General features: G+C 38.2%; 2 protein-coding genes across 4 annotated transcripts; one reads left to right on the top strand and one right to left on the bottom strand.

Moving 5' to 3' along the window:
* Positions 1–1,070: 1,070 nt before the first annotated feature.
* LOC123257241 lies at positions 1,071–2,504 on the bottom strand. Its single transcript, XM_044715495.1, has 2 exons — positions 2,448–2,504; positions 1,071–1,574 (listed from the first exon to the last, which is right to left on the bottom strand). Exons 1-2 carry the CDS (start codon positions 2,502–2,504, stop codon positions 1,071–1,073), a joined length of 561 nt encoding a protein of 186 aa, XP_044571430.1.
* A 16,777-nt stretch (positions 2,505–19,281) lies between these two features.
* LOC6504183 (laccase-5) lies at positions 19,282–63,882 on the top strand. Of its 3 annotated transcripts, XM_001967376.4 has the most exons (8): positions 19,285–19,664; positions 35,932–36,421; positions 39,531–40,291; positions 41,454–41,638; positions 44,216–44,411; positions 44,474–44,686; positions 45,118–45,348; positions 45,409–45,849. In XM_001967376.4, the coding sequence occupies exons 1-8, from the start codon at positions 19,553–19,555 to the stop codon at positions 45,555–45,557; spliced, it is 2,337 nt and encodes a 778-aa protein (XP_001967412.2). In that variant the 5' UTR covers positions 19,285–19,552; the 3' UTR covers positions 45,558–45,849. The 3 variants fall into 3 exon arrangements, with proteins under 3 accessions (XP_032311493.1, XP_032311494.1, XP_001967412.2); XM_032455602.2 differs by lacking the exons at positions 44,216–44,411; positions 44,474–44,686; positions 45,118–45,348; positions 45,409–45,849 and adding exons at positions 62,057–62,252; positions 63,242–63,882 and having other exon boundaries at positions 19,282–19,664; XM_032455603.2 differs by lacking the exons at positions 44,216–44,411; positions 44,474–44,686; positions 45,118–45,348; positions 45,409–45,849 and adding exons at positions 62,057–62,252; positions 62,399–63,032 and having other exon boundaries at positions 19,282–19,664.
* Positions 63,883–72,089: the final 8,207 nt, after the last annotated feature.

The raw sequence follows: 72,089 nt of genomic DNA, 5'->3' as shown, positions 1-72,089 counted from the left end.
TCGCATATTTTGTTGCATTTTTTCTATTTCCTTTTTTTTATATTTTGAGAAAAATACTCTATCTCTCTAAAATTCCTCTAACAATTTTAATTTTTTTATTCTTTTATTTTTTTTTTATTTTGAGAAAACTTTACTACTTTGCTTTTATATTTTCACCTTTCTCTATCTATTTTTTCATTTTTTTATTTATTTTTTTATATTTTTTTCATTTTGAGGAAACTACGTTTTCACTACTTATACTTTTCCTAACCTTTTTCCTCTCTTTTTTTGTTTTACTTTGAGAAAACTTTACGTTACTTTACTTATTGCACTTTTACACTTTTCTCTACATATTTTTTCATTTTTTTTTTATTATTTTTTTTTTTTTGAAAGAAAAAAAAAACAAAAAATCTGTATTACTTCACTTTTATTATTTTCCTATCCACTTTTCCTTTTCTTTTATTTTGGGAAAGATTTTTACACTTTTACACCTTTTTCTATTCATTTTTCCTTTTTTTGTTTTTGTTTTGGGGAAAGAATTTTGTTTGGGGAAAGAAAGAAGAATATTTTTTTCCTTTTTAAAACCCGTAATTCACATTCACGAGACGGCTTCGAAGTGGACTGAAGAGAAGAAAACGAAAGGAGCAGCTGATCTGTGGAAGGCTCCCAAGCCAATCCTAACGTTTTCGTGAAGTTGCTGCCGTCATCAAAATTTAGATAAGACTCCCGATCCTCTTTAGGCACGCCGTCCAACACGCTAGGGATATTGGAGCACCATTTCTGCAGCTGAAATTCGCCCTTGGACAAAAGCGCTGAAATCTGCCCTAAAATGCCAACAACCTCCTCCTTGGAGCTGCCACCAGAAATGAGATCATCAACGTAAAAATTGATGCAAGCAAGATTTCGGATCCCACTGGAAAGTCTTCCAACTCGTCCTTAGACAATTGGTGCATCGCACGGATAGATAGGACGCAGGCTTTGTTCCATATGTAACAGTGTCCAACTTATATGTTTGTAGCTCCTCCAGAGGGGAATCTCGCCACAGAATGCACTGCAAGAAGCTGTCAGACGACGCCATCCTCACACAACTGTCAAATGTCGCCAGTCAGCGCTACCGGATGCGAACGAAACCTTAGCAGGATGTGAAAAAGCTTAGGTTGGATGCCCGGCCCAGCCATTAATATGTCATTTAAAGCATAACCGGAGGTGGTAACAGAGGAACCGTCGAACACCACTCTAAGTTTCGTCGTAGTGCTGTCCTTTTTTAGCACACAGTGATGTGGCAGAAAATATTTGCAATCTCGATGCAACTTCGGCGGAACCAGGGACATATGACCTAGATTAAGATACTCCTTTATGAAGGCCGAATACTGATTGCGCAGTTCGGGCTGATGAGACAATTTTCTCTCCAACGACTGGAAGCGACGTAGAGCCTGTGAGTACGAATCACCCAATAAACCGGAGTTGTGTTTAATTGGTAACCTGACTGTATAGGCACCATCTTCTAACCGCACGAAGTTTTTAACAAAGTGACTCTTGCAATTCAGTTCTTCCTTTGACGCCTTCACTATCGGATCGGTGCAGGTTTCCACTTCCTAGAACTGTCGAAGAAGTATATCGAGTCACTCATCTAAAGGCCCCTTTGGGCAGATCAGTCCCGACCGCTCAGCAGCCATGAGAACCTTGCCATTGTCAGGACCTCCGCCTCCACAAACAACCCAACCGTGCCGAGTTTTTTGGATTGAGGGAAAACCAGGCGACCAATGAATTTTCCCGACACAAAGAAGCTCGTAATATAATCCAGCTCCAATTAGCAAATCAACTAGCTGAGGCTGTTGAAAATGAGGATCCGCTAGCTCTACATTGTCGGGAATTTTCCAAGAGCTGACGTCCAATGCAAAATTGGGCTGAAGGTCCGTGATGTTGGAGGCTACGATCGCGGTTAATTACGCAGAGTAGACAGAGCATTGGGATTGCAAGATGACTTGCACAGAAAACCCATCTGTAGAGAACCCTGCGCCTCCTATACCGGATACAGTCACCGGTGCACATGCGAGCTAGAATCGAGAAGCGCTCGGCAGAGCAGTAGATCTCCGGAGCAGTTCCAAACCAGAATATTGGCAGTGGCTAGCAACACCACATCACCAAACCGATCCTTAGCGACGAGAGAATTGACGGCGGCGGACGCTGAACCAGAAACAGCGTCGCTAAATGTGGGAACCGCAGGAGAGCGGTTTTGGTCTTGAGCTGGCGAATTGCCATCTGCTGCAAAATGCAGCAGATTATGATGCCTGCGTTCACACGAACGGCATGTTTGGTGCATGTGATGTCGTCGGCAAATCCATGCTCTCCAAAGTCCGGCATCTTTGTTCAAGAAAACTGGCGATGGACTCCAACGTTGGAATGGAATCCAAGGAATCCGAGTCGGCTTGCATTTCCTTCCACTTACACTGCGTGGCATCATCAACCTTCTGCAACAGCACTTGGATAATGATGCAGCTGGCAATCTGCTTAGTCGTGCCCATGCTTGCCAGGACTCGCATATGCGAATTAAATTTTTGTCCGAAAGCTCGCGAAGCCTCGTCGCCGATGCGGATTCCACGGCCCTCAGATTCATTATCTCATTAACTTGAGCTTGAAAAATGAGCCTGCGATTACTAAACCTTTTGTTTAGCAGCTCCAATGCGACGTCATAATTTTTGTCTGTGAGCTCCAACGATCGAACAGTCTCCAAGGCAGATTCACGAAGGCAGGACCGCAACCGTTGAAGCTTCTCGACCCGACTGATGAATGGGTTTGTGTCCACCATAGTCGAGAACAGTGACCCAGATTCAAGCCACTCCGCATAACCTCCACTAAAAGTGGGAAGTGGCAGAAGAATCAACGCATCAGAAGAATCAACGCAACGCAGCGTCGAACTCGCCGGCAACAAACTGGAGCGCCTCATAATCTCCTGATCCAGGTTGAAGCGTGCTTCCCTCGCCGCATCGTTGAAGTTGACGCGCAGCTTGCTCCTGAGTTCTGCAACATCCATCTCGTCTTGAAATCCGCAACGATTCCCTCCAATTCGCTGAGCCGCACATTTAACATCAACAACAATCCTTGAAGATCCTCAAAAAGGACAGCTGCACTTTGGCTCAGGAATACTTTCCTTCCCGGAGAGGCACAATCGAAAAACGGACTCATTTCCGCACCAAAAAATGTATTTTATTTTGTTTATTTATTGTCAGCTCACGACCCACTGTCCCACTTCTATGTAACGGGGTAATATATGTATGAGCGATTGTAGCACTCTGCAAACAGCCTATGTATGTATGTCAACAGATGCTAATATTTCGCGCACAAATCACAAACCGAATAATGTTTTTTTAATTTGTTTATGTTTATATGTTTAAAGCCGCGCAGCTTAAATTTTCAACGAAAAATAATTTAACAACTTATTTTCATATGAACAATTACGTCGGGGTTCACCAAATGTTCAGTTACTGAGCGTTTTCGGGAGCTATATTCAATGTTCTAAATATTTCGCAGTCGCATCTATACATATATTACTTTGTATAAAGCCAAAACATTGTATGAAATTGAACTGTGCTCGCTACATGCTCGCTACATGTGCTCGCTACACTGTGATCTATACATATATTACTTTGTATAAAGCCAAAACATTGTATGAAATTGAACTGTGCTTGTTTTTACTAAAGCTATATTCAATGTTCTAAGTATTCGCAGTCGCATCTATACATATATTACTTTGTATAAAGCCAAAACATTGTATGAAATTGAACTGTGCTTGTTTTTACTAAAGCCAATATTTAGAACATTGAATATAGCTTTAGTAAAAACAAGCACAGTTCAATTTCATACAATGTTTTGGCAATGTTACTTTGTATAAAGCCAAAACATTGTATTTTTTTTTTTTTTTTTTTTTTTTTTTTCTCTTTATTTTATTTACAATCTATCTATCTAAAGATAATAAGTAAATTCTATGGCAAAGGGGATGACAGAAAATTTTTCATTTTTTAACATGTAGGGGATGTTTAGGAGGAAATGTTTACTACCACTCCTTGGGTGGCCTAAATGGAAGATCAAGGGGGTGGTGCCTTTTCAGTCGTCGGCGATGTTGGCTGTTGTCAAGCAGGTTAACGGCCAGCGGGTTGCAGTGTCTATCCAGTCTCTCCTGATACTTCAAAGCGTACCTTTTGACTTCTTCGGTTACACTTGGAACCTCAAGGTCCTTGTGGATGACCTGGTTTCTTACGTAGTATGGTGCTTTAGCTAGCCTTCGCAGAGTTATGCTTTGAAAGCGTTGCAATACATCGATATTAGAAGTTGAGGCTGTACCCCAAAGCTGAATCCCGTACGTCCATATGGGCTTAAGTAACACTTTATACAGCAGGACCTTGTTTCTAAGGCTCAGTTGAGATCTGTAACCCAGCAGCCACTTCATTTGCCGAAGTTTCAGACTGAGCTGTTTTTTTTTGTTTTTTATGTGTTCTGCCCAGGTTAGTCTTCTGTCAAGTGTTAGGCCAAGATATTTAACTTTATTGACTACAGGCAGTGTGGTGCCATTCAGCTTGACCTCCGGGCAGCATTTAGGGCGGGTTGCGAATGTTATGTGCGCTGACTTGCTTTCATTGACGACGATATTCCATCTTAGTAGCCATGGTTCCAGTTTTGAGAGTTGTTGTTGCAGGATTGCTGATGCTTCTACGTGGTCTGTTGAGGTGGCTAGAAATGCTGTGTCGTCGGCATAGGTTGCAACAACGAGATCATCTCTTGCAAGCACAGGAATGTCTGCAGTGAAAAGGGTGTACAAAATGGGGCCTAGCACACTTCCCTGGGGTACACCTGCTTTTACTTCGAAGATTTCGGACTCAGCCCATTCGCTTCTAACAAAGAATAGGCGCCTATGTAAATAGGATTTGAGCAGCAGAAAGAATGGAGCTGGTAGCATGGACTTGAGCTTATAAAGCAAGCCTAAGTGCCAGACACGATCAAACGCCTGTTTTACGTCTAGAAACGCGGCAGAACAGTACTTCCTGTCTTCAAATGAATTCAAAATCGTTTGTGAGACTCTGTGGCATTGCTCTGGGGTTCCATGTTGACTCCTAAATCCAAATTGGTGCTCTGGGATTAAGTTGCCGTCTTCCAGCACCGGCAATAGCCTGGCCAAAAATATTCGTTCGAATACTTTGGACAGTATTGCTAGTAAGCTGATGGGACGGTAGGAGGCAGGATCCTGTTCGGGCTTCCCGGGTTTTGGTATCATTATGATCTCCGCACACTTCCATTGTGAGGGGAAGTGATGGAGCCTAATGATACCATTGTAGATGACCGTAAGAAAGGCAATTGCACGTGGAGGTAGACATTTTATTGTTGTTGCATCGATAGCATCGTATCCAGGACTTTTGGCTGCTTTCAAGCTTGACACTATGCATTTTACTTCATCTTCATGAATTGTTCGAATCGGTAGATCCATTTGACAGGGCGACTCTATGAATGTTTGTGTATTGGCGGCGTCCGTGGCTGAGCATAAGTTAAACGACGTGAATGTTCTTTGCAGATGTAGAGCAAAAGTCTCCGCTTTTTCCTCGTTGGAGCGAGACCAAGAGCCGGTTGAACTTATAATGGCTGGAATCCGTTTGGTAGGTCTCTTGAGGTATTTGGTGTTGTTCCAGAGATTGTGCTCCAACGAGTTAGGCTCAGCGTGTCGAAGGTATTCGGCTAGGGCTTCATTGCGCAGTTCATACAGGAGGGTATTTAAGTCTTTACTTGCACGGTTAAAAGCAGTCTTGTCAAGTGGATTTCGACTTAGCTGCCAAACTCTTCGTAGACGACGTTTTATTCTTAGCTGCTCTGTGATTTGTGCAGAGTGCAGGTGTCTGTCTCCTCTCTGTCTCTGTGGGTGCACTGTGCTAGTGGGATTCGGAGCAGTGCAGAGATTTGCTGCGTCATGGATGCTGCGCGTGAGTGTTTCCACAGCTTCCTCAATGTCTTCACCCGAGTTTAGCACAATGTTGGGATTCAGCCTCTCCTCTAAGGTTGTTTTGAATAATTCAACGTTCGAGCTATTCCTTATCAGCCTAGTTGTTCGTTTCTGGTTCATTATGGGTAAGTTCAATTTCAGTAGGACAGCGCAGTGATCGGATAGCAGGTCAAAGTCATTCTCGATATGTATTAAATTTCTGTTCACCCCGCAAGTAACTGCAAAATCTAAAACATCAGGCACTTTATTTGGGTCCGTTGGCCAGTAGGTGGGACTTCCAGACGAAAGAGGGGTGAGGTGCATTGAATGAATGCAGGACAGTAGTGCGTTACCTTTCGGATTACATAATCTAGAACCCCACCATGTGTTTTTTGCGTTAAAATCCCCTCCAATTATGAACCTGCGTCCCATTTGTGTGAAAATTTGAGTAAACATGTCTGTCGTTATTTTGTGCCTTGGTGGTGCATAAGCTGCTGCCAGTATCAGACTTCCAGTTGGAGTATCGATCGACAACACTGCTGCTTGAAACCAATGCTCAAGGATAGGGGCACGCTCTGAGTATTTGATGTTCGATTTAATAACAATTGCTGCGCCACCTCTTGCGTTGCCACTGGGATGGTTGGCGTGAATTGTGTTGTAGCCTTTGATTTTAAAGTAGGATCTGTCAGTGAAGTGAGTTTCTGAGACTAATAATATGTCAACGTTGTTTCTTTTGATGTACATTTCAACTTCGGGCCTACTCTTACATAGGCCGTTAGCATTCCAGAGTACCAGCTTGATACCTATTTGCATAGTGAAGCTATAATGGCGCTCATCATTTGCGTCATCTGCGCGAATTGTGCTTGCATAAGTTGCATCATTGACTGGATTTGGGCAACTAATGACTGATCTGACTCACCAGACGAATGCTTTGGTTTGTTTGCATGCCCTCCTGCAACATTAGCGTAGCTGAGGGTTTCATTATTGGTTTGTGGGTAAGGGTTTGTGTATGTCATGCCTGAAGGAGCAGGCCGAGCTTGGAGATTACCAACTGTTTGCCTAGGTTTTCCCTGATCCCGCATTTGTACCGCAGCTTTGTAAATCCTGCAACCTCTATAGGAGGCGGTATGGCTGTCTCCGCAGTGGACGCATTTAGCTGGATCTTCGCGAGGTTTGGTGCAGTCAGAGGTTTTGTGGTTGCTACCGCATTTGACGCAGCGGTACGACTTGCGGCAATAGCTTTGGGTGTGGCCAAACTCCTGACACCTATGGCATTGTATGAGGTCGTTGAACTTCTTGGGGGGCTCGATGCTGACAATTGCGTTGCACAGTCTTTTGACCTCAAATATAGATTTGTTGTTCGTGGCTGGCTCCAGATCAATGAAGAACATAGCAATCGGGGCCTTGGTGATACGATTCTTGGCGTTGGTTATGTGGCGGACAGAGTGGCCAATTTTACGCAGGGCGTCTTTGATGTGATCAAGTGGTGTGCTGTGATGGAGATTTCGTATGACTGCTCTATATGCTCTTTCTTGCTTGAGCTGATAAGTGTGAAACTCTGCATTTTTTAGCGTTAGCATTCTGACTATGCTTCTGTAATTATCTTCGCTACTAGCCATTATTCGGACTTGACCGTCCCGGCCAGCTTTGTAGATAAAGCCATCGCTACTGACTAGATCGGTTAAACTCTTTAGCATATCTGATATGTTGGCAACAGCTGGAATAAATATTGGCGGCGGCTTGGATATAGGCGGAACGACTGGTGCTTGGTTTGATGAAGAGGTAGCTTGGTCCATGTCTATTTCCTGAGTAGCCAACATAGCAAAACTGTTGGAAGCATTTATTTGTGTGGAGACCTTCTTCCCGGCCAGTGATAGCTTGGCTTTTGAGCGAGTAGGTTCAGATACGAAATCGTCACTGTCAGTTATCGAGATCGTTGAAGAGCGACTTCTAAGTTGTCTTGCCATTTTTCTTCTTTCATTAATCGATGGACTTCTTCCTTTACGTTTCGATGAAACTACTTGCCATGACACGGGGCTAGTGTCTCTGGCACATGCCACGCTTTCATCATACATCTCACCCAGTGGTGAGACACCAGAAGGTGCTCTGTGAAAAGCCACTTGTTTTTGCGCATGCGCAACAGAACAGTTAATTACTTGTATGCACGGGTCGCGCGATTTTATTGACCAATAGCAGCAACGCACCGCTGATTAGAATTAGAAATGTTTTGTAAATGTATTGTTGTAGTCAGAGACTTTAGAACAGGTAAGTACGCACGTCTGCACTCGGCAAGTGTTCGATCGCGAGTGAAAACATTGTATGAAATTGAACTGTGCTTGTTTTTACTAAAGCTATATTCAATGTTCTAAATATTGGCTTTAGTAAAAACAAGCACAGTTCAATTTCATACAATGTTTTGGCTTTATACAAAGTAATATATGTATAGATGCGACTGCGACAGGGTGAAGACCGAATTAGAAACAAGACGCGGGAGCGCGGCTCAACGCTTGATACTGCGGAGCGATCGAGAGAGCCCGGGAGAGCAAGGAAAACGCTAGTGCATGACGGCAGATGCAGGTGGCCGATCGAATGCACGAGAGCGGGCGACGCGAACATAAATATAAAAGAAAGTGACGTCACGAACTCAATAAATTATTGCCAGCCAAACTTCTTTCCGGCGGCTGCTTGACCGACACACAGAATTACTTTAAAATAAAAATTTTATTTTAAATAAAAGTAATTTATTAAATTAATTAATTATTATTGTTTTCGTTTATTTTGTACCGAAATTAAAATTAATATTTATTTAATTTGATTTATTTTCTAAAATTTAAATTATTTTTTAAATAATTGCATCGAAGTCGCTTCTTTTTTGGAAAAGAAATAATTTTATAGAATGGAAAGTAATAAACCCAAAATTAACTCCACGACCCTTCATGACTTAAAAAGAAGATTAAATTTTAAAGTAAAAAGCATTCGCCGGTAGAGGAACGTTTGGAAGCTTGATCACTTTCTCTAGAAAAGACCGAGCTAGGATGCAGGCTTCAGGTTTTAGATGAGACAATTTCTAAGAAAATGAGTTGCAAGACCAGATCGAGCAATTAGACGAAATGGATGATTTGGAGCCGAGTTGGAAGAATTAGCAATCACAACCAAGGCAAGGATTATATCCTTATGTAATACCTTCAGTAGAGCTGAGGACTCCCGCCCAGTTACTGCAATTTTTTTTTTTGCGCGGGTCCCACTGCATACGTACAGCCCACCTTCCGTCCAACCGACCGAGGGACGCTGCCGCGAAATGTACGACTCGAATCGCGGGAATAGATCCGAGATAGTTTAGCGAAGAATAGGAGAAAAATATCACGAGGAAGAAGGTTGCACAGATAAGGCGGTTTAACCGATTTAAGATTGTTAGTAGAGCAAAGTAGCAAGATTTGGAAGAGACCATTGTAGTCCGAACATATTACCCTGAACAGACCGTGTTGGGCATATGTCGAACTACAATGGCTGAGGAGTAGAGGACGAAAGTTTCTAGTCCTTCTACTAGGAGCGTTAAAATTTACGCGTGTTAGTAAATGCTGGCTGTCTATATTTCCACAAATAAGAGTATATAGAAACATGACACCCAGCATCGTTCTACGGTTTGTTAATGATGGTAAGTTGATTAGTAAAAGTCTACTACGATAAGAGGGGAGGTAAAGATTTGCATCCCAATTAAGTCCCCTAGAGCGAAAGTAAGGAAGTTTTTTTGTACAGATTCAATGTGATCTTGGTGTACTCCATATTGAGGACTCCAGACACACGATCCATACTCAAGACTCGGACGGACCAATGATGTATATAACGTTTTAGTTATGTACGGGTCATTAAATTCTTTTGACCATCTTTTAATAAAACCAAGCACACCCATAGCTTTATTAACCATGGTAGATATATGGTCGGTAAATTTAAGTCTCAAATCCAATAGGACACCTAGATCGTTAACCTGAGTTAATCTTTTTAAGGCGTTCCCATAGTGAAAGTACACAGCCTGGTGAGGACTAGATAGAAAAGACATGAGTTTACATTTCGATCCATTAGGCTTTAGGTTATTTGCTCAACACCAATTTTGAAGTTTATCCAAATCGGATTGAAGTCTAGACTGGGCGCTAGTGAATTTATACTGAAGGCATAGCTTAACGTCATCAGCGTACATAAGTACAAGTAAATTAATAAAGGCAAGGGGCAAGTCGTTAATAAACAGTGTAAAAAGTACGGGTCCAAGATGGTTTCCTTGGGGCACCCCAGATGTGGCGCGGACTAAAGGCGAGGCGATCTTTAAAGAAAACACGTTGGGTTCTCCCAGATAAGTAGCTCGAAATCCAGATAAGAAGATCAGTTGGGAATCCCAAAAGATTGAGTTTACTTATAAGAAGGGAATGGTTAACAGAGTCAAATGCTTTACTGAAGTCAGTGTAAATGACGTCTGTTTGTTAGCCATTCCGGAAGCCATCCGTGATAAAAGATGTTAGCTCCAATAAGTTGGTAGTGGTGGCTCGGAGTTATAATTGAACTACATTGGTGTTGCAAATGTGGAGTGATAAGTTTTTCAAAAAGCTTTGGAATTGCTGACAATTTAGAGATGCATCTATAATTTGCAGCGTCGGATTTTTTCCCTTTTTTATGCAGCGGAATAATGAAGGATTCCTTCCATATAAGGGGAAAGATCGAAGTTTCCAGCGATAGATTAAAGAGTTTAACGAGCGGTTCGCACAGAGCCTCGGCGCAGTTCTTCAGAACACAGCCTTATACTCCATCAGGGCCTGGTGAATACACGGGCCTGACCTTAAGAAGATCCGATAACACACCACTTTGATCAAAAGATGGGCGAAATACAAGATTGGCTGATTGGATATTATAAGTGTAAGGCTGAGCTGAACTTCTGCTAGGTGAATACGTAGTTTGAAAAAAACTGTGCAAAGAGTTCGGCCATTGCCTGATCAGTGTTCGCATATGAGTTTTCAAATATAAGCAGAGGAGGAAAAGGTACATGCTTGCGCTTTGTAGAATTTGGAGTCTACAGAAATTAACATTCCTCCACCCCTTCGCAGAGTTCTATCACATCTAATAGTGGTGTATCTACTTTGAAAACTTTTGGAGCTTAAGATCTCCGGCTTTAACCAAGTTTCTGTAAAGACTATAATGTGAGATGCAAAGGAAGAACTATTAGAATTCTGATTGGAAAGTTTACTACGTAACCTTCTAGTATTCTGATAGGTAAGTGTTAGTGAAGACATTAGTTTTTTGAGGCTGAGAAAGATGAGGTGGATGTGGGAGTTTTACTCCCACAGGTTTGGTAATTTTTTTCCTCACCGTACTTGGCTGATGGTCTTGGACGAAAATGTTCTCTGGCCAAAAGCTGGCGGAACAAATCTCTTGGACATCTGCAAGATGGTGTGTGCCTGGTATATGAATATTAAAATTTTTTTATATCCACCACCTTTATGTCGGCTTTTGTTTTGATTTTGATGCAAGCCGAGATATCAATCTCAGAAGTATCATCAGTTCGTACCGAAGGTCCGGACGGTTGATTACCCTGTTCGGTGACTCTTAAGGGTGTTTGAATTATTGGGTCTGATGGTATCATTTGAAGCGATGCCACAGAGGACATATCAGACAATTGCCCATTTATTTTGAGATATTCGGAAGCCGAATTTTTCCGAGCATATCACTAAAAGAGAATTTCTTGCGCTTTGGAAACTCATTGAGTAGTTGAAGACTACCAAACTGTGTATCGAGCGCACAGAGATGGTTATTGATATTTTGCTGATGTTTCCGAGGCGTGCTTTTTTTAGGATATTGTTTATATCTTTTTCGTTTATATTCGGTGTATATATTAATAAGAGCTCTGAAGCTATCTTTACAGTTTTATCTGCTAGTTAGTGTGTCTTGGATCCATAAAGGTTTAATTTTGGGTGTTTTGTGTGGGGACTTTAGTTTCTTTAAGGAGACCGGCAATATCTGTTGTTATAATGGATGTGAAAGTGGATATGAAACCGCTGCGTAGTTTGTCTGTTTCGGAGGTGATGGCGAAGGTTGTGATAGCGTTTTGTTCGGACACGTCCGGGTAATCAATTGTGGGGCTTTTATATTTGTTCTTAGTTTTGGCAAAAAGTTTACGCAAAATTTCGGAGAAAGTAGTAGTTTTTTTTTAAGTGTGTAGGAATTTGGCAATTAATCTGGATATGTTTTTAAGTTATGCTAAGGTATTGATGTTCAATTTTATTCACTTCCATAGGATATTATAATTTTGGTCAAAAGTGTGCAACGCAGTGAAGGAGACATCTCCGACCCTATAAAGTATATATATTCTTGATCAGGATCACCTCCTGAGTCGATATGAGCATGTCCGTCTATCCTTCTGTCTGTCTGTCTTTCTGTTTGTTTCTACGCAAACTATTCTTTCAGTTTTAGAGCTATCGAGTTGAAACTTTGCACACATCCTTCTTTTGTTTGCAGGTAGTATACAAGTCAGAACGGCTGTATCCTGTAGCTGCCATATAACTGAAAGATCTGAATTGGCATAACTTTGGTGCCTTTTAAGCTAGAATGATGGGACTTTCTACGGACTCCATTTTGGGCGATCTTATTCTGCCAAATTTCATCAGGATCGGCCGACAACATCCTATAGCCGCCATATGACTGAACGATCGGAAATGGCACATCCTTAACTGCAAGGGTATATCCCTTCGGCTCCGCCCGAAGTTAGCTTTCCTTTCTTGTTTTTACTTGTTTTTGGTTTAATGAGATTGTTGTAGGAGAGTCTTGGGAGTTTCAGTTATATTTATTAAGTAATGGTCCACGTATTTTGAGTGATGTTCATTGGCTATTAAAGTTGTATCCGGACAAACGGTTGCGCGCGAGTATTTTCCACAATCTTCTATTGCTCTGAAGAGTTGGGTCAAGTCTATATTTGAATTTTTCATTTTATGAAATTTGAGCATTAGAAGGACATCATCAGCATATGCAGTGAATTAGATTTCATTTAAATCGCAAGTGGGTATTGGCTATAGAACAGAACCACAGATATTGAGGAATCTTGTAGGATGCCATTAACTAGGGGTAGAATGAGCGAAACTTTCATATATATTTTTCTATTCATCAAATTTGTCGTTTTGTGGTTACATTACCAGGGTATAATTTTATATATTACATGGTGATATGGGACGGCAGGAGTTTATTTCAGTTATATTTTTCTTGGGTTTGGGGATTTGACGATGAGACTTTTTTGTATGACTGAGGAATGTGGCAGTGTATAATTTCCTTTCAATCCCACCAAACACAGTGCAACATTTCCCTGGCCGTCAATCCCGGCTTGGCCACTGTTTTGGACGATTCACCGGCCATCAACCACGACCCTTTTCACTTTATATGACTTTTTGTTCGCCCGTCACCATCCGCTTTAAAAATAGGTCGAGTTCGTTCCGTTTCAACAGCATATCGCAGGCATTGATTCTGTTCAACTGGGTTTTTGCGTTAAATCATGCGACACCCAAACATCCACCTTTTTTTTGTATCCAGCCTTCTGCAGATGTTTTAAAATGGTTTGGTGACTAACTTCTATCTCCTCGGCAATGTCACGAGTTGTCACATGCCTGTCTAGCTCGATGTTTTCCATGATTTGATCGGTATTTGGCATTACAGGTCTACCGCCGGCTGGGTTATCCATTGTGTCGTTTTCACAAGCGTTGAATGGTCGAAACCCTTCCACCGTGATTCGAAGGGATAGAGTACCATTTCCTAAAACACCATTAATGTCACGGAATGTTCCTCTAGCCGATTTACCTTTTACAAAAAAAAACTTTAAAACAACGCAAATTTCGGAGTTAGTGAACTCCATGCTTACACATGTATAACTTTTCAACGAAATAAAACCCAAACTTGTAGGTGTAGGCTTGAAATTTTTCCCAGTTGGCTTCTTGCAGTTTAAAGACAGTTTCCTTAATGGTGTTGGTTAGTTCGTTCGGAAAATGGTAATGAGAATTAGGAGGTGATTGGGAATCACTTCCGCAAAGGTCATTGGTTGTTTTCGTGGGGAGAGATGGGGTAATATCGAAGTGGGTAAATGTGTGTTGGTCGTTTAAAAGTGTAAATTGCGATTTTTCGATTAATTTTGCAATTATTATATAACCGATTGTATTTGGAAGAGAAAATCCGCAGTTTTGGTGCCAGCTGTTGAAGTCGCCGGTTATTAGTGTTGTTTTATTGTTGTTGTTAGCTTGTTGTTAAGATCGTGATGTGAGAATGGTTGTTTAGGCGAAATATAAACCGAGAAGATTGAGCATTTGTTATTTGATGACATTTCGGATGCTGTTGCTTCGAATAATGTAGTTTATTGGTATAAATAAGTGGTCCAGGCTTTGTATCTTTCTGCTTTTGTATCTTGTTGGGTTCCATTGAATTATTTTTAATGTTATTTTAAATTTTCTGATGATTTGATAATAAGTGGCAAGGTCTGATATTGGTTTTAAGGCTTTTATGGATCTTATTTGAATTGAGCTGGTAAGTTTTTCTTAGTAATTTCGTTTATAATATGATTGAGCATTATTGATTATCTCCGTTCAGTGATACTATGCAAACTGCATTTTAAGAATTTATCCTTTTTATACCAGAATGGCTTCATGCAGGGTGACTGCAGAACTCCTGATTCAGGTGGGCAAATAACAACAGCATAGCATCAGTCGGCGTAGATTGATCAGCTTCCTGACTCAGAACAGATCGACAACAAAAATGGGAACAATTCGCGGCATAATTAAGGTCAAGAAAATACCAACACCAATTACATACGAATGATTCTCGTGGATGACATGGTACTTTTCAAGCAATTTCAACCATAATTCCAACCAGAAGCCAGAATTCTCCATAAATTGCCCATGAACTCTACCGTCTTTCGTCTCAAAAGCTCCAGCAAGTCCTTGATGACCCAACAAGAAAACCGAGATTAATAACTTAAGCTTTATTATTACAAATTTTGTTCATGCAGATAAAATTGGGTGATACAATGAGTATACAATGAGATCAGCCCACAAACTGAGAGAGCTAAAGCTCTAAAAGCCCGTTGAAATCAAGTGGCAGAATAGTCGACCTACGACCAATAAAGGCGATAATGCAGCTAGGATCGATATAGAATTATTATCTTTTTTTTGTGTTTCAATGAAAGAATCGAAGAATCCGTAACACAACTTCCTTCCGGATACGGATTTATTAAAGTTTTTCAATCCAAGTATAGTTGTGCATCTTCTCTTTTCTTTAGTAAAATACCATATTTTCTGCTCTTTAAGATCGTGCTATACGCCGCTCCAGGCCAGCATGATGAGCCAAATGTGCTGGGCTGATTGTTAATTATTCGAATAAGTCTCCTAAGCGTAAAAACCCGCTACTTGGGATGTTACAGCTCCAGAGATCGCCTGACATTCTAGTCCGACCCCAACCATGCAACCCTTGTCACCCAAAAAAAAAAGCTCTCGAATTTCCTGTTCATGACCCAAATTTGCCCGCTTTGTCCTCCATATCCCTACAAATGATATCACGGAATGTTTTGGAACGTACATAGTCCGAGTATGGTTAAGAAAAAATTCTAATCCTTTTGGAGTCAATCTCCCATTATATGCCCAATCGTCCTTTTTTTAAAAGAAACTGACTCATTCTCTTACTTCCCTTTAGGGGTTTACGCAATAAGCTTCCTAGATTATATTTTAATAGTTCCTCATTTGCATATTATAGTTTTTACTTAAATCTGGTTAAAACCGGAGATTTTTATCTCCAAAGATTTTCCGAGTTTTTGAAAAACATTTTTTTGAATAAATTAATTACTCATTTGCAACTCCTTTATAGTTCAAGCATTTTACCATGCCAGCATGGTATCATTAAGCGTCGCTCCAGAACCACATACTCATTGCAGTGTGCGACCTTTGATATTGATGACTTCTGAAAGGGTTCGCAAAAAATTTTTATTAGCACCGGCTTTAATATACCATTACTCAGTTAATCACTCAATTCTGTTGAGTAAAATTTGGAGCCTCTCGAAGAAGCCATCTCGGACCGATACTCTTTACCCTTTTAATCAATGACTTGCCCCCAGCTTCAACGAATTCGCTCATACTTCTGTACTCAGACGAGGTTAAGGTTTGTCTTCATTATAAATCCTCTTCTGCCCAATGTATGCTTGAGTCCAATTAAATTTTTAAAATTGGTGTTCAGCCAATGATTAAAATCTTAATGGATCGAATTGTAAACTTATGTAACTTATTTAATTGATCGACCTCTCACCAGGCTATGTATTTTCTTTATGATATTGACTTAGAAAGAACTCAGGTTAACTCAGGCTAATGATCTTGGCGTCCTATTAGACTTAAAAATTTAAGTTTTCCGAATATTAGGAAACCAAATTTTTATTCTGATCCTGTTCTCGGAGTGGCAAAATAAATGCCAGGTGATCGGACAGATTTTCAGTTTCTAAAAACGCAAAAGTTTTTATCACTGATTTTTCAGGAACCACTGAGTAACTATTTGATCCCAATCTTGGTTTGGGGTATGAAAGATCGGATTAAGTTTTCCAAAGTCGAATCCTTAGAAAGTCCCATTCATTTTGCTTAAAAAACAACAAAGTTATGCCAATTCCGATCGTTCACTTATATGCCAGCTATAGGAAAAAGTCGGCTGATCGGTCGGCTCGAGAAATTTTTCGGATTTTATTACTTTGCCAAAAAAGAAGTTTTTACCAAATCCCATCTTTCTAACATAAAAAACACAAAAGTTATGGCATTGCCGATCAATCAGTTATATGGCAGCTATAGGATAAAATCGACTATCCCGTTCCGACTTATATACTGCCTGCAAACAAAAGAAGGATGTGTGCATAGTTTCAAGTCAATAGCTTCAAAACTGAAAGACTAGTTTTTGTAGAAACATACAGGCAGACAGACAGTCAGACTGGAAGATGGACATGCTTATATCGACTCACGAGGTGATTCTGATCAAGAATATATATTCTTACATACATACATTTATATACGAGTCCTGTTAGAGAAAAACAGCACCGAAAGAATTTTAGCGCCCTATTTCGGAATACAGGGTAGCCTAAAATATACGCTGTGCATATCTGACTGCGCTTCGGCCACATTCCGATACAGCATCCAATAACTGAATACTGTTTAACTATGTACACACCTGGCCAAAATAATAAGTACACAGATATAGTGTTTATTTGTTTCGATATAACTCGATTATTATGCAATGCACACCCGCCATTTTTTATACCCTTGCAGAGGGTATTATAATTTTGGTCAAAAGTGTGCAACGCAGTGAAGGAGACATCTCCGACCCTATAAAGTATATATATTCTTGATCAGGATCACCTCCTGAGTCGATATAAGCATGTCCGTCTGTCCGTCTGTCTGTCTGTCCGTCTGTCTGTCTGTCCGTCTGTCCGTCTGTCTGTCTGTCTGTCGGTTTCTACGCAAACTAGTCTCTCAGTTTTGGAGCTATCGAGTTGAAACTTTGCACACATCCGTTTTTTCTTTGCAGGTAGTATATAAGTCGGAACGGCCGGGATCGGCCGACTATATCCTATAGCTGCCATATAACTGATTGATCGGAAATGGTATAACTTTGGTGTTTTTTAAGTTAGAGGGTTGAGACTTTCCACACATGTTATATTTGACCAAAATATCTTGTGTACAAAATTTTATAAGGATCGGCCGACTATATCCTATAGCTGTCATAGAACGATCGGAATTGACATAACTGGTGTTTTTTAAGTTAGAAAGATGGGATTTGGTACAGATTCTATTTTGGACAAAAGAATTTGATTTGCCAAATTTCATGAGGATCGGCCGACTATATGCGATCCGCTATATATCTAATAATATAAAATGGGTGGCGCCACCTAGCGGACTGCGACTTAACTGCAAGGGTATTTAAACTTCGGCTCCGCCCGAAGTTAGCTTTCCTTTCATGTTTTATATTGATAAGTTACAATGTTACACAATTTCTAAAACAAGAATGAAATATGGGAACCTCGTGGATTCAATACTAAGCTTAATTTTCTGCTGGGTGGGCGATTTTGGTCTGGTCAAAATAATAAGTACACCTGTGTATTTGATAAATTTTAAAGGATTAAAGCTAGATTCGAGTTAAGATATGTTGGTTTTTATTATTTCCTAGCATATTTAAGTAAATCCCAGGAAAAAAAAATTCTATAGTTGGGCAAAAAAAAGAGTTGTACAACAGAAAAAAGAAAAATTGCTTTAATTCTGCAAAAGGAAGGATAAAATCTTCGGGAAATCGCTAAAAGACTTGGGCAGTCATTATGTTTGGTCCACAATGCCCTAAAATTCAACATTCAATTCGAAACTCGAGGTCGGAAGAAGAAATCCTGTCAAACGACCGACACCCGAATCCTAAGTTTTTACTGCTCATCCATTGCTGCTCATATTGACCATGAAATATCGTCTAGATGCATATCGTATGTATGCATATGTTCTAATGCATAAATACATACACGCATATATTTTTCCAAATAGCAACCTTTTTATGTTTCGTTCGCTGTGAACGAATTTTCTTAATTTATTTTTCTTATTGAAACACATTTATTTATAAACATAAATACATGTATTTATGTATGTATGTATGCAATGAGCATGCATGAGTGCGCGCATATAAGTATGCGTATATATATGCTATTGACAAACTTTTGCCAGTTATTTTAAATGCATACACATATTTACATATATATTTACCTAAAATCGTACATATGTATGTATGTATCTGTCTGAGCTAATATTACTGAAACAGCTTTTACTTTTTCTTAGATGAAGAGGCCAATGTCAGGCTTAGTAAATTAATTTACTATCTCTTTATCTTAACAGAAAATAAATATAGTTTATGTAAACTACTGTATAAATTAAGGGGATATAAAATGTTTTTATTTTAAAGGTTAGAATTTAAATAAACCTCAAAATATATTCGTTTATAGTATATATGGATATAAAAAAAAAAACAACATATATGAAAAAAACATATATCTATTTGTTTAGATAATTTAAACTTAAAGCATTTAGTTTGTATGTAGCTATTAAGATTTATTCAGACTAAAAGACTTCACGGTTTGTTATTTTACTCATTTATTCTATAGCAGGGCTTTACAAAGCTTTTGTGGTTTGAGCTATGCGCTCGATGGTCTTGCTTCGAAATCGTGATCAAGTTGGCTGCTGCAATTTCTTGCGCTCTTTAAGCCATGGTATGATTCACTCAAGCCATTCCTTTCCCCGACTTGTTCGTAAGCTCGCTTTGCAGTAACTTTTCTGTTTAGGAAATTGTATATAGTCATACATACGCAGACATTGCTTCAGTCTGGTACCTCCTCGCGTAGCGCGTACTTCAAAAAATTGTTTTTATTTAAAAAAAAACGAATAAGAGAGTTTAATATATTAAAGAAAAAGATTGTTCATAATTTTTTAGCATATGATGAAATTATTCGCGTATTAAATACCGCAGTGCTTATGTTATAAGTTTCTTTATAGTTTAAAAATTTAAAATTGGTGAAAAGTAAAAATTTTCACTTTTAATATGGATAGGCTGCAAAAAATGTTCAATTGTATATTGATTTTACTTTATGTATTATCAAATATTCCTCAAAATGTAGCGGTCCGCATATCTAATTCACAACAACGAATTAAAGGTGAGGAATAGTTGTTATTATATGCACATTTTTTTTTATAAATAAAATTTGCATATTTTGATAATTTTAATAAAATTAATATGTATAATTTACATTAGAATAGCTATGTATATATATTACTTTATAATCCCTTATCAATTAAACAAATTTTAAACAAGCAGGGAAACCTGTTACTATAACGGATTTCCATTTATAATAGCATCAAATACCCTGTTTGTCAATGGTTCAATTGTGGTTCGATAGCACAAAGAATCATATAATACAAATTTTTACTATTTTTTTACTACTGAAAAAAAAGGTTATCAAAAAAATGATATTTACCTAAATGATATATATATAATATACATAAATGATTTAAAATATTTTTATAATAATTAATAAAATGAATTAAATTTTAAAAGTATCTACTTCAACTAATTTATAAAGCTTTTATGTATGCGATAGATAGTTTTTTTTGTTTGAAACCTTTACCGTGAAAGTATGGAATGAAACTATTGAAATCATTAGGTTCATTCATGTTATATAAATCAAACGTAAAAAAATGCCTTCACAAATAAACTACTTTGGATAATCTTATGTACATTCACTGTGGCAACGAGTTCACATTCACATTTCGTTTAAGACTGGTCTACCACGACATAACCGGTACCTATTCACAAAAACAGACAAGAAAAGGGGCCATACAATTATAACGCGAATCATGCATACCCTATCAAAAAGATTGGTGTTGTTTTATATTGAATTTAATGGAAAAACTTTTATTTTTCACATATTGTTGTTACAATTATATTGTATATATAATATAGTATAGGACTATAATTTTTTATTATATTTTTAACGTCGCCCGAATTTACAAAATTTTTATATTTTACACAACATTTCAAACATAAGTTAAGATGTTTTTTTTTATTTTTTTATACAAACCGGTCATTATTAAGTATTATTTTGAAATCTCACATTCATTTGCAAATTATTATGCGATGTTGCTAAGTATGGGACTTTTGATTTGTTTAAAAAGCTTAAATACAGATACAAAAAGTAAATATATAGTACATTCATGTATCCGTGTATAAATCTAACGAAAGTTGTATCTAAGCTAATCAGAATATTTATGATATTGAAAGGTGGTATTTTAGGACTTTGACTACATATGTATCTTTCTAAGTCAAGTTTTTATATAATAATAATATGAATACATAAAAAGAGCTTTTTATTTAATTAATATGAATATGTACATGTATGATAAATATTTATAAAAAATTATATAAAATAAAAAAGTTGATTAGAATGATGAAGGTACTCCAGAATTTCAGAAATCAAAATTTGCTGGAGATGTAAAATAACACAGGCCAACAGCAAAAAATCTCCACTCCAATTTCACCTGCTTCATAACCTTTAAGCTCCCCTAAACCAAAGTCCAGAACAAACATAGTTTCTATCACCCACAGTTTCCGCGGTACACCTAAGAGAAGAAATTGATCAAATTTTACCATATATTGAATTATGTAGGCCGTGTAATGGCGATAACCATCATAGTTTCCAGTACATATCATTTTTGAAATGTATGTGTACCAACTAAAATTAAAAAATGGTATCTAGCAGTTACCATATCTTTGGAATACTCATCCAAAGTTGAAATCTCAGATTTTCTACATTAATTTTTGGTCTTCTATGATTTTTCCCCAAACCTTTTTTCTCTGGAAGATTTTTATTATCTTTTTGAAATCAGTAGATTATACCATGTTTTAATTTTGGATTTAAGGAAAAACTCGAAATAATTTTATTGAATTTAATATAGGTGGTTAAACAATATTTTCTTCAATTAAATTGGAGTTTTTAATCTCATATATTTTCAAAAAGTCATGGCTATCTAAAACTGTTTCTTTGTTCAAAACATATCTATTGCAGGTTTAGCTTGTTTAGTAAAGCTTTACAGAAGTTGTAGATAGGCCATGACCTTTCGAAAACTTTGGATGAGTATTCCAAAGATATGGTAGCTGCTAAATACCATTTTTTAATTTTAGTTGGTACACATACATTTAAAAAATGATATGTACTGGAAACAATGATGGTCATCGCCATTACACGGCATACATAATTCAATATATGGTAAAATTTGATTAATTTGTTCTCTTAGGTGTACCGCGGAAACGGTGGGTGATAGAACCTATGTTTGTTCTGGACTTTGGTTCAGGGGAGCCTTAAGGTTATGGAGCAGGAAAAATTATGCGTGGAGGAAAAAAAAAGTTGGAAATTGTCGGCCTGTGTAATTTGCCGGAAATGATCAAATTAAAAAAATGTTAAGAAAATTCTTAAAACGTTTTTTGACATATACTCCTTTTGAAATCGTGCACGATCAGATTTTACGCTCCTGAAGCGTTTCTATGGAAATTTGTTCCAAAAGACTTTGACTTCAGCACTTGTCTTCTCGAGCATGTTATCTTGCTAAATTTGTAAAATTTTTGCCTTCGAAGGAAAAAAAACATTAGCTGAGTTTTATTTTCTCGCCCTTTCGCCTTTTTCACACCCCTACATTTTTATCCGCCTTGGTTTACAATTTATCTCATGTTTCTTTCCCCCTTTGCTTACTTTTGGATACTCATCTGCGAAATCTGAATTTACAATGACTTTAGTAAAGCATGTTGACTTTTTTAGAGTGCGCACTTTTAAAAGTGCGCGTTTCTTAATGAGGGTTTAAAGAAAAACAACGAAAAAGAAGGATTTATAGAATAAAAACGACTGATTTGTGCCGTTGATGATTCTCTATCTTTGTCGTATGAATTTTCATTGGAATTTAAATGACACACACATTTTGAATTTTTGCCTTCTGCAATTTTGCATAAAATAATAAATATTATAATATAAATTTTTTGCATAACTATTAATTGGAAGTAGAAACATCATTAACAGAAATATTATAATATAAATTTTTTGCATAACTATTAATTGGAAGTAGAAACATCATTAACAGAAACATTATCAATGTATTTATTTTTTTAAATAACTTGAAAAGAAAGAAAATTTTAAAAATACTAGGAATTTGTACTTTTCTCGGGTAGGAATTCACTCGGATAAGATAGGTGAAAAAAGCCGGCCAAATTTTTTTTTTGTATTTAAAAATGGTAGCTTGTAGAATGTTACGTTCTAAAATTATTAAACAAAAACCGAAATCGTATTAACACACACCACTGAAAAAGTTATTATTTTTTTTTTCTCTTTTTCTAATAAGGATCTAATGACGTAATTTCTTTCAAATAACATCAAGCTTCAATTGATCATATTAAAAAAATTAGGGGTTTATATTAATTGTAAGAATTGTAATTGTAAGAATTTGGGCGTTATAAAGATAAAGTTAAAAGTCTAAGTCTAAGTCTAAGTCTAAGTCTAAGTCTAAGTCTAAAAGTCTAAAGTTAAAAGAAATCTAAACTTTGAAGAGATATACAATAAAATTTGTTTGTGGCATGAATGACTGAAATCTTGTAAGCTGTGGCGAAAAAATGGCGTCAAAATCTGAAAAATACAAATACAAGGCGAAAATTTAGTTTCTTCTGTAAAAATGTTGTCCTTTTTGTTTAACCAAATTGAAGATATATCTTTTTCCAAAAGCTACAACCCAAAACTATTGAAAAACGCAGGAAAGTTCAAAAACTGTTCAATAAAACGCGTTTAGGAATTGTTGAGCTATCAGCGTTTTGATAGCGGCCGAATTAATAGACCAGGTTCAATTTTACAATTCAATTTATTATGGGTCAATTTAACCCAAAAACAAATTCTGCGGCCGGTCCAAAACAATGCCGAATTACAAGTCCATAAAACCTAAGAGCTTGCGCAGAAGCTCCACCAAAGCTCCCAAAGTGCATGCGCTACAAAAGAACAACAAAGCGCATGCGAATCTGGGAGAAACAAAGAATATGGTACACCTGATAACGGGCAATTAGTGGACCGCTGCGGCTAGTTACACTGAGAGAATTAAATAGAAATAATTATGTTATTTTATGCTGGCGCAAGTCCCAACAGGAATTTTTTAACGCAAAAAAGTTTCGAAAAACGGTTTTTTATCAATAAATAAAGATTTTTAAGATAAAGATTTCGACAAGATAAACAATTCCTACTATGTGACTTTAAAAGTTCATTTACGTTTGTTTTTTTTTAGCACTGTGTAATTTGTGGTCACTTATCTTAACTTAACTCACCAGATATAAAACTTTTTTACAAGATTTGAACAAGACGATTTATATGGGCGAAAAAGAACTTTATAAATTTGTAATATTATATTTATTTGACTATAACGTAAACACATATTGTTTTTATTTCGAAGGTCTTACTTTAAAAACGTCTCAAATATTCTGTTTTGTTAGGGTGGTCTGGGTGTTAGGGTCGTTGACACGCCCACTGTTATGCTATTAATAGTTGTTAATAGCAGCCGAATAAATACACGCTCTACCAAAGTTTATAACAAAAAAGCGCATGCGAAACTGGGATACAAAAAAAATAAGAATCCATGTTGATAACAACAGCTGCAGCTTAGCATTTTATGATTATTTTAAATTCATTTTTTAGTGGCTGCTGGGTCCAAAATCCTCCCCCCATTGAAGGGTGGGCCTTCAATAACACTGTTGGATGGGGCAGCAGTCACATCATTGCAGTGGTTATTCCGTGGGTTGTCTTCCCTAGCATAGAGCGCCGACACATCCCGTGATAGTTCACCGCGTCCAGAAAACACCCAGCCAAATCGAGTATTCTGAGCAATGGGGATCCCGTGACCTAATTGGATTTGGCCAGCCGACAATAGGTCAAAGAATAAGCTGGCTCCAATCAACAGGTCCACTCGCTGCGTTTTGTGGAACTTGGGGTCAGCTAGATCCATATTGCCAGGAATCTTCCAGCCCGAAGCATCTATGTCCTGGCAAGGCTGATAGTTCGTTATATGTGAAGCTACAACAGCCTCAATTTCCACTGACTTCAAGCACACATTAACGGATGCTTCATCCGTTTCAAACCCTGCGCCGCCGAAACCGGCCACCGTTGTGGAGCGGCCAAGCTGAAGTTCATTCGCCAGCTGCAACAAGATGAGGTGCACTTGTGAACCGGAATCCAATAAAACTCGGCAAGGCAAGAAGGCTCCAGATCGACCACGAACGAGTACATTGGCTGTTGGCAGGAGCACTAGCTCAGCATTGCGATCTTGGTTCATAACAGGGTTGATTGAGCGGGATGGGTTCGCAACAGAAACGGCACCGATGGGACGGGAGACTCGTGCAGGTGAAATCTTCCCGCGAGGGTGCAACAAAATATGATGACGATGCTTGCACGTCGAGCAGCGGGAAGCTGAGCATCCGCGAGTGAGATGGCCATCCTCCAGACAAACAAAACAGCGAGCCAGACGCCGCAACTTTGAACAAGAAGGAAGCTCGTGCACCGAAATACCACACAGGGCGCATAGAGCAGGACGGGCGTTAATAACCATGCAGGAAGATCGGTTATTCGAAGATCTACCTCGGCCCACTTGGTTAGCTGGTGGATAAGCCGCCAAAGAAAAGTCGACGCATTCATGAGTCCGGCACCTGTGCTCCAAGAATCGTGCCATGGACTCCCAAGACGAAAGGCTGTCGTTGCTTCCGGCGAGAGTGTCTTTCCACTTGACCTTTGTGGCAGGATCCAACTTCTGCAGGATAATCTGGATAAGCAAGCATCCTTGGATCTCGACAGCTGATCCGGAACTCATAAGAGCCCGCATATGCCCATTGAACCGATCCGATAGCTCCCGCAAAGTAGTCCCGCAACAGACCCTGGCTCGACCACACGAAGTTGCAGGATCTCATTAATGAGAGACTGAAATATTAAACACCGATTACTAAAACGATTGCGCAATAGGTCAAGGGCCACATCGTAGTTCGCGTCAGTAATTTCCAGAGCTGTCACCGTATCCATGGCTGACTCGGAGCTTTTCCATTTTCGTTAGGTGAGGATGGCTGTCAATCGTGGTCTTAAAAAGGGCGCAGAAATCCGGCCACTCGGCATAGCCGCCGCTGAATGTTGGCATCGGCAACGGTGGCATGGAGGGGCTGGCTTGTATGGCATTGGCGATACACTGGTAACGTCGAGAAGTGTGGAGTGGGCAGCGATTCTCATGGAGCGCTTGGCAACCTCCATCTGAATTTCCACTTGCACATCAGTCGCCCGCTGCGAGAATCTCCAATACAGATCACTCCCGATCTCACTTTAATTAAGCTCCTTTAACTCTTCTTGAAGCGCGGTGAACCACTCACGCAAACGCTTCTCCACTGACTCCAGCGCCATAATGGTACAATCCTCAGTCCTCGCCGCAGACTTCACTTTACGATGCAGCGCCTCCATCTCCTGGCTAGTCACCTCAGCTCTTCTCCGCAGGATCTTTTCCCGGTTTGCTGCAGCAGCTCCATTAGTCTCAGCTCCAGACTCCATTATTCAAATAAAATGCAACTTGTAACAATAAAAACAAGGGCGTTTTCTTGGCACTTTTAATCCTGATCACAATAATCAACCGGGATGAAATCACATCGGGGTCACCAATTTTATGCTATTAATAGTTTTTAATAGCAGCCGAATAAATGCACACGTTTCAAATCAGGTTTTCAATATTTTTATTTTGGGTTCAATTTAACCCTAATCTATGTGGCTCCAATCAACTCCAAATCACAACAAACGCAACCCAAGAGCTTCCGCAGAAGCTCTACCAAAGCTTCGCAAAGCGCAAACGCTACAAAATAACAATAAAGCGCATGCGAACTGGGAGACAAAAAAAAACTCAGAAGGATACATGCTGATAACAACAGCTGCAGCTAAGCATTTTATGATTATTTCAAAATCATTTTTTGGTGGCTGCTTGGCCCAACACCCACTTTTCTATAAAAGTTTTTTACCGGTTGAACCGGCGATAGCTTAAAGTTATGTTCCCTTAAATGTTTTTATCGCAATAATAATGAATGTATCACAATTAACCCACCAATAATAGGCAAGATTACCTTAACTGAAAAGCATTAAAGTACAATTTTTTTTGCTCCAACTTCCGATCAAATCCGTTTAAAACAAGTCATTCTTGCAGTGAAAATATACATATAAACAAAGATTTTACTGTACAACAGTGGTGCACAAATACATTCACGTATAAAACTTACGTTTGTTTACGCAGACTTCATCGTCGAGAAATTTCCTGGCACATTTTAAACATCGCTGTTGTACATAGATTGGACTTCATATAGAAATAAAAGTGTTCGTTTGGAGGGTTCCACAGAGCGATAAGTTTACAACAACGAGTCGACAACGAGTATGGAATAGCTTAGTGTGCAACAAGTTCAAAGTAAGGGTCCTACATCCACTTTTTTTTTTAAATAACATTTTAATATCGGACGTTTAATGAGGTCAGAACCTAGTGGAGTATCCTGCTTTAAAAATCCACATGACTGCGGGTTAGAATTTTACAACTTTGGAACGTGTATTTGGAACTTTGGAACAAGCCACTGTGTATGAGCAAAGATATCGGTAATATCTTCCACTATCTTCGGTTCTTAACAACATGGATGGTGGATCCGAATTTTAAGTTGACTAGGTCCCCTTCCGTTACCTTTTTTTTTAATTTTATTGCTTTATTATTTATTAATTTAATAACAAAATCATTCGAGAAAAACGTATCTATATCATTCATCAAATTATTGTTAAATTAATCAATTAACAAAAAATGAAACGAAATGTCGAGAATGTTATTTTTAAAAAATGCACGTTGAACCCAGTCCGAATTCTCTCGTTCCTCCTTTGTTGTTGGATTGCTCTGTCATATAAATAAAAACATCGCACATATGTATTTGTATCTCCTGTAATAGTTGCACTATGCGATGAGGTTTGGTGATGCAATCTCCAAGCATGGGATATCGGCATAGGATATGCTTCTTATTCTTAGAGCAACGACTGGAATGAATGCACGATTAGCATAGTGAGGGCTCTGGTACACACCAGGTTTGTCAGTCTTAGGGAGTCTGGGGTTCTGTTTAAGTTTAATATTTTTCTCCACTCTGGCAGGGCAGACTTTGTCTTTTGCAGCATGATCACAGATCATTATTACAATTAATGCACAGCCATTTGTCGCTTGTGCGCCACATGCACCAAGTCAAGTCCACATATTGCTTGTTTTATCACTGGTTTGGTGACAATAGCATGGATTCCATTAAGTAATACTCTATAGGGTCCGGATGGGCAATATAGATTCTCGACACACCAAACCTCGAGGGGCGATTGTCATAGTTAGATGGACCAATGCCCAAATTAAGTAACCTCCATGAAGGATCGCTTGCGTCCGGTACCAATATGGCTAGGAGCTTTTTAATTCATTTCCATTGTCTGCTTACGGCAATAGCTGCTGACTCACCACTCTCACTAGCAGAGTCAGTATCCAATGAGTCCTTACTTTCCGCAGCTAAAATTTCAAAAGAAGATTTAAGTAGAAGTGTTGCTCAAGATTGATGTTTATTGTATTAATCGAAATGGTGATTTTAGGCTGGGGCGGCATAACTGCGAGCAATGCAGATATATCTGCACTGCTGGCGAGGAGTTGGGAGCGTAAATCTTTTGGTTCCGCACCAGCAATATTTCTAGATTAAGAACAAAGATTAAATACGAGCAGCAAAGTACTTGATAACTTGCGTGGTAGTCTATTTCCAAAAAAGCCAAAAAATTTAAAACTCAATCAAAAGTCATAAGATCCTTAAAAATGTTGTTTCAAACTATTAAATGTTCCTAATAAAAACACTCTAACATCTTAGTAGAGAAACGATAGAGATTAATAATTTCTAACCCCTCCTCAAACTCCCAAAAAACTTAAAACCAGGTATGTAAATCCATATTATGAATTTTAATTACGGATTTGTATATTATACCCTTGCAGAGGGTATTATAATTTTGGTCAAAAGTGTGCAACGCAGTGAAGGAGACATCTCCGACCCTATAAAGTATATATATTCTTGATCAGTATCACCTCCTGAGTCGATATAAGCATGTTCGCCTGTCCGTCTGTCTGTCGGTTTCTACGCAAACTAGTCTTTCAGTTTTAGAGCTATCGAGTTATTGCACACATCCTTCTTTTCCTTGCAGGTAGTACATAAGTCGGAATGGGATCGGTCGACTATATCCTACAGCTGCCAAATAACTGAGTGATCGTAAATGCCACAACTTTGGTGTTTTTTAAGTTAGAGGGTTGGGACATAGTACAGATTCTATTTTGAACAAAATAATCTGATTTGACAAATTTCATAAGGATCGGCCGACTATATCCTATAGCTGCAATATAACTGGCATAACTTTGGTGTCTTTTAAGCTAAAATGATGGGACTTTATACGGATTCTTTTTTGGGCAATATAATTCGACCTTCCAAATTTCATAAGGATCGGCCGACTATATCCTATAGACGACTGTTGGCACCTAGTGCCAAGACCTACTACCCTATATGCACACTTAGTAATTTGATCCAAGACCTACTACCCTATATGCACACTTAGTAATTTGATCCAATCAATATGCATCAGCATGTTGCAATATACAAACCCACTAATCTATTAGCAATAAGCACAAAACAATATCCAACCTAATAAGCCAGCACTAGTAGACGGCGCCCGAAGCAGAAATCAGCATTATCAGCGGGAAGAATGACCGACTGACCGAAGCAAGCAAAAACCAGCAAGCTAAGCCGAAATGCATGTACAAGCAGTACCTGAACAAACAATCTGAGTCAGCAGACTCAGAGGTGGGTGACCCTGGCATCAACATTAGTTTTAGCACGTCCATAACATTGACCTTCCTTAGACTTAATTATGTACATTTTGCCATCTTATATAAGAATTGTTCTTCTGAAATAAAGATAGTTGCGAAATCAGAGTGAATCATCTCGTTACTCAGTGTCTGAACCACGGCACTTAAAATCAACCTACTTCGAGTGATCCTGTGTAGACCCCGCGTTACCTAACTACTTCGAGTGTTGCTCCCGTGAAACGGACCACGAGGACATCCCGCGTTACCTAGCCTACTTCGGTTGTTGCTCCCATGTAACGGACCGCCAGTAGGACCGGCCGATAAGAAATCAGCCGAACCACCATACCACCGATACTTGAGGAAAACCAGCCCAGGACTTCAAGCCCCCCACATCAACTCCAGCCTGATCACAGCAAGCGCCTGGTCAACCCGAGCAGTCCCTTGCAGAATCCAGGTAAATTTAGTCAGACTATTTACGTTCTTTGACTACGACTGCAGGACCTACCGCTACTCCCGCGAGTTCAAGTTTGACATAGTTGCCGCATAACGCTCTATGGGCGAACATTTGGTGACCCCGACGTGATCCTTTTCTAGAGGATCACAAACTGAACACAAGCCGCAACACAATTTAACTCATCAAAAAAAAAACATCATAAAATACATACATAAAAAAAAAAAGGATACATCGCAACAATGGGATCAGAATCAGACCCCGTAATCCAAATGCATTGATGAGCAAATTGAAAGCAACATAGCCATCCAAAGGTTAATAAGAAACTTCACTTAGGACTCCGCAGAGCGTAAACTCAAGGAAGGATACGTCGAGGAGAGACCCAGACAGCTCACTCACTAATGGACCCAGTTTAAAAAAAATGATTCCAAGCTCCATGAGCTAAGTCCTGAGAATGAGTATTTCACAAAGGCCAAAGCGCTAGAAGAGCTTGTGAAAAAATATGAAGTAATATTTTCGGATGGAATCCCATCAGTGTCAGGCCCGTCACAAAAGCCCCGGGAAACAGGCGAAAATCTCGAGCCAAAGGCACAATCATCACGAGGAAACGAAGGAGAAGACCTTCGATTAACATCATTAAGACGAAGATATGAAGGACGATTATACGATATGGAAGACTTTCTGTGCAACCGTACCGAAGGACGGGAAGTGTACATACACCTCAGACAACACATGAAGGAGCTATGGAAGGAAATCGTCACGGGATACCATGATCTCATCCTCCTGGAACCAGCCATAAAAAATTATGGACACACCGATGACAAATTTTAGGTTGTACGAGCAGAATACTTTTCGATTTCGAGCGAAGAATCGCAATCGGCTTCAGCATCAACACAAAAACCTGCGATCGCACCTCCGTTTGTAATACTATTATTAGAAATTCCAAAGTTTGACAGAGACTACCGACATTGCCTACGATTCTACGAAATTTGTACGGAATGCATCCACAATCAAGACTACAGCGATGCAGTAAAATTCCGTCATTTGGAGAATCATGTGACAGGTGAAGCAAAAAACCAAATCTCAACGTCAATTGGCGGAAAAACCAGTTACCAGCATGCTTGGCAACGACTAAAGAATCGATACCAAAATGAACAGCTGTTGATTAAATTCGCGATCCAAGACCTTTTCGGACACCCCAGAACAAATGGATCAGCGGACCAGCTGCGAAGCCTACATGATACCGTGCTCCGAACGATCGCCACTCTCAACGCACTCAAGGTGTCAAAAGACAACTGGGAGCCAATCTTGATACACATCATTGAGGAAAGATTGGACCCACACACGCTGTCATCTCTAGAACTAGCCGTCACCGATCCAACCAATCGACAATCTCTAAAGCAAATGTTAGAAAACCTTGAGCGTCAGGCAACCAGTCAAGTAACAATGCAGGAAAATACATCGGCTGCTCCACTTCGATCCAGTTCATCACGATTGGTGTGTTCAGCCACAGCCCTGCCTACAGATAAGCCCACCGTTCTGTCCAACCGCCCAAGTGGCAATACGTGGACCAGTCGGAACCCCTCAGCAATGCCGCACACTCCTAGATTCTGGATCACAGATTAACATAATCACCAGAAGGATGGCTGACACACTTGGACTACAATTGGAGCCATCAACCCTGAACATCGCTGCACTGGGAGGAACAACTAAAAGATCACGAAAAAAGGCTGTGGTGACCCTATCATCATTAATCACCACTGACTTCGAAAATCAAATCACATCGTTGTACTACCGGAAATAATGCCCAATCAACCATCCCACCCTATTCAAGCACCAAGAAATATCTCACCTCAGTTTCGTTATCGCTGGTATCTTATCAAAGTTGAAGATCTCACCCACATGATTCAAAATTTTTGTTTGGTTTTTTTTTTATTCTTTTATCTTTTATTTGTTGGATCTTCTCTTATTAAGAGACTAACAACAATTTTAAAAATCTTAATCTAATACATAATTAGTTTATTTTTGTAAACATCTATACTATGGGGCCTCCGATGTCAACGGGCTGGAAGGTCATTTCTTCTTAATCGGGATTGTTGACTAACTTGGTTAAGCGATCTGGCTAGAGGATTTTGGTGCGTGGAGAGTTTCCTTTTGTATTTTTCCTGGAGTTGAGAAATTTCGACTTTGACGAGAGGTATACCTAGGTCTCTATGGATATCTTCATTGCGAATATACCATGGAGCTCCTGTGATGGTTCTGAGCACTTTAGACTGTGCCCTTTGGATAACGTCTATATTGCTACTGCTTGCATTGGCCCAAAGTTCGGAGCCATACTTCCAGATAGGCTTTATGACTGAATTGTAGAGTAGTACTTTATATTCCAGTCGAAGTGGGGAACGGTGATTGATAAGCCAGTGCAGTCCTCTGGATTTATGTCTTAATTGGTCCCGTTTCGCTTCAATATGTTTTTTCCATGTAAGACGCCTGTCCAGGTGGACGCCGAGATATGTGACCTCATTCACAGAGAATGGTATTGTTTAGAGTTGGAGCGGGGCAGTTTTTTCTGTTGAGAGCAAAGGTAATATGTTTAGATTTTTCACCGTTTATCTTTATACGCCAGTCCGCCATTCACTTTTCTATTAGTGCAAGGTGAGAGGAGAGGCTTCTGGATGCTTCCAGCGGGCATTTAGATCTTTTTAGTATGGCTGTATCATCGGCAAATGACATAGTTAGACGCTGGTCTGTTGGGATATCTGCTGTATATAGAAGATATAGAGTGGGGCCGAGGACGCTTCCTTGGGGTGCGCCTGCCTTAATTTCGAACTCTTCTGTCGTAAAGTTTTTTTGTTTTACAGTGAACACTCGATTAAGCAGGTATGTTTTGAGCAGCTCATGACCGTTTTGTGGGAGTAATAGTTTTATTTTATACATACAGTAGGGAGCAAAATTGAGTACATGTTGAAAATTTGATGTTTAGGTGCTCATAACACATAAACGCGAAAGTAAATAGTAACACCTTTTTTTTCTAAGATTATATATCTTATTCATAACAAAATGGCATATTTATTTTAACCATTAAAGAAGCCGTTTACTAGATATAAATTAAAATCAGCGGGCATTTAGATCTTTTTAGTATGGCTGTATCATCGGCGAATGTTGACATAGTTAGACGCTGGTCTGTTGGGATATCTGCTGTATATAGAAGATATAGGGTGGGACCGAGGACCCGCCTTAATTTCGAACTCTTCTGTTGTAAAGTTTTTTGTTTTACAGTGAACACTCGATTAAGCAGGTATGTTTTTAGCAGCTCATGACAGTTTTGTGGGAGTAATAGTTTTATTTTATACATAAGTCCTTGCAGCCAGACTCGGTCAAATGCCTGGGATATGTCCAGAAATATAGCAGAACAGTATTCTCGCTGTTCATAGGCGGTTTGAATTTCAGATGTGATACGGTTCACCTGCTCTATGGTGCCATGCTTTTCTCGGAAGCCAAATTGATGTTCAGGGATTATATTATTCGAAGTCATATGAGGCGTGATACGGAGCAGTAGAAGTTTCTCAAAAAGCTTTGATAAGCATGAAAGTAGACTTATTGGTCTATATGAAGAGGCCAAAGCTTTATCTTTCACTGGTTATTATACATTATACATTACATTATTATAATGAATTTTTTCCATTGTTGGGGGAAGTGGCCAAGCTTTGTAATAGAGTTAAATTGAATTTTTATATAATTGATGGCGCACGCAGGAAGCTCCATAATCATTTTCGGCGCAATGAGGACATACCCTGGAGACTTATTTGGCTTGAGGTGCTCTTTGATGATCTCAGTGATTTCACTTGTTTGAAATTCTATAGCTGGGATTGGATCTGGAATTGGTAGCTCTGGAAGAATGGAAGGAGAGGCTGCTTGATTTGGAGTAAAAACTTTACAAAGGTGACTAGCGAAGACGCTTGCTTTTTCTTCATCGCTGCGCGCCCAAGATCCATCTGGCTTTCGAAGGGGCATATCTGCTTCTATAAGCGGCTTGAAGTTAGGATGGGCTTTCCATAGAGGACACCTGGTACTTTTTGGGGAAAGCTGTTCAATGTATGATTTTTGAGCAAGTTCTTCTCTGCTCCGTAGGACCTTTGTGAGCCTTCGTGTTGCTGTTTTTAGCCTTAATTGGTAGGTGCAATATTTTTTCTGGTTGTTGTATAGGTATTTCGTGGCTAAGCGATGATTTTCCTCCGTGTAGACTTGGAGCTTGGTCCCCCGTATATTGGCCTTGGTCAGTGGCATTATATGAAAATTGTTATTTCCAATTAGCTTAGCGAGACAGTTTACCATATCGCTGCAGTTTTGATCACGTATTTGGGTGGGGGCTTTTGCTTGGTTCCGGGAACTTCCGACGAATGAGAAATAGGCATTGGAAGATCGTCTACGCTCTGTTTCTGGGACTAAGAGTTACTTTCGTTCATGTTGTTGTTGTTTATGTTAGGTACTGCAGGCAAAGGGGCCGCTCTTATTTCTTTAAATGAATATGCACAAGCTGTTGGTTTAATTTGTCGTGATAGCATTTCAATTTTTGAATTTAATAAATTTTGATTTTGTGTTAGTTATTGGACACTATAAGCTCGAGACTTATGTGTGTCCAAAAGCGTCGTTTCGCGATTTCTAGAGCACACCACTTCTTTTGCTTTTTCACTGAGTTTTCTGGTATTTGCATAGCTGCTGGCGGAGCAGCACAGAAACACGTCCACTTTCTCTGACGATTGGATTAATAATTACTTAATTAATTGTTTGGTATTAACATTCGATTTTTAGTAATTAGTTTTAAGATCCACAATATTTTCTAGAGCAAGGGTACACATCGGTTCACTGAGACGGTCCAACAACAACGCACAGCCGCATTGGATTGAGTCCCTCAATAGGGGGGAGGGGGAGAATGTTGGCACCTAGTGCCAAGACCTACTTCCCTATATGCACACTTAGTAATTTGATCCAATCAATATGCATCAGCATGTTGCAATATACAAACCCACTAACCTATTAGCAATAAGCACAAAACAATATCCAACACATTGTTACTCCGTAGCGCTCGCTAGGTTGAATTGACTTTTTTTGGAAAAAGCGTTATAACTTCACCAATTTTCATTATTTTTTTCGTTTATTCAGAATTAATGAGACAACATTGATATGTGGCAAAAATGACAGAATTTTTGTAAATTGTACCGAAAAACTGGCGTCAAAATCCGAAAAACACGAATAAAAGTCGAAAACTTCAGTTTCAGGTGTAAAAATCTTGTATTTTTTGTTTAACAAAATCAAAGATATATTTTTTTTCAAAAGCTACAACATTTAACTAAATCGGTTGAAAAAAACGCGTCCCGGAATTTTTAAGCGCAAAGAAGTTCCGAAAAACGGTTTTTTAACCATAAATCAAGATTTTGAGGGTATTACAATTATTTCAAACATGGTTTTGTGATATACTCGATCCAATAAACAATTCCTACTATGTCACTTAAAAAGTTTAAAGTCACTGTTACGACCGATCCCGGCTGTTCCTACTTACATATATGCTGCCTGCAAACAAAAGAAGGATGTGTGCTATGTTTCAACTCGATATCTTTAAAACTGAGAGACTATTTTGCGTAGAAACAGGGAGGCGGACATGCTCACCTCCTGATCCTGATCATGAATATATATACTTTATTGGGTCGCAAATGTTTCTTTCACGGTGTTGCACAATTTTGACCAAAATTGAAATACCCTCTGCAAGGGTATAAAAAGCGAAGAGCAAAATAAGGTAAACTTTTAACAACTAGGCGTATATATAAATTTGATTCCTTTTAAAGAGCTTCTAGTTTTAAGATATATGTATAGCTAAATATATTACAATATTCGAATTGTTGTCTGATCCTTTGGAAAATTTAAGATCAGACTCGTTTCTTGGTATAAATTTCCCACTATCAAAAACATATATGTGACATACATAGTTAACTAATTTTTTAAAATATTTGTATGTGTTTAAATTTTTTTACTTTATTATTCAGATAATCAGGGTGATCTATCAGCATCGGGATCTTATTGGCAACAGCATGTGACTCCTTCCAGCGGAACGACAGCTTATGAATCACCATTTTATTCGGCTACACATGGTCTTGTGCAGACCCATCCGTCTCTAGGCACTAGCCACTCAGGACCAGTTCCTTTAAATAATAACAATCTGGGAAGTGGAGTGCCTCTTGCTGGAGCAACTAATAGTAAGCCTTCCTTAACCGCAGGAAGCGGATATTTGAACTCTCGGGGAAGCTTGCCAAGTTCCGCGCGCTATCCGTCTCATAAAATTACAGGAACTGTGGTTGAGCCAAATCCAAAGTCTCCGTTCCGACACTTGGATTTCTCTACAAGTGCTACAGCTGAATTGCGCCGAAATCCTTCTTTATCTGCTCCAGATGAATGCGCACGAGCTTGTCGTGAGGGAGAACCTCCTAGAATTTGTTATTATCACTTTACTTTGGAGTATTATACCGTTTTGGGAGCGTAAGTACATTAACAAGAACACATAATTTTAAAATATATGTATAAAAAAAACCTTCGATATGTACCTGACACCCTTGTTGCGCTACAAGCTTTTTAGCAGCGCGCAGCTTCTTAGGTCCAAATGATTCAATCAATCAATTGTAACTTCAATAATCGTCTTAAATTATTCGGGGTGCGGCAGCGAGGCACGGGGTGGGGTGGGTGCGGGTCTAATCGACTCGTTGTGATCATGGGAACTGCTAAAAGCTTCCCGGTATGTAAATCGGTATAGCATTGTCCAAACAGAACGCCAACGAACAGAACGAGGCAGTTACAAAAAAAACTTTCAGCACATATGAGCAAGACTGGTGCACATGTGGCAACAATGCAATATGAACTGACCAGAAGAGATTAATAGGCTTTGCCGCAGCGCATAATATGGTAGTTCGTAGTACTGGGTTTCGTCATTTGGACATACACAAGGCATCATGGCTCTCTCCTGATCGACTGACCAGAAATCAGATCGATCATGTTGTGATCGATGCAAGGCATGCATCTAACGTACTCGACGTGCGATCCTGTCGGGGTCCCAACATCGACTCCGACCATTATCTTGTTGCAGCTAAGATTCGCACACGGCTATGTGTTGCGAAGGTTGCACGTCGAGGACTGTTGAGAAAGCTGGACATCGGGAAGCTGCAATCACAACGGACAAGGGAGGCATTCTCCACTCAAGTCACAGGCCTACTGAGCCGAGCAACTCCAACACCTGAAGACATCAGCAATATGTGGGCACTCATATCCCACTCCCTGCGAACTTCTGCAGAAGAGGTCGTCGGATTCCAACGTACCCCAAAGAGGAATCCATGGTACGACCAGGAGTGTCGCGACGCAACAGCTGCAAAAGACGCCGCCTACGGAAGAACACTGCAAGCTGGGGCCACAAGGGCTGTTGTCGAGGTCTACAGGTCAAGGAGGAGAGATGAGAAACGCCTCTTCAGACGCAAGAAGAGAGAACAGGAGAGGCGTGAGTGTGAGAGCATTGAGAGCAGCAGAGACCGGAATGAAGCTCGTAACTTCTACCAGAGGGTTAAGCGTCTGACCCAAGGTTTTAAGACTGGAGGAGTTGCGTGCAAGGACGATGACGGAAACCTAATCACAGATGCAGAGATTGTGCTGAGGTTATGGAGGGATCACTTCTCAAGTCTATTAGCTGGCTCTGGCCATGATGACTATGGAGAGTATGATCCACAAACCCCAATCTATGGTACTGATGTGGACGTACCGACCCCAAGCCATGCCGAAGTCAAGGATGCAATCCAACGACTTAAAAACAATAAATCCGCAGGTGCTGACGGCCTGCCGGCTGAATTGTTTAAGGCTGCTGGTGATATGTTGGTAGGGAGCATGCACAAACTAATCAGCAAGATATGGCTTACGGAGAGCATGCCCGACGATTGGAACCACAGCATGATCTGTCCTATCCTGAAGAAGGGTGATGCCACATTGCGCACCAATTACCGTGGCATTAGTCTTCTTCCAGTCGCATACAAGGTCCTTACGAGCGTACTGTGTGAAAACCTGAAACCCCATGCCGAAGCACTGATTGGACCTTATCAGTGCGGGTTCAGGCCTGGCAAATCCACTATTGACCAGATTTTCACCTTGCGCCAAATCCTGGAGAAGTCCTGCGAAAATCAGATCGACACATATCACCTCTTCGTCGATTACAAGGCAGCATTCGATAGTCCCCGGCGAGATCGCCTATATGCCGCCATGTCTGAGCTTGGTATACCAGCAAAGCTAATACGGCTTTGCATGATGACATTGAGCAACACCATCAGCTCTGTCAGGGTAGGAAATGACCAATCTGAAACCTTTTATACCAAGTGTGGTCTCAGACAAGGCGACTCGCTGTCTTGTATGCTCTTCAACATTCTAATGGAGAGTATTATAAGGAAGGCTGGTGTGCATCGGACGGGCACTATTCTAACAAACAGATGTGTCCAACTCCTTGGCTACGCTGATGATATTGATATCATTGGCCGAACCAAGCGTGATGTTACAGCAGCCTTCGGGGCTATCGAAAAAGAGTCAGCTAAAGTAGGACTGGCAGTTAACATGGATAAGACAAAGTTTATGGTGTGCTCTAGCAGGGAATCGCGGCGTCTTGATTCCCAGCTATCTGCAGGAAGCCATAGCTTTGAGTCCGTGAAGGAATTCATTTACCTTGGATCTGCAATATCTAGCACAAATGATGTCAGCCTGGAGATTAAGCGGAGAATCACACTTGCCAACAGGTGCTACTTTGGGCTCAGTAGGCACTTTAACAGTAGAGCTCTCTCTCGACCGACAAAAATAACACTCTACAGGACGCTCATTCTTCCAGTACTCTTATATGGTGCGGAGTGCTGGACAGTGGTGCAATCCGATGCAGCTGCTCTTGGAGTGTTCGAGAGAAAGATTCTCCGCAAAATCTTTGGTCCAATCTGCGTTGGCGATGCTTATCGCACCAGATGGAACCACGAGCTGTATGAGCTGTACGGGGATGTTGATATAGTAAGCCGAGTCAAAATTCAAAGACTCCGCTGGCTGGGTCACATCGCCCGTATGGAAGAAGACGCTCCGGCTCGTAAGGTATTTGATGCGGTAATCGTCGGAAAACGGAGGAGAGGACGACCCCGGATACGTTGGCAGGACCAGGTGATGGAAGCCCTGTCTACATCTGGTGTTACCAACTGGCGAGCGCGGGCCCAGGACAGGAAAGCGTGGAGGCAGATTGTGCAACAGGCTGTGACCCGATAGGGTTGTGATGGCCATTTATTATTATTAGAAGAGAAAATACGAGAATGTGATAAGATAGCTTTTAGACCGATGATCTTCCTGAGACCCGCTGCCCGCTAGAACAATAGTTATTACAAAATATAATAATAATATGAGGCAAATATGCTTCCACCGCAGGTCCAAACAACACTATTTCTAATATTTCGCCGTCGAAGTAACAATTTCTTTTAAATAATTCCATGTTAGTTTAGTTTTTTTCATTTTAAACATTTCCCCTGACTTTTTTTAATGAACTATTTTTGATATTTTTTAAAACGAAATTTTTTTTTTTTTTTTTATTAATTAGTGCATGCCAGGTATGTACACCAAACGCAACAAATACAGTATGGAGCCATTGCCAGTGTGTTTTAGCTGATGGTGTAGAGCGCGGAATTCTTACTGCCAACCGTATGATACCAGGACCAAGTATCCAGGTGTGTGAGAATGATAAGGTTGTTATTGATGTAGAGAACCATATGGAGGGAATGGAGGTGACTATTCACTGGCATGGAATATGGCAACGAGGTTCTCAATACTATGATGGGGTACCTTTTGTCACACAATGCCCAATTCAGCAGGGAAACACTTTTCGCTATCAATGGACTGGAAATGCTGGAACGCACTTTTGGCATGCGCATACTGGTCTTCAAAAATTAGATGGCCTCTACGGAAGCGTTGTCGTTCGCCAACCTCCATCAAGAGACCCAAACTCTCACTTATACGATTTTGATTTGACTACCCATATTATGTTGATCAGTGACTGGTTACACGAAGATGCGGCGGAACGGTATCCTGGGCGCCTAGCGGTAAATACAGGTCAAGACCCAGAATCAATGCTGATTAATGGTAAAGGCCAATTTCGTGATCCAAATACGGGATTTATGACAAACACACCTTTGGAAATTTTTACTATAACTCCTGGCCGGCGTTACCGATTTCGTATGATAAACGCATTTGCTTCAGTCTGTCCGGCTCAAGTGACTATTGAAGGGCATGGAATGACGGTTATTGCAACTGATGGTGAACCTGTACAGCCAGTTGATGTAAATACGATAATTTCATTCTCGGGTAAGTTATTTTAAAAATTAGATCTTATTTATATTAGTAAGTAATTAATAATAAGTAAAAGTAAAATGTAAAATAATTAGTATTAGTTCCCAATAAACCCGATTAGTTTAGTTTGGAATAACATTTTATAAAATGTTACCCTTTTCCAGTAGAGTCCAGTAAAGTCAAAAATTTTCAGTGACAACTAAGAGGTCATTACATCCATCGGCTCGATTTCAAGCAACTCGAAAACAGTCTCCGACTGTAGAACGCCTCTATACGAGAAGGTCAGTCAATATGACATCAGCCTCATCTGGATCCCAGGTTTTAAGGGCATATCAGGCCCCTCTGCATAACCGACGAACCACCGCTCCAATCTACCAGTCCCGGTGTACCGAAAGCCACATACAAACTACATTTCAAAGAAATTTTCGATTGAAAGAACCAACTCAGCTGAGATTCCGTCTCAAATTGCCGGTTTAACCGCCAACTCTGGCCTCTTGTCTTGAAGAAAAGAACATCCCAGCTTTTAAGGATGAACAGGACCCGCATTAGCACGGCAATCAGAGTCATCATTGGGTATTGGCTTGTGGGAACACATGATAGGCAAATAAATCACCCCACAACGACTAGTGACGCAGCTGCAAAGACGCGGATGAGGAGGAAACAGTAGAACATCACATCTAGAAATTAAATCGAGAAATCGATATCTCCGACGTGGTATCTTAGATCTTAACAGGATACAAAAATACATCCATCCAAGTTCAGGGTGGTTGAACGGCTGGTGTAGGAGTTTTCTTGAACACGGGAAGGGAAGATGCACAAAGAGGGTACGGACAGAACACGGTCTATGAGCGTCGGATTCAACTAACCCTTTTCCATCAAAAATGATAGCTTCTGAAAAAAAGCCCAGAAAGTGCTTATGATAACATTATTTAAACAATAATATAAAAATCTTATGCTGTGAAATATTTATTTTTTTCTATTATGAATGCAAATAAAACACAGGGATTCATAGGTTTTTGTTAAATTTTCGCATGACCACGATTAAAATCTTTATAACAACACACTATTGTTGCAAGACGGTTAAAGTTGATCTTTTATATGTAAGCTACAAATGTAGGCTATGCTCTTAAATACTAAGACATAAATTCTAACCCAAAGTAATGCGTATTTATTGTAGGAGAACGTTACGATTTTGTTATTTCCGCGGATCAGCCGGTTGGTGCTTATTGGATACAGTTGAGAGGTCTTGGAGAGTGTGGAATTCGGCGAGCTCAACAACTAGGTATCCTACGATATGCAAGGGGTCCATATCAACCATCTTCCCAACCTCCAACGTATGATGTTGGAATTCCACAAGGTGTGGTAAGTATCGTAAAATTAGATTCAAGAAATTGTTTCGTTATTTAACCAACCGGCCCAGCATTTATTTGTCGTTTAAATTTGATATTGAACTTTTTTTTTATTTATTTTTATAAAATATAATAATAATAAATCACCAAAATTGGATTATTTTTCTGCTTGGTAATTTCTTCAAATTATCATGATTTTATCTTAATACATATTCTAACGGAATTATCCTAAACTAGGTCTCAGAGTATGCAGGTACGTTCCACCAAATTTATTATTCAAGTGCTTTGGTCTTTATGATAGAAATGACTATTCAGCCTAATATTCGACGATATTCTCGCTGCTGCGCCGTAACCTTGCTCCTACTGCGTCTGCCGCCACTCGTATCCGCCGTCAGCGCCATGCCCTTACGTCGATTAACAGTCACAGTATCAGACTAGTCGTCTCTATCTCCTTGGTGCCTGAGAGCCGCCCATTTATGTCTTTTCATCGACACTACTCTCGGACTCCGCTGCTAAGTCGGCAGCAACACCGAGGTTTAAAGTCGATTTCCTCTTTTCTTCTTCTCAGACCAACGCTCGCTAATGCGCCCTTTTCCTATAGCCTGTCCCTAATCCGAGTTGGACGCCAAGACCCGGCGTACGCCGGACGGGATTTACACTTTTCCCACACAATCCCAAATTTTAATGATACAAAAAGTCTGCTTTAATTGCCTCTTTTATCGCACTTAAAAGTTAGTTTTAAGTTGCTTTAATATTTCTATCTTTTTGGATACAACAAAAGGACATACTCATTGTATGATAATTATTTTCTGTGAACAAATAATTAATTTCTAATAATAAGAGGGGCCCCCTAAGTTGGAGGAAAGGTAAACGCATGTTTATAAAAACATTTGTGATGTATAATTAAAAAACATAGGAAATAGTCGAAAAATCGCGGCCATCCCGACTTTTATATGCGTGCAAAGGGTAGAAGGATATTGGCAAAGTTTGTAGTTGATATTTTTAAAGCTGAGAGACTAGATACAGACAGGCAATAAGCATGTCCGTCGATCAGGAGGTGATGGATGCTGTTCTTTACTGCATACTTTTGGCCAAATATAGTATTATAATAGCATTATAATACCCAAAATTATATATAAAAATACACTCTGATTAAACTGAGACGGTAAACTGATTCTGAGAAGGGCAAAATTTTATAAAACATTGAAATTTAAGGGTAATTTTCATCCCCAAGGGTATTAAAACGTCAGGGAATAATGTCGAATACAGAAGAGGGCCGGCAGAATTGGTACGGCTACTTTTTTAGGGGATGTTCAGAAATTAGGAAAGAACTTTTTTTGAAAATGTTTGACGCTCCTCCAATATTATTAAAATGTTACAAAACAAGAAAGGAAAAGTAACTTCGGGCGGAGCCGAAGTTGATATACCCATGCAGTTAAGGTTGTGCCATTTCCGCTCGTTCAGTCATATGGCGGCTATAGGATGTAGTCGGCCGATCCTGATGAAATTTGGCAGAACAAATAAGATCGCCCAAAATGGAATCCGTAGAAAGTCCCATTATTCTAGCTTAAAAGACACCAAAAGTTATGCCAATTCCGATCGTTCAATTATATGGCTGCTATAGAAAATATCTGTACCAAGTCCCATCTTTCTAACTTAAAAAACAACAAAGTTATGCCAATTCCTATCATTCTATCACAGCTATAGGACATAGTCGGCCGATCCTTATGAAATTTTGTACATAATATATTTTGGCCAAATATACCATGTGTGGATCCAAACCCTTTAACTTAAAAAACACCGTAAAAGTTATGGCATTTCCGATCAATCAGTTATATGGCAGCTATAAAAGAGCTTTTTGCAAACAAAAGAAGGATGTGTGCAAAGTTTCAACTCGATAGCTCTAAAACTGAGAGAGTAGTTTGCGTAGAAAAAGCAGAAAGACAGACAGGCAGAAGGACAGACGGACACGGAGCTCCACAGCTGATGAGAGTGGGATGAAAAGAATTTCAGTATTGTAGGAAAAGAATTAGGCGCCGCTGTTAAAGGTTATGCACTTATGACGGCGTGTTTTTATTTGCACAAATGCAAATCATGTTAATGAAGTTGTGTGGTCAAAGTAAAAAGACAACAAATGAGTATAAATTATCTACTACATATGCTAAAGAAATTGTCATTTCATTTGAACGATTAATAATGTTGTAAGCCAAAGCAGGCATGAAAGTTTATTGTATTATTTTTGAAAATATCGCTAAATTATATTAAGCAGTTTTCAAGCGGAAGCTGTTTCTTTGGCATTTATGTATGTATATAAAAAATTATTTAAATGAAGCATTTTTCTTAAATAGTAAAAAAAATATTATATTATTACTATTATATGTATTATTATATATATTATTATTATTATATTCAAAAAATCTGAAAATTTTAATGTGGACATTAATTTCTTCCTTTTTAATGCCTCAAACATGTAAAATACCACCACTTTTATAAAAACCTCATAATCGTGGAAAATTGCACTTGTAAATAAAAAAATGCAATGTAAATTTGCCTTCTGTCCAATACATACTATAATAAACTATAAAAAAAGGTTATGAATCCTTTGGACGCACAATGCAACCGTCAAAGAAACGATGCCATTTGCGTAAGTCAGCTGAAGAATTCTCTTGAAATAGATCGCGGAATACTGGCAGAAAAGCCAGATGTAAAGATTTTTCTACCATTTCGCTTTTTTGTTTACCGTGCCGAGGATCTTTTTCAACCAAACACCTATAATCGATTTTTAGGTATGTAATAATCCGCAGTTAAAACTAGTAAACTTATATTAATATACTTAAGTATATTTTAGTTGCACCTACCGGAGACCACGTGATTTCTCTAATCGACGAAATTTCTTATCTGTCGGCGCCCGCACCGCTAACCTCGCAATATAACGATATTAACCCAGAACAATTTTGTAATGGGGACAATCGTCCGGCTGATTGTGGACCAAATTGCATGTGTACTCATAAGATTGACATACCACTGAATGCAATTGTAGAAGTGGTTTTAGTAGACGAAGGTAACTCCATTAATAACCCAAAATACATATCTCTTTTATTGATTGATTACAATATTTTTAATTATAAATACATGTTTTAATTTATCGCACTCAAATTAATAAAACTTGATTGTTTCTAACAAGTATTAAAAACAAAATAGACCATTTACAATTTTTTTGTATAGTTTTTTAAAGTGTTAATTAATTATATAAAATGTCCAGATCTAGGTCCTGAATTTAGCATAACTTGGTTCATTAAATAACCTCAATAATCTCAGTATGTAATATTTATAGTGCAACTAGTCCGAAGTAAATTACCTTTTAATTATTTTTTGATAAGAAAAAATTGCGAGCTCTTCAAAATAAAATTAATTTGGTTCTATTCGACTGAGAAATTAATATGTCTCATTTTTGTCAGTATTATAATAATAATCTGTAATTATTTTATTTAGTTCAACAGCCCAACTTGTCTCATCCATTCCACTTACATGGATATGGATTTAGTGTTATCGGCATCGGACGATCCCCGGACTCCACTGTTAAGAAAATAAATTTAAAGCACGCTCTTGATCTAGACAGAAGAGGACTGTTGCATCGACAGTACAATTTGCCACCGACCAAGGATACAATTGCTGTGCCAAACAACGGATACGTTGTTTTGCGATTTAGGGCTGATAATCCTGGTAATAATCAATTTTCTATTTTTTTAATTTCTATATTTTAATTTTCTATATTTTTCACAGGATTCTGGCTCTTCCATTGTCATTTTCTATTTCATATTGTCATAGGTATGAATTTAATTTTGCAGGTCGGCACAAATGCTGATTTGCCGCCCGTGCCACCTGGATTTCCAACGTGTGGCGATCATACTCCGCCAATACCCATTAATTGAAAAGCAGTATGTTACGCCTTCAACTTCATGCTGACCAAAACTAATCACTAAAATATTGGCAACAAAATATGACATTTGTATGATAATTAAAACCCTGCACAATATATATTTTCTTTTGTATAAATATAAAATCACAGAATCCTTTTAAGGCATGGCTGCCGTCCAAGCACACCTTTAAATAATGCTTTCTTTTTAACGCCAAGGTGCCTAGCACAAAATATATGTTTGTATATATTTGTATATTTGTAAAAACAGCCAGTACAATACATTAATTTATTTTATTAAAATTGCATTTATTTTGTATTTTTCTTCTGTTTTGAGCCCCAAACTGGAGTTTTTAATAATAGTGTAGCAGCCATTTAATACATAGCATACATGGAAACATATGTATGGATGTGTGTATGTAAACTTACATATATGTACATATGTATATTTGCATTTTTGTAAAAGTGATTTTTTTTGTTTCAAATTTCGATTACGTCAATCAATTATAAAAAAATGTCAACGATGTAATAAAAACTTAGATAAAATCTTGTAATGCAATTAGTTTAAAACTAATATAAAAAAATTGTATTTTCTCGGTTGGTTGTGTTTGATTCCGTGTGATAACGTCTCGGTTTTATATTCATCCGAGAAATTTTCTTATATTAATTAATATTATAATTAATAATAATATTAATAATATTAATATTATATTGCGACTATAAATACTGACGTTTATCTAAGATTTATAAGCAGGGCCGTTGAGAGGGGTGGTTAGCCGGGTAATTTTCCCGGGGCCCGCAATGGACAGGGGCCCGGCAGCGGGGTCTAATGACCGGGGCGTCAGCGGGACGAAAACGAAAAAGGGCCCGTGAGGAATCCATGCCCCGGGGCCCGACATGGCTTCTCGACGGCCCTGTTTATAAGAACCATTGTTAATTGTTTGAACATAAAAAATTGAACACCCTGTGTATAACCTGTGTAAAAAAAATTACCGCTTTTAGATCAGCATATACATTTTTTGCAAAAAGATACATTACCAGGTCTATGCATATGAAACTGAATACAACTTTGGAGATTTATTAAAAAAAAAAAATGGTGACAATTTCAATCTTCAAAGTATGCCCCTTCAGAAGTCACAAATTACACATGCCGCAAATTACAAATTACTCATTTACCTGCTCTAAAACTGTTTCTATATTCAAAAAAAATCTATTGCAGGTTCAGCTTGTTTAGTAAAGCTTTACAGAAATTGTAGATAGCCATGACTTTTCGAAAATATGAGATTAAAAACTCCAATTTAATTGACGAAAATATTGTTTAACCACCTATAATAAATTCAATAATATTATTTTGAGTCCTATGTTTGTTCTGGACTTTGGTTCAGGGGAGCTTAAAGGTTATGGAGCAGGTAAAATTATTCGTGGAGATTTTTTGCTGTTGGCCGCCTGTGTTATTAATTCCTCGCCAAAAGAATTTCTTTTCCTTGGACCCAAACGAGTCCTCTAGTTAATCCTTAAGGTCCTCATAGGAATTGAAGCGCTGGTCGGCTAATCCATGTCCCAAACTGGCGAACAAATGGTAATTTGATGGAGCCAAATCAGGTGAATAAGCCGCATGGGGTAAGGACTCCCAGTTAAACGTGGCTACCAATTCCTTGGAGCCTCTTGCCCGGTGTGATGGCGCGTTGTCGTCCAGAAGAATGCCTTTTTTGCGTATCCTAGGCGTTTTTGGAGCAGAGAATCTTTGCTGAATTGTTGCTGGTAGCGTTCGCCATGGTTTCACGCGGTTTTTGGAGCTCATACCAAACGATTCCGGCCTGATCCCAGAAAACGCACAGCTATATAGGCTTTGCGGCCGAAATGGTTTGGGCAAGATTGGGATTGGGCCGGCTGACCTGGGATAACATACGATTTTTATCGTTTGGGGTTTTGAAAATACAGTGACAACGCAATGCAAACAACAACTTCCTTTTGTACCGTTCCAAGAGAATTGCAACGATGTCCGCGAATCGTGGTTTGTGGGTATAAAACTCAACATTTTCAATATTAGAAATTGGTATTGGAAAAAAATTTGCAAATAACGTTTGAGCAGTGTTTCCAGATATCAAAAGATGCTACTAAAATTGTTACCAAAAATTTATCGATCGCTTTTGTTACCCACAATTAACAATGAACTAAAACGCAGTTTCATATGCATAGACCTGGTAGCATACCTTGTAATATATACATACATACATACACACACGTACATATATGAGTAAGTAAAAACGCGATTCATACATAAAAGTCAATGAAGTGAAATGGAAATTAAAAAAGGTACAAACAGGTTAATGTCGATGTACATAAATATTGATAATTCTCTAAAACGGAAAGGTAATGTTATTCACAAATTTGTTTTTGCGGTTTATCTGAACTCCTATTGTAATCGCTTTTTAAAGAAAAGAGAAAAGAAAATATTATTAACATGAAAAATGAATATTATACTTCTTAATAAAATTTGCAATTTTGTTCATAAAAGAATGTCATTTTCACCTTTAGTTTGGGCTAAGTCCAGATAATAAAAAAAATAATAATAAATTTAAGAAACTATAGATTCGGCCAATCGATTTAAAAACTCAAAGCTAAAAAAATCGAACGTCAAACTGAGCCAAATTAAATAAAAGCTATTTAGTTTATTACTAAATTGTAAAGTACCCGTTTGGGCTGGGTGAGCTCTGTTTAGAAATTGAATACAATTAATGAATTCAAATTAAACACTCCATTGTTCCATGGTCTTGACGTCACACTTTTAGGCTGTCATTTGTCAGAGGCCAGAAACAGAGTTCAATTTAGTCAATTTTGGCCTTGTAAGCCAAGTAATAAGCTATAGCCCGAATCGGTTCGGATTTCCCTAGGTAAATTTCCGCTTAGTGAAAGCACCGGGCCAATAACACGGTGCGACAGTGAAAAAACACTTGTGAAACGAGATAGTGTAGGTTGTTAATCTGGTCGAAGAGAACTCATAAATATTTTTTTATATTTTTGGAACCCTCCAATTTTTATTTATTTATATTTATTTATATTTTTTTTTCAAAAGCTACAAAATTTAACTATTGAAAAACAGCAAAAATGTTGAAATCGGTTGAAAAAAACGCGTTTAGGAATTTTTAAGCGCAAAAAAGTCCCGAAAAACGGGTTTTTTTAAATAAATAAAAATTGGAGGGTTCCAAAAATATTTTTTTTTTTTTTATTAAACTTTGCTTTTATTTATTGGATCTTCTCTTAATTTTGAGACTAACAATAAGTTTTCAAATCTTAACATTAACATTTAACTAACAGTAGACTAAGACTGCATTCTGGTTGCACGTTCCTCAAGACGGTCGCTGGGTGGGTAGGTCATTCCGACGAAGTCGTGATTGGTTACTCAACCTTGTTAGACCTCTCGCCAGGTGGTTAGGGTGCGACAATAGCTTGCTAAAGTACTTTTCCTTCTGTTCTGCGATCACATCTTTGACTGGAAGAATGTTTAAGTCGCGATGTATGTTTTCGTTGCGAACGTACCAAGGTGCCCCGGTGATTGTTCTCAAGATCTTCGACTGAGCTCGCTGGACTATGTCAATATTGCTATTGCTGGCATTCCCCCATAACTGGGAGCCGTACATCCATATAGGTTTAAGTACCGAGTTATACAGCAGGACTTTATATTCAAGGCAAAGGGGAGACCGAGCGTTGATAAGCCAATGAAGGCTGCTGGCTTTTAGCTTTAGGTGGGTTCTTTTAGCTTCTATGTGCCGACGCCATGTGAGTCTTCTATCGAGGTGTACTCCTAGATATGTTACCTCGTTTGCTTGCGGGAGTAGGGTGTTGTTTAGCGTAAGGGGCGGGCAGTTTTGCCTATTCAAGGTGAACGTAACGTGCTTGCATTTTTGTTCGTTTACTTTAATTCGCCAGTCTGATAGCCATTTTTCAACATCCACCAGATGAAGAGCTAGCTGCGCAGTTGCTTGCATCGGGCATTTTGAGCGGCTAAGAATAGCTGTATCATCAGCAAACGTAGATGTTGTTAATCGTGTGCTTGTCGGGATGTCTGCTGTGTAGAGAACATATAATGTTGGTCCGAGTACGCTTCCTTGAGGAACTCCAGCTCCAACAGTGAATTCGTCAGATATATCAGTGTTGCACCTCACAGCAAATTTTCTGTCGTAGAGGTAAGACTCTAAAAGCTTGTGGGTATTACAAGGGAGCATTGTCTTGATTTTGTACATTAGACCTTCTAGCCAGACCCTATCAAATGCTTGAGAGACATCTAGAAATATTGCGGTACAGTACTCGCGTTTTTCGAATGCATTCCGAATTTCTGCTGTTATCCGGTTGACCTGCTCAATTGTACCGTGCTTTTCACGAAACCCAAACTGATGTGACGGGATTCCTTCCTGGATCCTTAGGTATGTGTTTATTCGAGTCAGAATGCATTTCTCAAAGAGTTTAGATAAGCATGAAAGTAGGCTTATAGGTCTATACGACGTGGGAATTGTGTGGTCTTTTCCCGGCTTTGCTATCATTATTATAATTGACTTTTTCCATCTCGCTGGAAAGTGGCCAAGTTTTGCGATGGCATTGAAGAGCTGGGTGATAGTGCAGACGGCGCAATATGGAAGCTCAATGATCATTTTGGGAGTTATGAGGTCGCAGCCTGGTGATTTTTTCGGATTTAGTTGGTTTTTGATGATATTAGCGATTTCGTTTGGGCGAAACTCGATTGGTTCATGTTGAAGCTGAGGCTCATATGGTAAAGTCGGCAGAGTAAAGGCACTAGTGGCCGGATTTGGTTGGAAGATATTTTTAAGGTGATTGGCAAACGTGCTGGCTCTGTCTGCATCGCTGCGCGCCCAGCCGCCTGTGGGATTTCTAATAGGCATCACTGTTTCTTTCGGTGAGCTTAGAGTTGGGTGAGCTCTCCATAGTGAGTGTTTTGTACTAGAAGTTGACAATTGCTCTATATAGCGGCGGTGGACATAAGCTTCTTCTTGCTGTAGGGCTTTAGTAAGTTGACGTGAGGCATGTCTAAAGCTTTGCTTAGTAGATGGCGATCTGTGGAATTGCCACTCGCGACGTGAACGCCGCTTTTCGAGGACGAGCTGTTCGATTTGTAGATTTGTCTTTTTATTGCTTTGTGTATTTATAGTTTGCGATGTTGAGGCTCGAGCTGCAGAGACGAGTACAGACTCAAGTGAATTAACAAAGCTGTCTACGTTGGCTTCATCGTGGAGATGAGGACTTAGCTCAATGTGTGAGCTGATATATTTTCTGTACTTAACCCAATTGGTTTTCTGTGAGGTCAATTTTAATGGTTGTTCCAATGTTCCTGGATGTCGCAGTAGAATAAACAGGACAGGCGAGTGATCAGATGAAAGATCCGATAGGCAATTGGCGCTTATCAGATTTTTAGGGATGTTTTTGGTAATCGCAAAGTCTATTAAATCTGGTAGTTTCCTTGGGTCTGCCGGCCAGTATGTTGGTGTGCCAGAAGAAACATAGTCGAGCTTGTTCTTGGCTTTGATAATTGCATTATAGAGCTGCTTCCCTTTTGGAGTCACGAGACGGGATCCCCAGTGTGTGTGCTTGGCATTGTAGTCTCCTGCTGCTATGAAGTGGTCTCCAAGTGTGTTGAAAAACTGCATAAACTCATCTTCAGCTATATTGAAGCGAGGGGGGCAGTATACGGCGGCTAGTGTAAGTTGGTTGCCAGTATTTAGTTGTATATTTATAGATGTGGCCTGTAGGTAGTTTTTAGCAAATTTGTTTTGATAATGGTGCTTTATGCGGCTTCTGATTAGAATTCCAGTCCCACCATGTGCTTTACCATCTGGATGATTTGTTCCGTAGAATGAATATCCTCGTAGTTGAAAATTGTATTTGTTTGTGAGGTGTGTTTCCGAAAGCAGCATTACATCGATGTGATTGTCGAGTAGGAATTGAGCTAACTCAAGTTTATGTTGCGAAACGCCGTTAGCGTTCCACGTAGATATCCGTAGGAAAGTCATTATTTGGATTGTTGTGAAACCAGCATTTGAATCAATAGATTTTGGTTTCGCATTAAATCTTGCATAGTTGTGCGCATAAACGACATAAATTCCGTCAGGCTTTGTTGTAGGCTGCATATCATAGCTTCAAAGTTGCTTTTTGGCTGCTCTGTTGGTTGATGTTGCTGAGCCGTGTTCGGTTCTTGATATGCTGATTGCAGAAATGAGCTTCTTGAGGCAGGTGTCGCCGGTCCTGATTTTAAGGCGCTTGCGTATGTCACATTTTTGTCAACGTTAATGGGTCCTAGTGAGGATCTGGCTGCAGTCGAGAAGAAGACTTCAGGGTTTGATCTGGACGCCGTGAACTGTCCATTTTGGGTGCGGGCAGCTATTCCTTTCTGGTGGATGCGACTTTTCAGCTCCTTATAGACTGGGCATCCTCTATAATTAGCAGTGTGATTGCCACCGCAGTTGCCGCACTTTTTCGAGTTGCTGTCATCTTTGCTCGCTGGGCAGTGTGCGGAGTCATGAAGCTCTCCGCAAACTACACACACCGGGCGCAGTTTACAGTATGACCTTGTATGGCCATATTCCTGGCAGTTCGCACATTGTACCGGGCCATTGCGTTTGTGCGGTTCCTCAACTGTAATTCTGCGGTGCAGCAGGTACTGAAGATTGTATATTGGGTGCACTTCGTATTTCTTCAGGAGCTTGGTTTCTGGTTCAAGCTCAACCTTAAAGAGTGGCTGCGGCTTTCTATCCCTGTTAAGGATATTAAAGACTGTCTTGGCGCTAAAACCCTTCTCCTGTAGCGCCTTTTTTATCTCTGCAGGCGTTACTTCGGGCTCTATGCCCTTAAGTACGACTTGCAGGCCCTTGCTGCTTTTTAGCTGGTACGTGTAAAAGTTCTTTTTATTCTCGGTAAGATATTTTGATAATACTCTATAGTTATCTTCAGACTTCATTTGAACTTTTGTTTCTTGAATGTTGCCCTTTACAAGGGGTATTATGTGGAAGTTATCCTTACCAATAAGCTCAATAATTTTGTTGACAAGAACATTGGAACTTTTTTCGCGTATATAGATAGGCGGAGGTTTTGGCTTCCTTTTCCCAACTTCAGTTGATTCGACCGCCTCAACCTCATCGGCGTCTGCCAAGATTTTAAATCGGTTTGAGTTAATGGGCGTTTCTTTTGCTACTAGGCTAGCATTGCCACGGGTTATTTTGCGTTTGGAATTCAGGGGGCTCAGCTTCCTTTTGATTTGGATGTAGCGATCCATGCCAGTCTGCACAGCCGGCTTAATATAGTCATTGTTTTTGTTTTTGTTTTGGTTTTCGGGCAGCGCGGACGTATTACTATTTGCGCTGCTAGCTGATGACGTCGTTAAACGCGCTGTCGATGCAGTTGCGGTTGTTGTTGTTGTTACTGTTGACGTTGTCAAAGAAATTGAGGTGCTAGTTACTGCACTCTTTGGCTGCAGAGACATCGATGGTATCGAGGGGGAGCAGGAACGCGCTCTCTCGCTCTCTACGTTTAAGAATTCGGTCAAGTTGGGGGTAATTGACCGAGCTTGATCGGAGCTTGCATGGTTTTCGGTTGCTTTAAAAGAGAAGTACGCGTTGTTTCTTTGTACTGAGAGCCGTCTCTCGTCTAGCTCACGTTGACGTTGTGTGCGAACGTCGTTTGAACTCATTGCAGTCGAGGTTGATTTAGTTTGAGTTTTAAGTGTTGTGTTTTATATTAATTAATTAATTAATTAATCAATATAAACATTAGCGATTTCATCGCAAAAAGCGTCTTTTCGCGTTATTGTAGATTTCTTAGAGCAGTCACTGCACTTTTATGATTTTATTGAATTTTTTTTTCCCGGAGCACAATAAAAAACACGTCTGCATGCGACGACTGCAATCGGTTCCAAAAATATAAAAAAAATATTTTTGAGTTCTCTTCGACCAGATTAACAACCTACACTATCTCGTTTTCCAAGTGTATTTCGTTTTTTTTTGTTTTGTCGCACAGTGTAATTTGTCCTCAGACTTTCGGAGTACTTCTGCCCGCAGTTTTTTCCAGTTCTTGTAATTTCGGCGGCGGACATGGAACCACATAGCAAATCATCTCCACAGCATCTCCACAGTAGGTGGTTGTACCGCAGATGACGGTGGACCTATGGGTATCAAGTCCTTCAATATCTCCAATAGTTTGCAGGTTACGCAGGCTAACTTCGTTTAAAAGGGGTAGATATAGGAGTTCGGTGTTTCAGTAATATTGATTTGCAATTTTTGGTACAGTCGATGTTTTCTTAAATATCCCACTGTGATTAATGTAAGAAGTGCTAATTAGCTGCATATGTTCATCTGAGCCTACAAGTGGTCTGATTAGTACTGCATTTGTTATGCTTGCGGCAGCTTTATGAATAACTACGACTTGTGTACGCCTCAATTTTGTGGCGCAGTGAGATAGGACATCGGTTATCAATTTTTGAGCGCATGTTGAACTCAACTCTTCAAAACATTTTCCCTACGGGCAGAGTTTTAGTGGGAAATTCGCATTAATAAAAACTTTCAGTTACACTAGATTTTTTTAATTCCCGAATTAAATGAGTGTTCATTATCGCTGTATGAACTTTTGATTTTGGGAAATTGATCTCTATCTCATTGCATTATGTGTGGGATATCTTGTGGGATTACACATACCGGAGATATTTTCGGCACCGATTATTAATCGGAATCTGTTATATGTAACCGTGCTATAATAAAGTAAAAATTAAAAATTACTTCAGAAATTTTTGGTGGTGCATTAAGCTACCGTTAAAAGGTTTGTAAAGGTGTATGCTGTCTAGTATTTTTCAGGCAAACCGAGGCAAACAGAAGCCGGGCAAACAGATCATTGATTGAACGATTGGGATACTTATTATACCCTTCTTATTCTTATTATATTATATATTCTTGATCAGGATCACCTCCTGAGTCGATATGAGCATGTCCGTCTGTCTGTCTGTCCGCCTGTCTGTCTGTCCACCTGTCTGTCGGTTTCTACGCAAGCTAGTCTCTCAGTTTTAAAGCTATCGAGTTGAAACTTTGCACACATCACTCTTTTCCTTGCAGGTAGTCGGAACGGTCTCTTGGTATATAAGTCGGAACGGCCGGGATCGGTCGACTATACCCTATAGCTGTCATATAACTGAACGATCGGAATTGGCATTGACTTTATACGGGTTTCATTTTGGGCAAAGTAATCCGATTTGCCAAATTTCACAGGGATCTGCCGGCTATATCCTATAGCTGCCAAATAACTAAACGATCGGAAATGGCACAACCTAGCTATTTTTAAAGATTTTTGGGGCTGTTTTCGACACATTAATTAGCAAATTTATATCAAAGTGAAATTCACATAAGGATCGGGCAACTGTATATGATCCGATATATATAATAATATAAACTGCTACTTAACTGCAAGGGTATATCTACTTCGGCTCCGCCCGAAGTTAGCTTTTCTTTCTTGTTTTAACTTTATATATCAACTTTGAATGATTATATCAAAGATACGCTGTATAACTGCCTTTTTAAAATTTTTTTTGGTACATATGCATGTCAAAAACTAAATACTAAAAATATTTTTACTAAAAATACTAAAAAAACAAAAAACGACATTCGAATGCACAACATTAAAATCACTGTGGACTGCAGTCCACGAGGTGACGAGGTGTCTATTTTCTGAAGGCATCCAAAATGTTTAATTTTTAACTTCGGCTATGTATAGTAAATTAGTACTATACATAAATTAGAGTAAATTATATACCAATCGAAAGGTAGTGTTTTAATTAGATCATTTTTGTCCATACATTTTCCAAAAGTCATTTGGTTTGCAAAAAATTAGGGTGAAAGTAAAAAAAAAAATTTTGAATCACTAAATTGGGGCTGGTGAATTTTTATACATTTGCAATCTACTCCTAAAGACCCGATCCGACATTTCGTCATCTCAGAAGTTATTCAAGAATTTCGATTTTTAGGGGGCTTTCCAAATGAAGGCAGTTTTGTCCCTCTGTTTGTTTGGTTGTCTGTTTGCATTATTTTAATCTTGGCATTCCTGAAAAAGATATTAAAACGTGCTTTACACCGTTGAAAAGGGGTTTTAAATATCTATTTCACTTTCTTTAAGAACAAATGTCTTAAAAGTAGACCAAAAAATACACTGAAAGTAAATTTTTTTTTTTCCAGGAAAAACATTTTTTTTTTTTTATTTACTCATTTGATCTTTTTTATATTGCACGTGGAGATAGCCCTTGAGATGACCCAACTTTTGATATATCGCTTATATCTGACAAAACTCGTTAGCTCAAGATATTGTCTTATCATATAAAAAAACCTCTTGACGAGGTAAAGTACCGGTGACGAACCTGCATGCGAAACCCAAAATATCTGATTTCAATTTTAGTGACGAAAATATGCTATATAGGTGTACAAAATTGCATATAAATAATATTCTTGTTCGCCACGTGACTGATTTTTTTTTGTTTTTCTTGCACGTGCCGAACAAGAATATTTTTTATATGCAATTTTGTACACCTATATAGCATATTTTCGTCACTAAAATTGATATCAGATATTTTGGGTTTCGCATGCATGTTCGTCACCGGTACTTTACCTCGTCAAGAGGTTTTTTTTATATGATATCAGTTGTTTTTTTGTACATATTGATCTTCAGTTATTTAAAATAGAACGCATAACATATAGAATATATATACATATATGGAAGTAACCTCTGGACAGGCGATTTACACAGTTAGCAATAATTTAATTGTAAGGATAAACATCAAAACTCTTTTTTTTTAACTCTATAGATTTTGACATTCAAGAAGGTGGAATAATTAAAAACCTTTCCAAAGACGTAAAGAATTTTTCGATAGCTTCAGTGGTTCTGAAGTTATACGTATTTTTAATTTACAAAGGTTTTGGAATTTGGTTAGTTTAAAAATTTTAATTAAAAATTTGCCCAAAAATTTATTTAAAATCCAAAATTGTTTCGTAGTTGTGGGAAACCAAATTATTTTAACAAATTAACAGATGAGAGGCCTATCCTTAAGAGAGTTCCACTATATAATAAATTATAAAAAAACAAGAAAGGAAAGCTAACTTCGGGCGGAGCCGAAGTTGATATACCCTTGCAGTTGAGTCTCAGTCCGCTAGGTGGCGCCACGCATCTTTTATTATTAGATATATAGCGGATCGTATATAGTCGGCCGATCCTTATGAAATTTGGCATATCGAATTATTTTGCCCAAAGAGGAATCTGTACCAAGTCCCATCTTTCTAACTTAAAAAACATCAAAGTTATGCCAATTCCGATCGTTCTATGACAGCTATAGGATATAGTCGGCCGATCCTTATGAAATTTTGTACATAAGATATTTTGGTCAAATATAACACGTGTCCCAACCCCCTAACTTAAAAAACACCAAAGTTATGGCATTTCCGATCAATCAGTTATATGGCAGCTATAGAATATAGTCGTCCGATCCCGGCCGTTCCGACTTATATACTACCTGCAAGGAAAAGAAGGATGTGTGCAAAGTTTCAACTCGATAGCTCCAAAACTGAGAGACTAGGTTGCGTAGAAACCGACAGACGGACAGACGGACAGGCTCATATCGACTCAGGAGGTGATCCTGATCAAGAATATATATACTTTATAGGGTCGGAGATGTCTCCTTCACTGCGTTGCACACTTTTGACCAAAATTGTAATACGCTCTGCAAGGGTATAAAAACAAGAAAGGAAAGCTAACTTCAAGCGGAGCCGAAGTTGATATACCCTTGCAGTTAAGCAGAAGCTTATATTATTATTATATATATCGGATCCTATATAGTTGTCCGATCCTTATGAGAATTTCACCATCAACAAAATTTCTAATAAAAATATTGAAAACAGCCCCAAGCATCTTTAAAAATAGAAAGGTTGTGCCATTTCCGATCGTTCAGTTATATGGCAGGTATAGGATATAGTTGGCCGATTCTTATGAACATAGGATTAGATTGCCCAAAACTGAAACCGTAGACAGTCCCATAATTCTAGCTTCAAAAAAAACAAAGTTAAGCCAATTATCGTAATAAAATTTTGCAAATCGGAAGATTTCCCAAAATGCAATCTGTACTTTGCAGTAAATGCAAAAGTCCCATCCTTCTAACTTATAAAACAAAACAAAGTTATGGCATTTCCGATCAATCATATAATAAACATGTATTATATCTAAAATAAATGCGCAAAGATAAAAAATTAAAAAAAAACTGGAAATTACGTTTTTCCAGTTTTTCTAGTTAAACCAATTGTTGAATGTAACAATTTATTTTGGGTGTGCGATATAAAATAATAAATATTAGAAAAGTATTGGCGGAGTTGGTTTGCCTGGTTTTTTTTTAGCTTTTAATCAATGATTTGGCCCAAAACGGTGGTGGCTGTAATTTAAGTAAAGCAGAGTTTTATTTATATGCATTATATGCTCAGTGGGGGCATATGCATATAAAGCTTTCTACTCGTAAAATTGTGCATTTGTAAGTCTTCTCATTAAGACATGAGATACTGAAACACAAAGCAGAATTACATCAAAATTTGCCATCAAGCAGCAAAGTTCGAGGTTGGTCGAGTGGAGAGCGTCGTGGTTCTTAACACGAAGGGCCTGGGTTCGAGTCCAACTTGAGTCAATGTTAACGTTTTACTTTTTAAGCCCTTTTTTATTTGGATTTTATTTTTAAATATATAAACTAAAATCTGAAAAGATATACTCCATTTTTTTTAGGGTATTGACCAAATATATGCAGACTCCAAAAAGCAAAGTTGCCAATCAAATGCACACACATGTATAAGTAAATGCAAGCTTCACAGGAGGCTGTACAAAATGGGTAGCTGCACTTACAGGACTATATCTTGAGTTAACGGATTTTGCCAGATATGAGCGATATATCAAAAGTTGCGTCATCTCAAAAGCTATCTCCACGTACAATATAAAAAGGATCAGTCGACCAAATTTTGAAAAATAATTTTTTTTCTTAAAATGTATTTTTTTTTGTGTACTATATGTGTACTATTAAATGTGTATTTTTTTTTGTGTACTATATAGACGTTTGGTCTCAAAAAAAGTGAAATTGATATTTAAAAAACCATTTCAACGGTGTAAAGCTCTTTTTAATATCTTTCTTAATTATAAAGTTATGAATTTTTTCATTAACAAAGTTTTTTTAATTTTTTGACGAAATATTAAGGTATTTCAAAAAGTTGTAGAACAATAGTTGCTCATATGATAGTAACAAACATTTTCCAATTTTTTTCAGGATTTTTAAGAAAAAAATAGTGCAAACAGACAAACCGACAACCGGCTTCATTTTGAAGAAGAAGAAGAAATCGAATTTTTCGAATAACTTCTGAATGAAATGTCGGATCGGGGCGATTGAGGTACCAATCGACGCGTATTTAGCTCTAGAATGCGAATATATAAAAATATTATATAATATGTGTATATAATATGCGAATATATAAAAATACTATCTGGGGACTAAAATGTGTCCACCAGCCCCACTTTAGTGATTAAAAATTTTTTTACTTTCACCCTAATTTCTCCCAAACCAAATAACTTTTGGAATATGTTTCGACAAAAATTATCTAATTGAAACAATACCTTTCGATTGGTATATCATTCATTTAGATCGGTTGCCTACAGACAATTTTTAATTCTTCGGCTATATATGGAGTTTCCTCGCGCACGCCTAGGCATGCAGGTCGTCACCTCGTGGACTTCCGTCCACAGTGATAAGTGGAGCCACCGGTGAAGCTTCCCTACAGTACCAGTGTTGAGGAGTTCCTTGTGGAACTCTCCATTACCTGCTCACCATACATGAGGAATTTCCCAGTGCTGGAATATGAAATTCGTTAAGGAATTTTTATATGGGATGTCCTATGCATCGGTGACCTGGGGAATTTTCTCCCTAACTGGTTAGTTAATTTCCCCAGGAATTCCTGCAAAGAAATCCTAGGAAAGGTGTAAGATATTTTTTGCAAAGAACTCCTAAAAGAACTCTTTGGTAATTTTTTGCAAAAAATCCCTAGGAAGACATTTTGAAAAAAACTCTTTGGTCATTTTTTGCAAAAAATCCGTAGGACGACATTTTGAAAAAAAATCGTTGTCTATTTTTAGAAACCCAATCTACGCGCGATTCCTTGATAGTTTATAGGCTTGCATGTTGGTCCATTAAACAAAAGCACGGAAGCACGAATAGAAACCTCCAACCTTAAATTTTAATTTACACCATTTTAAATAAGTTAAAATATTTTATATACCTCATTAAAGTATAATTAAAATAAAAACAAGAAAGGAAAGCTAACTTCGAGCGGAGCCGAAGTTTATATACCCTTGCAGTTCAGTCGCAGTCCGCTAGGTGGCGCCACGCATCTTATATTATTAGATATGTAGCGGATCGTATATAGTTGGCCGATCCTTATGAAATTTGGCATATCGAATTATTTTGCCAAAAGAGTAATCTGTACCAAATCCCATCTTTCTAACTTAAAAAACACCAATGTTATGCCAATTTCGATCGTTCTATGACAGCTATAGGATATAGTCGGCCGATCCTTATGAAATTTTGCACACAAGATTTTTTGGTCAAATATAACATGTGTGGAAAGTCCCAACCCTCTAACTTAAAAAACACCAAAGTTATGGCATTTCCGATCAATCAGTTATATGGCAGCTATAGGATATAGTCGACCGATCCCGGCCGTTCCGACTTATAAATTAAGAAGCCTTTGATTTATTTTAGTAAATAACTTTATTTATTCGCTCCGCTGTTTAGCGTGAACGATTTATTATTTAATAATAATTAATAAGTTTTGGTTTGTCTTAGTTAATTAGTTTTCTTTGTCCGCTCCGCTGTTTAGCGTGAACGATTTATTAGGTAATATCTATCCACGTGGTTTTGTGGGTTGAGTTTTAATATGAGTCTTGCGTGGTGATGACCGGCGCATTTGATCTACAAAAATCGACTGACTAGGTACAGAAATGTTCTTATCTCTAATGTTAAATCTACTGACGAAAACATAGTACCGAAATATTCTTATCTCTAAAGCTCTTCTTACAACTACCCAAATAAAGCTTGTCTTACACTACTTCCCAAGATCGGGTCTTACGACTATATGAGAAAATATATTAAATAAATTTGCCGCAGGGTGATTGTGTTAACTTATATACTGCCTGCAAAGGAAAGAAGGGTGTGTGCAAAGTTTCAACTCGATAGCTTTAAAACTGAGAGACTAGTTTGCGTAGAAACGGACAGACGGACAGACGGACAGACGGACATGCTCATATCGACTCAGGAGGTGATCCTGATCAAGAATATATATACTTTATAGGGTCGGAGATGTCTCCTTCACTGCGTTGCACACTTTTGACCAAAATTATAATACCCTCTGCAAGGGTATAACAAGAAAGGAAAGCTAACTTCGGGCGGAGCCGAAGTTGATATACCCTTGCAGTTGAGTCGCAGTCCGCTAGGTGGCGCCACGCATCTTATATTATTAGATATATAGCGGATCGTATATAGTCGGCCGATCCTTATGAAATTTGGCATATCGAATTATTTTGCCAAAAGAGGAATCCATTGAAACTCCCATGCTTCTAACTTGAAAAACAACGAAGTTATAGCATTTCCGATCAATCAGTTATATGACAGCTATATAGTTGGCCGATCCTTATGAAATTCGACAAATCAGATTTTGTTTCCCAAAATTGAATCTGTACCAAATCCCATCTTTCTAACTTAAAAAACAACAAAGTTATGCCAATTTCGATCGTTCTATGACAGCTATAGGATATAGTCGGTCGATCCTTATGAAATTTTGTACACAAGATATTTTGGTCAAATATAACATGTGTGGAAAGTCTCAACCCTCCAACTTAAAAAAACACCAAAGTTATGGCATTTCCGATCAATCAGTTATATGGCAGCTATAGGATATAGTCGACCGATCCCGGCCGTTCCGACTTATATACTGCCTGCAAAGGAAAGAAGGGTGTGTGCAAAGTTTCAACTCGATAGCTCTAAAACTGAGAGACTAGTTTGCGTAGAAACAGACAGACGGACAGACGGACATGCTCATATCGACCCAGGAGGTGATCCTGATCAAGAATATATATACTTTATAGGGTCGGAGATGTCTCCTTCACTGCGTTGCACACTTTTGACCAAAATTATAATACCCTCTGCAAGGGTATAATAAAATAGATTTTCAAATATTATATATACGCATGTTTCCATGTCATTCGACAAGATGTCTTTCTAATGGAGAAAAAAACTACAGGAAACCAGAAGGTCAAATAAAATCTAATAATAAAATCCCAAAAAAACAAGATTTCAGAAAATATTGTAAAAGTATAATAGTTTCTGAAAACTTTGAAACATTAAAAAAAGAGTGTCTTATTATTTTTATTGAATATAATATTATTACAAAACTTTTGTTTTTACAGATTCTTAACCCTTTAGATGCAATTTGTGATCGTAAAAGACCAGATGCCATTTGCGTTTCTAATTTAAAAAATGCAAAAAAAATTGATAAAAGCGTTTTAGTTGAACGCCCGGATGTGAAAATCTTTTTACCATTCAGATTTTATGTATACGAGCCGAAAACTTTATTCATACCAAATACATACAACCGATACTTAGGTATGTTTTTTAAATTATTTGGTGACCGATTGAAAATCTTTATCAGTGACTAACCAATACTTTTTATATATAAAATTTAAACTTAACAATCTGCTGTGCAACCGCTTACATTGACATCCCAACGCAACTTTCTCCTATACCTAAAGTTGTTCCAAGTGGTGATCATCTGACATCTCTTGTCGATGAAATATCGTACATATCACCGCCCGCACCTCCTTTATCACAAATCGAAGATATACCACCCGAGTATTTCTGCAATGGAGATAATCGGCCCCCTAACTGTGGACCCAACTGCGAGTGTACACACATGGTTGATATACCTTTGGGAGCAATCGTCGAAGTGGTTTTGGTCGATGAAGTGCAACAGGTGAATCTCAGTCATCCATTTCATTTACATGGAACAGCTTTTTATGTCGTTGGACTTGGGCGCTCTCCAGATAAGACAATTCAAAAAATTAACTTGAAGCATGCTTTAGAATTAGACCGAATGGGTATGCTTAATCGGGACTTTTCAAAACCACCACTTAAAGACACCATAGCTGTACCTAACAATGGATACGTTGTCTTACGATTTCGAGCCGACAATCCTGGCTATTGGCTTTTTCATTGTCACTTTCTTTTCCATATCGTCATCGGCATGAACCTTATACTTCACATTGGCACACAAACAGACCTACCACCTGTGCCACCAAGGTTTCCTACTTGTGGTGACCATGTTCCACCTGTAACTTGGTATTAGAAGTCAACAAATTATGTCTAGTTAATTCAACAATTTTAAGTAATAATTATACAAATTTTGATTATATGTTTTTTAAAAATATTTTTACTATTTAATTAAATTAAAAGTGTATTATAATGTTTTTCAAGATGCGTATTACTGTGTATATTTCCTTAAAAAAAACGAATAAAAAATAATAAAACTGGTATAAAATCAGAAAATTTGAAAGACATATTTGAAAAAATTATTGAAAACACATTTCATTTTATAGTTGCTTCAGATGCGGATCATCTCGTATCACTTATCGACGAAGTTTCTTACATATCACCCCCATCTCCAATGCTTTCACAGTTCGATGACATACCTAAAGAGTATTATTGTAATGGAGACAACCGTCCATCAAATTGTGGTGAAAATTGCCAATGTACCCATAAAATCGATATTCCTCTTAACTCTATCGTCGAGATAATATTAGTGGATGAAGTACAACAAATAAATATAAGCCACCCATTTCATTTACACGGCACTTCTTTTTACGTACTTGGTCTTGGACGTTCACCTGATATGAATATCAAACGAATGAATCTAAAGCATGCACTGGATTTAGATCAACGAGGAATGTTAAAAAGGCAATATCTTAAGCCTGGACTTAAAGATACCGTTGCGGTTCCTAATAATGGATATGCTGTACTACGTTTTCGTGCGGATAATCCGGGTTTTTGGCTATTCCATTGTCATTTTCAATATCATATTGTAATCGGTATGAACTTAGTATTCCAAATTGGTACTCAAAAAGATATACCTCCAGTACCACCCAATTTCCCCCGCTGTGGTAACCATTTACCGCCCATTACAACAACATCTTTGTGGTAATAATCAAATTTCTTAGAATGTGGTCTTCTGTCTATTTAACTATTTTACATTTGTATCAAAATTAATAATAATTTAGCAGATACCATACATAATAAAATGCACTAAAAACTTTAAAAAAATTGTATCTATTTACATTTTTGTATTATTTTCTGATACACATACATGTGTATATATAATCTGTAACATTTAACAGATTTAGATGAAGCAGAGTTTTAGTGTTGTTATATGGGAAGTAAAGAATTGAACATTTCTGGGGTCATCCCAGGTGATGGCCTCTAGCAATCGATTTTTTTTCATAAATTGCAGTTGTTGAAGTACCGAGGCATTTTTTTCCAATTTAAAAAAAAAAACAATCAACGCGTTTAATTCCTTTGTGAGTTGTAAGAGCAGTTGCTATGCAGTTGTGAGAGATGCGCAAGCCGACCGGAACGGTGAAACATATATTGAAATATATCAAAATATATACTACACAATATGGATTTCTGAGACAGGCGTGTCTCGGATCTCTCCGATCTTGTTTTACATGGCGTGTTCCACACTGAAGGGATTACAACTACGGCACTCGAATATATCGAGTATTTAGTTGTAATCCCTACGAGTAGGCATAAATTGCACGGGCACGGATGGTGCGCGTGCAAGCGCCCCAGACTAGAAGCTATAGCTAGCTACATAGCGACTTCTGGATAAGAGGCGAAGAGTATCTATCTCCTCTTCTGATCTATGGGTCACAGCATCCGAGATGTATACGCAACTCGACGTTAAATCCGAAGGCTCTACCCGCGATTTGGATATCAACCGCAGCCACCACGATACTGCCACAAGGGGGTACCCTTCAGCAGCATAATCACCGCCTTGCTGGTGGGAACGGTGACACCGTTTTCCGAACCCCAAAGATGGGCATCAGTTGCGCTTCTTTATCCTCCAGCACGGCTCGGGAGTTGCCTTCGACAAAAAGAAGCTGGTCATCCGAATATGTGCTAAAAGCGTAGTATCCATCAGCAGATCCCAAATGAATGGGCCAGTAAAGGATCCCTGTGGGCAGCATTTATTACTGGAACACTCACAGTCCCTAAACTGATTCGGATCTTTGCTCTTCTGTCTGAGAAGAATCTCTGAAACAAGCTTAACTCGCGGCATTCCAAGTTGGCGAAAAGGTGCAGTGCAGCACTCCATTCGACGTTGTCAAACGCTCCCTTGAAGTCGACGATGATTCTAAGCACATTACAAGCATCAACCTCTATTTCCTCGAGGGTCAGTGGGACTGCCTCCGCTCCGGCATTCAGTGTATCGGACTCCGCAACTAAGAAAAAGTTACGAAGCGGAACATGCGCACAATCACAACAAACGGTGACCAGCTCGCCTTCAACGCGGAGGCACCTAATCTCCGCACACTTTCTGCGTCCTCGGCAGATCTTGTAGACGCGGCCCTAGGATGAGATTCTTACGCATAGTCAGTGTTGAGGGGCTCCATCGCCATGCATATACCATCCTGGTGATCGACGAGAACGAGCTGCTATATGTCTCGCATTAGTGTATATCGTTTTAAAGTTTTAAAGTTTTAAAGTTTTAAAGTTTTAAAGTTTTAAAGTTTTAAAGTTTTAAAGTTTTAAAGTTTTAAAGTTTTAAAGTTTTAAAGTTTTAAAGTTTTAAAGTTTTAAAGTTTTAAAGTTTTAAAGTTTTAAAGTTTTAAAGTTTTAAAGTTTTAAAGTTTTAAAGTTTTAAAGTTTTAAAGTTTTAAAGTTTTAAAGTTTTAAAGTTTTAAAGTTTTAAAGTTTTAAAGTTTTAAAGTTTTAAAGTTTTAAAGTTTTAAAGTTTTAAAGTTTTAAAGTTTTAAAGTTTTAAAGTTTTAAAGTTTTAAAGTTTTAAAGTTTTAAAGTTTTAAAGTTTTAAAGTTTTAAAGTTTTAAAGTTTTAAAGTTTTAAAGTTTTAAAGTTTTAAAGTTTTAAAGTTTTAAAGTTTTAAAGTTTTAAAGTTTTAAAGTTTTAAAGTTTTAAAGTTTTAAAGTTTTAAAGTTTTAAAGTTTTAAAGTTTTAAAGTTTTAAAGTTTTAAAGTTTTAAAGTTTTAAAGTTTTAAAGTTTTAAAGTTTTAAAGTTTTAAAGTTTTAAAGTTTTAAAGTTTTAAAGTTTTAAAGTTTTAAAGTTTTAAAGTTTTAAAGTTTTAAAGTTTTAAAGTTTTAAAGTTTTAAAGTTTTAAAGTTTTAAAGTTTTAAAGTTTTAAAGTTTTAAAGTTTTAAAGTTTTAAAGTTTTAAAGTTTTAAAGTTTTAAAGTTTTAAAGTTTTAAAGTTTTAAAGTTTTAAAGTTTTAAAGTTTTAAAGTTTTAAAGTTTTAAAGTTTTAAAGTTTTAAAGTTTTAAAGTTTTAAAGTTTTAAAGTTTTAAAGTTTTAAAGTTTTAAAGTTTTAAAGTTTTAAAGTTTTAAAGTTTTAAAGTTTTAAAGTTTTAAAGTTTTAAAGTTTTAAAGTTTTAAAGTTTTAAAGTTTTAAAGTTTTAAAGTTTTAAAGTTTTAAAGTTTTAAAGTTTTAAAGTTCTTGTTCTTGAGATTTCTTGTTCTTCCTTTTCTGCAAGGGTATAAAAATAAGCAGAACTATACTACTATTGCAAAAGTGAAGTAAATCCTTATAATGCGCAACCAAATATGGGTATAAACTAATAATTTATGAGAGGATCAAATACCCAAGCATTTTATTTCAAAAGTGAATACACAAAACCACGACCTTTGGCTATGATGAGGTATTATTTGATATATAGTGACTAGCTTTTAGATAACAATGTTCAGACCCTGAAATAGTTATAATATGATAGAATTATAATTCTATTCTTTTGTTCATGTTGCAAAATCTTGCGAGATTGGAGCAGGAATATTATATAGAAAAATTCAGCGAAATGGTAGAACCTGACCTTTATCAATTGTTCTTTGACTGTTTAGATGATCTGTAATAAATTAAATTCATGAATCGCTATTATGGAAATGAGCGAACGAGTTTTGCGCGAGCTCCGGAAAATCATGAATAACACGGTGCGACAGTGAAAAAACACTTGTGAAACGAGATAGTGTAGGTTGTAAATCTGGTCGAAGAGAACTCAAAAATATTTTTTTTATATTTTTGGAACCCTCCAATTTTTATTTATTAAAAAAAAACCGTTTTTTCGGGACTTTTTTGCGCTTAAAAATTCCTGAACGCGTTTTTTTTCAACCGATTTCAAAATTTTCGGTGTTTTTCAATAGTTAAATGTTGTAGCTTTTGAAAAAAAACTATATCTTCGATTTTGTTGAACAAAAAGGACAAAATTTTTACACCTGAAACTGAAGTTTTCGACTTTTATCCGTGTTTTTCGGATTTTGATGCCAGTTTTTCGGTACAACTTACAAAAATTCGGCCATTTTTGATACATATCAATGTTGCCTCATTCATTCTGAATAAAACGAGACAAATTTCATCAAAAAATTATGAAAATTGGTGAAGTTATAACGCTTTTCCCAAAAAAAGTCAACTCAACCTAGCGAAATTTCGAAAATATAGTGATTGTGATAGTGTAGGGGATTAAACTCTGAAGGTGAGACACAATATTTAAATCGTGAAAATTTCCAACCTGACCAATTCGTAATCATTATTACGACGATTATGTCCAGACGCAGCCTGATACATTGGACATTGGACCAATATGAAGCAGTGAATTGCCAGAACAACACCCACCCAACAACGCCTCAAATTTCAATCTTCTACAGGGCTGCCTAAGGTATGACGTAACCACATCCCAGCAAGAGCCCTTAACATGCAGTAAGGGATGAGGAAGATCAGCTCTAATAAGAAATAACTGGTGCAGCTGCAGCTCAGATATTTTTTTTTTTGCCTCAAGGGAACAGTCAGCAATTAGAGTGCGAGTTTTCGAATTTTTATTAATTTTGTGTGACTAAATAGGAAAAATTTAGCTTCATCAGTGCCATTTATTCAGAAGAACGATAACCTTGCCTGCGAGCATGTGTGCAAATACTTTCGGTAATGAAATGCACAACCACTTCTACGGCAAACCTTAATAGCTGCGCCAAATTGTATCGACTCCCACCATAATTAAGATTGTATAATTTTCCTCTATTTTTGAGTTATAAATTCCAATTTAAGCATAGGACCTTAAATTTAGATTCATGAGCAAGCCAAATCGGTCTCGAATCAGTCAGGTATTTTCCCAATTGTATAACTTCTCTTTTGTAACAAGATAACAGCGAAAACTAAGGTAAAGGTAAGTGAGTAGACCACAAAGAGTAATAATTGAATGTGAATACAATGGGAAACCTGTGACATTTTTTACCTTTCCTTTCTGAAGACCTTTCCTTTACTTAGAGCATCTTGGATCTTAGCATGGCAATTGAATAAGGGTAGACCCCACTGTTTAGGGTAAAGTGGGAAGGGAGGGTATAGACGAAGGACCACAACACTTAATCTTTCATTAATTGGAGTCAGTAGAATCCACCACCCAGGGATCGGCCTACTCCTACCGCTTTTCTTCACAACTTCCTCATTTCTGTCTACGACGATTTCCGTAACGTACATGGTCTAGTTTGCCGTGCCCATACCCACGCCCCTTTCGACTGAGCCAAGCCGTCCCCAAGTAGACAGACGGGGTGCGGCAGAGACCACCCGTGCAGTGTTAGGGATAGTTTACTGTACCTAACCTTAGGACCTAAACTGTACGCGTTCGTTGCAGATTTTGTACCTAAAAAGAAAGCTACTAGAAAAGAAACTTTCCCTACAAAAAGTAAGTGAAGCTTATCAAGTAGATATGAGATTAGAAACGAATATGCAACAATGGGAAGACCGATCCCGGAACCAGTAAACAAAATCTCGTCAGGGAAACAGCGACCAGGAAACGAAAATCACGAATGCGGTAGTCACTCGGGCCACAAGTATGATAGCGCTACCTTCCCAGCCCAATACAAATGTAGTCGCTGCAATCGTTTCTCCATTTTGGTCGCAAGTGCAAAACAATCTTGAAAAAGAATAAGATACCAGGATGGAAGGAATAACTCAATATGAAACGTAGGTGAGGGAATGAAATGGCTGAATCTCCGATTCAGTACGGATGTGTTTTTTAATGGTCTTGTGTCTTGGATGTGTCTTGACCATAGCTTGCAAATAACTGTTAACCGATTCGAGCGGTTTCAAAATAAGTGTTTGTCACTGAGACTTTGAGCAAAAAGTCTGAGAGCAACCGATTGAGTTGCTCGTATACAAATTTTGCTCGCGCTCAGTCGAAAAACACTTTTTTCTGTTTTCGTTTGGTCTGCTCATTCTAGGACCGTTTGCTTGCGTTCGACGATTCAAAAAGTCTTTTGTGCATGTATGTTTGTGTGTGAAGTTTAGTGGGCTCAACTTGTCAATTTGCTTTGTAAATCTCTCGTGTAAACAGTGATTCATCAAATTTATTGAAAATGGGACGAGAACTTAATAAAAAAAGCATCAATTTTTTATATTTAACAAAATGGACAACAAAGTTGTCCGAAGTTTAGTTGTTAAGCTTAACTCAAAATAAATGAATTTAAAAGGAAACTATTAATTTTTTAATTAAAATAATCAATATATTAGTTTAAAATTGGAAAATTCACGTTTAAAATTTTAATAAGTTTTTTGTCAAATTTCATGTGGTACATGAAGCTATGAATCATGTACCACTGTGCAGCGAAACGAAAACAAATTATTGAAAAGACTTTTTGCGCTGTCAATCGGTCTTTTACTGAGTCTCTCTGTGCGAGTGTCACTCAAATCTCTCATTGAGCGATGTTCGGTAGATGAGAGTTTCATAATTTGCTCATCGTAATTCGTTCAACAGAAAACCGAAACAAAACAAAACAAAGCCTGCTGCTCAGAGAGGAACCGAAACGGCATGCTTTGTTCGGTTGCTCTCGCAAACAGAGCGTAAGCAAAAAAACGGTTAACAGTTATTTGCAAGCTATGGTCTTGACATAAGCTCATCTGTCAATCTGAGTAGGACTAGGTTTTTAATGTTCGTCGTAGGGGCTACGCTTCTGATTAAATTTTCAGTTGTAATTTGTGCAATTTGTTTATTTGAGGTGCCAATTTCAGTAGTCGAAAACGGTAAAAGGATTTACTCCCTTTTTGCCATTTTCCTTTTGCCAAAAAGGAAAATAGTCTTTGTTTGGCCGAGAGACTGCTATTAAGTTGAATGTACTGCGTCTTAAATTAGAGGTTAAGAATATCCAGAAAGACTCAGTGTTTCAAGGAAGTGGAAGGAAGATAGCTTAAAACGGTGACGAGTCACTGAAGCAAGGCATTATTGAGCCAGTAATGGGGCCCAGTTCATGGATTTCACCAATGGTATTGGTATTAAAAGAAAATAGTGACATCAGATTATGCTTGGTCATGTGCCTGGAAAATAAAGCCATTCTAAGAGAGAATTATCCGCTGCCAAACTTTGATGCGTTTATGACAAAGCGTAAATCCAGATACTATTCTTACTTTTACTTAAACAGAGAATGAAAGGTACTGGTATGGGCAAAGTTTTATTACTACCTCGCCGGATTGTAATTTAAATTGATAACGGATTATGCTTGGTCATGTGCCTGGAAAATAAAGCCATTCTAAGAGAGAATTATCCGCTGCCAAACTTTGATGCCTTTATGACAAAGCGTAAATCATGATACTATTCTTACTTTTACTTAAACAGAGAATGAAAGGTTTGTACTGGTATGGGCAAAGTTTTATTACTACCTCGCCGGATTGGAATTTAAATTGATAACGGATCGTAAGCCATTGGAGTCCATCCATATAAAATGAACAGTCGAGAAAATAAACAAATCGTTAGTAGAAGGATTAAAAATGGTTTACGCAAACAAAAGTAATTTAGGGAAGAAAGTCAATATTTTGTTATGATGTATAATGTATAATGTAATGTATAATCCCAATATAATGACAGGGTGACATCCAACCGTGCAGTGTTAGGGATAGTTTACTGTACCTAACCTTAGGACCTAACCTTAGGACCTAAACTGTACGCGTTCGTTGCAGATTTTGTACTGTTGTGTTCCATCAAAGGGCTCCCCAGATTTGTTGTAATGTTGCAATAAGTATAAGGCACATCATTTGAGTTGGGTTGTTGGTTTGCTTTATTCAGTGTCAATGTTTAGTTATTCGGAGCAGCCGTTGTTGCCGCTCCGAGCTCATGGGAGTTTCTGAATTTACAATTATACTTATGAGTTAAGGAGGTCTAAAGTCTCGTAGCTGCGCTGCCCAAAGCGGCAGCGGAGAGACGTTTATGTATTTCTTAAATATTTATATATGAATATATATTTATGTTAGGTTCGCTTAGGCGGAGGTATGTGGACATGCATAAGGTCCACTCGTGTTACGTATATGCGGACATATGCACTTTTCGGCCTGCAGCAAAGGCACAGCGGGCGACTCATATTTCGGTGCACTTAGGTTTATGACCGAGACCTTGGACAACATAAACACTGCGACAAAGTGTTACAGTGTGTACCCTTTAAGTACTCTTGGTACAGTGGGTGGTCGATATATATATAATATTAATAGTGCATATATGTGCATATTACATCTCCCTCCTTTTGAAAAATAACGTAATATAATGAAGTTATTTTCTAACATAGATTGTACAAACTTTAATAAATGATGTTAACAATAATTTTTTTTTGGTGTTATATTTGGTATGCTTATTTTTCTCTTTTTTTTTTTGTTTTTATTTGTTTTATATTTTTTTTTTTTATGTATGGCCATACGTGATATATTTATAGAATGTTGATTGATTATGAAATAAAAAGTTTTAATCTATCTTTATGTACTATTTGTTTTTTATTTTTATTGTCTACTATAGTTATATTATCCCTATCTCCTATTTGTTCTACCTTATAGGGGCCTGTATATTTAAAATCTAGCTTATGTCCTGTTTCATTTTTTAATAAGACTTTATCTCCTAGTTTTAACTCAAAATCTAAACTAGTTTTGTCGTAAATAATTTTTTGTTTTATTTTATGAGCTTCTAGCATTAGTCTGGCTCTCTTAAATGCCTGTTCTAATCTGAATTTTGATTCCTTAGCATAATCTTCTATATTATAAAGAGGTTTTATGTTTTCTATGCTATTAAAATGCTTAGGTAAATTTGAAGTTTTACCAAAAACTAGCTCGTATGGACAATAGTCATGTGCCATCGAGGGGGTCGTATTAAAGCAATAGACGAAGTATTGTAGCCATACATCCCAATCTGTTTTGTCAACTG

The sequence above is a fragment of the Drosophila ananassae genome, chromosome 3L, assembly GCF_017639315.1.
Source record: "Drosophila ananassae strain 14024-0371.13 chromosome 3L, ASM1763931v2, whole genome shotgun sequence".
NCBI classification, from domain to species: Eukaryota; Metazoa; Arthropoda; class Insecta; order Diptera; family Drosophilidae; genus Drosophila; species Drosophila ananassae.
This window is presented reverse-complemented; position numbering and strand designations above follow the sequence as displayed.

Coding starts and splice junctions, on each gene's coding strand:
- LOC123257241 (XM_044715495.1), bottom strand. CDS start 2,504: ATGGGCACGACTAAGCAGATTGCCAGCTGCATCATTATCCAAGTGCTG. Junction 1,575..2,447: donor TCCAAGTGCTGTTGCAGAAG/GTTGATGATGCC, acceptor CGACAGTTCTAG/GAAGTGGAAACCTGCACCGA.
- LOC6504183 (XM_032455602.2), top strand. CDS start 19,553: ATGGATAGGCTGCAAAAAATGTTCAATTGTATATTGATTTTACTTTAT. Junction 36,422..39,530: donor TATTATACCGTTTTGGGAGC/GTAAGTACATTA, acceptor TTTATTAATTAG/TGCATGCCAGGTATGTACAC. Junction 41,639..62,056: donor TTGGAATTCCACAAGGTGTG/GTAAGTATCGTA, acceptor TTGTTTTTACAG/ATTCTTAACCCTTTAGATGC.